This window comes from Humulus lupulus, chromosome X (genome assembly GCF_963169125.1).
Source record: "Humulus lupulus chromosome X, drHumLupu1.1, whole genome shotgun sequence".
Taxonomy (NCBI): domain Eukaryota; kingdom Viridiplantae; phylum Streptophyta; class Magnoliopsida; order Rosales; family Cannabaceae; genus Humulus; species Humulus lupulus.
The window spans coordinates 20531961-20604049 of record NC_084802.1 but is presented as its reverse complement, the minus strand read 5'-3'; the positions used below and the strand labels follow the sequence as shown (position 1 = coordinate 20604049).

The window sequence follows — 72089 nt, the reverse complement described above, 5'->3', positions numbered from 1 at the left end:
CGCCTTTGAGTCTTAGCTGGTCCATGGCATCTAGGCGAGGTCCCGAAGGTCCGTCCAATGTTGAATTTATTGAGTTGTTCTCCTTCGATTCAGAGGTCGACGCACGCAAACCCTCTAACCGCGGGGGTGTGAGGGCGCTATACCTCAGGAGACTGTCTTACCTCAGACATAAAGCGTGTGGCCTGGAGAGGGAGCTAGAATCCCATCCCAGGGACGCGGGTTCTGGTCTCTCCCCCCAGCAAGCGACATACATTTCCCAGCTACAATCAATCCTCCAGGATTGCCTTTCTGAAATTGCTCGCCTAGAAGAAAACTTGCCCCCTGAGCCTTTTTCCTTTTGTCGTGACGAGTCTCCCGATCATAGGGATTCCTCCTTTGAAGGCGGTAGTCGTGAATTGGTTGAACCGGAGTTCCTTTCCATGGTTCCGCCCGTGCTTCCTCTCCTATCCCATGTCTTGCGCCCTAGGGTCAAGCAAAGCGCTGGTAGACATAGGACATGTGGGGGATCTTCCAGGACCCTCAGAAAGTCTGTTGCTCATAAACTGCCTATCTTTGTCCAGGTACCCGAGATGTCGAAGAGAGCCTTGGACACTTCTGATGAAACCGGCAGGTCCACAGTTACCCTGAAGAAACTGGGCAACATGCTGAAAGCTCATAAGTTAGCCTTGAATCTCAAGTTCGTTATACCAGAGCGCAAGGAACGCGCATCCGCACCGCCAAAAGGGTTCGTGGCCACTCAGCGATTCCATAATCCGATCTGGGGGAGCTTTGCCACTTCACTCTTTCTTCATCAAAGTGTTGGACTACTTTGAATTGGCGCCACTACAATTGTCCCCCAACTCTTGGGTGATGCTTAGCTGCCTATATGTGTTGTACCGTCAGGTGTACTCTAGGGGGCCTTCGATAAGCGAGGTTCATTACTTCTTCACCCTGAGGGAGAATACATCGGCCCCCGGGTTCTACTAACTCCAGAAAGTCGCGGCCCTTAAAGGGAGTTCCCTCTTGGAGGGATCTATTTCCAATAGGGGGTCGTGGAAGTCAGACTACTTCTTTACTTATAGCGGGCAGGCCCGACACTCTAGCTTCAACACCCCACGTAAGGCTATTCTCACTTTGATCCCATATATAAGAGGTTTCTCTTATCATTCGACTTCTCTCTCTCTCTTTTTTTATAGCTTTTCTAACTGTGGTTATTTCTTTTCGTTTGATGGCAGGTTTCTTAGGGGTTGTTGGTCCCAACTTGAAACGGTCGGCTCATGACCAAATAATACATATCCTGGCCATGTCGAAGGGATGCAAACAAGCCAGCGCCCTTTTTCACAGAGAACAATCTCCACTTGTACGGGTTGCTGACCCCGGACCAGAAAGTTACCCTATGCTCAATTTCCTCTGAATCTGAGGATCCACGCCCCGCATCACCCGTCCCTGCGGGTCCACCCGCTACATCACCCGACCCTGCGGGTCCACGCCCTACATCACCCGAATCTGTGGATCTACCCCCAGCGGCACCCATACTTAAAAGTCTGTGGGTCTATGGTCACGATGAAAGAAATTATGATGAAGTAGCCGATAGGGATTATGTCTACCCCCCGGGCGACCATATGGACGTTGAGGAGACCGTGGTGTCTGAGAATTACTCCTGCTTGTACTCGGCTGTTGGCAGGGCTAAGGGTGTAGTCGATGATGGTCATACTGGCGGTGCTACCTCTCGGATGTCGCCGTTAACGCCCGACGGCGAGTTTACCTTCGATGCCCCTGTCCCTTGCCCCTCCGTGCCTAGAAGGAATTTTGTCATTCCTCCTTTTGATGGGGTTCCTTTACCCTTGAGGAAGTACCCCAGGCGGGCATTTACATGCGCCTCTTTACCCCAGGAAACGACTTCGCACTCTTCTGCTCCCCGCACCACTGCAAATGGGTCAGGGCCTTCTCGGTCCCTATCCTTGCCAAAGCGGGCCTCGGCTGGCACTCACGCCTCCCCCAGCCCAGCTCATGTTTCTATTCCTGAAGATCATCCTCTGGCGAGCCAGTATGGGGAAGCCATGAGCCATCATTTGGGAAACTTTCCCAAAGGTGAATGGGGGACGCTGCACAATGTCCCCGAGGCTGAGCTAGAGAACGCCTACATGCGAGCCTCCCTGCAGGTATTTGTCGTGATACTTGGTTTATTCATTCATGATGGCCATATTTATACTTTTCATATTAATTCTGGTATATCATCTAACCCTTGAGGCTTTGTTTCATATTCTCGCCCTCACTTAGGCTTCCATCTTGAACCATCGGCTACTCGCCTCCCATTCTTCATCGGCCCAACGGTTGCAACACGAGCTTGAGGAGGCAGTGGGGAACCTATCGGTGGCCGAGACTGCAAAGGATGCCTTGTCAAGTCAACTGGCCGAGGCGGTGTGCCAGAGGGATACCACCTTGGCCCGGGCTGCATCAACCTCTCATACCAACATTCAGCTGGAGGCTACCATCCAAACTCTGAACGGGAGGATCGCTGTGCTCGAGGCTGAGCTCATGAACGTTAAGGATCGCATAATCGAGAAAACGTTGCATTCTGTCTGGAGGACTAACCCCGCCGTTGACCTATCTCCTTTTGGGGACTATGCCATCGAGAAGATTTCTGAGTGGCAGGGTCGAGGTGGAGATTTGTAGGTTCCTTTGTACTCAGTCTATGTATGCTTTTGCTATGTAATCCCTCACACCATTTCTTCTCTTCTTCTCTTTTTTTTTTATCGAACTTAAGGGGCTCTGGTAAGTCCCTCTTATTACTATTGTTCGTGGATTACATATTTTTCTTTGATCTGATGGCGATAATCTTTCTGGTGCACCTTGATTATACTTGTAAGGACACGTTAACCCATTGGGCTATTGGGGTCCTTTTATATTCTTTGCGCGCGCTTGTTACTTTTTGCGAGAAGCGTCCTTCTCGTCATTATACATAGTACTATTTTTTCAAGGGTCCCTTGTAAGACCCTTTTTGGCTAGCCGGCTTAATGGCCGATCTAGACTTATCGGGTGATTCCCTCCTTACGACCTCACCTCTTGGGGTGTCAGCTTTTAGTTAGAGGTCATCCTTTTAAACTGTTCCCTTGATATTCATAAGGGTAGCTAATCCTTTTGAATATAAGAGATTTTTTTTTACTCGTGCCTCCTATCCTACCCCCCAAGTGCTTGGTGAGATTTATTTCAGCAGGCAGTTCGGTTGATGCTCGCATGAAAAGAAAAATCACATGTGAAGTTGTGAACATTTTCATTCATAGTAGTCAGATTACAACGATATACATATAAAAGGCTTACATCTACTTGGGAGGTTATATATTCCACCCCTTTGATTCTCGTCTACTAGTGCTAACATAACATGCAACAAATTAAACACAGATACTACTTGCATCAGACGTGGGAGTCTTACTGCTAGTCTTACCCAGTTGGGCCCTCCACGATTCTGGGGTCTAGTTCCTGTGGGTCTGTGCCCCCATGCACCACCATCGCCATCGGTTCTCGCGGTTTCGCAGACATGTGAAGGGAGGTGTTATAACACTCCCTCGCCTCTCTTTGTTCTCCCTTCATACTTGCTACCCCACCAGGAGTCGGGAACTTGACGATGAGGTGATATATCGAAGTGATTGCTTTCAATTCTCTTAAGGATGGTCTCCCCAATACCGCATTGAAAGCTGAACACAATCTACTACGACGAAGTTTGCCGTGATTGTGGTCTGTCGGGGTTGTTCTCCCATGGTGAGTGCTAATTCGATCACCCCTAAAGGTTGTATCGAGTCCCCCGCGAACCCGTATAAGGAGGATTGACAAGGTTTCAAGTGTCTGACGCCCAAGCCCATCTTCTCCAAGGCGGGGCGATATAAGATATCTACGGAACTTCCATTGTCTACGAGGACCAGATGCACCCGCAGGTTGGCCAACTGAATTGTCAACACCAAAGGATCATTATGAGGAAAGTGCACCCCTCGTGCATCCTCCTCTGTAAAAGTGATTGAGTCTTTTTCTCCCTTAAAGCTTTTCGGGGGGCGCTGTTCCAAACTCATGACACAGGGTGGTGGACTTCGCCTGGCTTCTCTGGCGTACCTATCTCGTCCTTTCCGGGAGTCTCCCCCAAACCCCAGACCTCCGAAAATAGTTCTCACTTCTCCCTAGATCTCTGGAGCTCCTCTTTGCGTCTTAGATATCACTGGTTCGTCCTCCGACTCCGGCCTTTCTCTCCTGACATATCGGCCTAGGTGCCCCCTACGGATGAGCCCCTCAATTTCTTCTTTCAAATGAATACAGTCTGCTGTGGTGTGACCAATATCCTTGTGGTATTGACAGTATCTATTGGGATCCCTTCGGGACCGGTCCTTTCTCATTGGTGGGGGCTTCTTGAAGGGGACCCGTTTCTCGTTGGTGAGGTAGATGTGCTCCCTGGTATCTGTCAGGTTCGTATAGAAAGTATAGGCCGCTTGCCTATGGTCACTTCCCCGCTTGGGCTTTCTATGTTGATCGTCCCTCGACCCTTCGTATGCCCTATTCTTCTTTGCTCCATTTGACCCTTCATTAGTTGGGGGCTCTGCAGCGGACTCACACTTTCCCGCCTTTAAGTTCGCATGGCCATCCTCTACACGAATTTGCTTCCTGGATGCATCCCGGCGACGATGGCCATTTTTAACTCCCTGCGGGTCAAGCTCCCCACTTTGGCGGCTTCCATGTTAAACCTGTGGATGTAACTTTTTAGACTCTCATTTTTGCCCTGTTTTACATTGGCGAGGCTGGTGCCCAGCATTGTATAATCACGCACGGCATGATGTTGTTGGAGAAATTCATCTGAAAACTGCTGCCAAGACCTGACGGATCTCGGTCAAAGTCTTTTAAACCATTTGTACGTAGGTCTTTTCAACGTGACCGCAAAACAGTGGCATCTAGCCCCGCTACTAACCCCTCTCAACTTCATCAAGTCATTGAATGCATCTAAATGATATTTAGGGTTGGTGCTTCCTTCATACGGGGTCATATGAGGCTCCTTGAAGTTGGCTGGGAGTCGGATGGCTTGGATCTCTTTGGTGAAGGGTGATTCGTGGTCGAACTCCTCCTCTAGGCTTTGCCCTCCAGACGCGGTGACAATCTTACTCCGCAGGCTCCTTATCTTTGTATCGAGGTCTTGCCTCCTCTTCTTCAGGGAGTCTCTCAACATGGACGGGTTGACATCTTCCTTTCCTTTGCTGTCCCGGGGGACAGTAGGAGGGGTAATCCTCTTATCCACCCTTTTCTTGTAGATCCAAGGGCGCCCTCTTTGAGGTGACCTCGATGTCGTTGCGAGAGCCAACATTGTTCCCTTGCCTTGGCGCCTGGGGTGGCCTCGATGGTCCGGGATGCTCATGCGGCTTCTCCCTGGGGGTGTTACTGGTGGAGTGTCTGGTCCTCCCGTCGTCTACCAGGACAATGGTTTCCTGACCTTTCTCTTTCCTCTTGGGCAGGGTCACGTTCGACTTACCTTGCAACAGGCCATTCAGCACCTCTTGCATGTTCTCCAGGGTGGTCTCCAGCCTTCGGTTCTTACGGTGTAGCTCATGAATATCCTCTTCATAGAAACTAGATTTAGAACTCGAGCTCATGGAATGGACCCAGGGTTGTTTATCACGTCTACGCGTCGAGGGGCCCGGATCCTGCCGGCCGGAGTTCGGTACCTGCGGTGGTTTGGGAGGCGGGAACTCGTTGGCACTCCCGGGTGGTGCGGTAGTTGTCCTTGGAGGATTCTCACCGGGCGGGATGGCCGGTGATGAGGCCTCCCTGTCATTCTCCCGAACCTCAGGGTCCCTTGGGGGCTCCACGTCTCGGGGTGGAGGTGGATCCTTCATGGAGGCCTTCAGCTGGACTCCGTTAAGGTGGACCTCCACCTCTTGTGGCTCCCTGAGTCGCCTCGAACGTCTTGGCATTTCCTCTTGCCGGAAGTAATGGTAGAACAGAAGCTTGGTGCTTACGTTCCCACAGACAGAGCCAAACTGTTGACGGTAAGAACTCGTCAACGATTAATGGTAAGAAAACTTTAATCTCTATACTACAGAAAGCTTGGAATCAAATGGAAAGAACTCGAATCAACAGAAGAAAACCCAAGCAACAATGAAAACCAGGATCATATATTTCTTAAGTCTCTTTCATGCACTCAGTCTTCCCCCCCTAACCTGAGGGGTTGGGGCCTATTTATAGGGGGGCTCTATTGGCCCCTGATACAAACAAGTCCCAGATGGCAGGGACGTATGCAGGTACTCTAATAGTGTAGTGGCTCGGGCGTAGTGGTGTCTACCCTGATATTGCCAGAGTCGTGGCCTAGGACATAGTACTGTCGGCTCTAGCGTATGGTCGGGGGTGTCCGAGTGGTACCACTACTCTTCGTACAGGTCCGTACCGTCACTACTCCTCAGACGCAGATGACAGGGTCGTGCCTCTGTTCTCTCCACAATCGTACGCCCCGTGTCAGTACACGTGTCTTGTACCCGGTCGTCCTCATTAGTCCCCGTTTGATACCCAATGCTAGCTTGGCAATCCCATTAAGTGTCTCTAAGTGCTCCTTATGCCAATGTCAAGGAGGCTTCAACCTGCATGTGTCATGAGAAGCCAAGGCACTAGGAGTCGAGGCTGGCCTACGCAGGTCACCTGGAGGCGAGGCTGAATACACGGGTAGCGCAACATAGCCGCACCCTCGCATAGCGAGGCTGCCCTTCTTTCCCCCGGGTGCAGGCGTGGCGAGGCTCGGGGCACGGGCGTCACAACAAGGCCTCACCCTCACACAGCAAGGCTGCCCCTCTTCCCCACGGGTGCAGGCGTGGCGAGGCTCAGGGCACGGGCGCCACAACAGGGCCTCACCCTCGCACATCGAGGGTGTCTCGCGTAGCGAGGCTGACCTTCTTCTCCCGAGTGCAGGCGAGGCGAGGCTCGATGCTTGATGGGACGGGGCGCACGCAGATGGCTAGCTGGGGACCCTCGCATAGTGAGGGTGACGTTCGGATTGGCAAGCGGCCGAGGGCCCTCGCATAGCGAGGGTGGCCCTCTTAGCCCAATTCCCTCACCATCATGTGACGTCCTTATCCCCTTGTGCGGACAATAAGTGGCTTTTAGGACGTCTCGTAGTATAGAGCTTCACTTGTGAATAGGATTCACAAGGGAAAAATTTCCACATTTACAGTAGTCAATACACATTCTTAAAGATCCATCCTTTTTCTTGACGAACAACACTGGAGCACCCCATGATGAAAACTCAATCTGATGAATCCGAAATCCAGTAACTCTTGCAATTGAATCTTCACTTCCTTCAACTCTGTCGGAGCCATTCTATAAGGTGTCCTAGATACTGGCTCCGCCCCTGGCGCCAACTCTATGATGAACTCAATCTTTTGGTGCGACGGCAACCCTGGCAAGTCTACGGGGAAAAAAATCAGGAAACTCACATACCAGTCTGGTCTCACCCGGTCCAACCAACACAACTCTAGAGGTATCCACAATGTTTTCTAGGAATCCTATTCAACCCTCCTGCATCAAGTCTCTAGCCTTCAGTGCCAAAATTATAGGTACTCGCGGTCCACTCACTGTCCCCACGAATACAAAGGGTACCTCCCCTTCTGGTTCAAAGGTCACCATTCTGTGCTTACAGTCAATCGCGCCCCATACTTCAATAACCAATCCATCTCTAAGGTCATATCAAATTCATCCATCGCTAACTCAATCAGATCAACAGACAGCTTCCTACTATCTATCTCTACTGCAGTGCTCTAACCCATCTCCTAGAGATTACTAGTTCCCTAGTCAGCAATAGGGTTCAAAATCCCCTAACATACAAATCACTATGTCTGCAAAGCTGATCTATCACTCTAGCAGAAACAAATGAATGAGTAGCCCACGAGTTAATCAATGTAGTAAAAGAAGAAACAACACTAGAAATCTGACCTGACGATTGAGGGGCTAGCCTCCTCAAATGACTGATGCTCCCACAAGTAAAGCATGCCTTAATCCTGCACTCTCCCTGATGTCTTCGTCTACACTAAGGACACACTCGGAAACTCCTTCAGTTGTCTCCCTGCCCGGACGGCCACTGAAAGCACCCCGTGCCATCCTATTCGAGCCAGGATGAACAAAAGAGTATGTGGTATTTCTCTTTTGCTCACTAGGACCACTACCTCGACTAGATCCAGTAAAATGAGGCACTGTCCTCCAAGCACCGTGCCTAGCAGTGCCCTCTCTCCATATCTGATCGTTGGCCCCCTCAACTGTAAGGGCCTTGTCCACTACCTGTGCATAAGTGGTAGTCCTTGGATCCAAAGTTATCTTGACATCACAGGCGATCATGACATTCAATCCCTACACAAACCAATCTTTTTGTGCCATGTCAGTCGGCACCAAATCCGGTGCAAACTTCGCTAATCGATCAAACTTCAAACCATACTCACTAACCGCCATCTGGTTCTGAGACAGGTTGGTAAACTCATCTACATTCGCAGCTCAGACTGCGACACTGTAATACTTCTCATTGAAAATGTTTTTGAACTCTTCCTAGGTCATAACTGCGATGTTCCTTCTCTGAGACACAACAACCCACCAAATGCGGGCATCTTCTCTCAACATGTAGTTGGCGCAAGCTACTCTCTTATTCCCTTCCACCCTCATAAAATCCAAGATGGAAGAAATCATGTTCATCCTCTGCTCTGCCCGCAGCAGGTCTAGACCACCCTCAAAGGTGGGAGGATGCTGCTTCCTGAACCTCTCATACAAGGGTACCCACCTATTCTCCATAGTAGGCTGGGCTGGCACTGGTGCCACAGCATGTGGAACCTGTAACCCAATGCCCTGAGGAGGGGCCTATTGCCTCAATTATCGAAGCTCTTCTTCTGTTAGGTGAAGTCTAGATTCCATCTCGACAAATAATTGTTGCCAATTCAGTGAGGCAGGAGGAGGGTCCTGGCCCTGGTTGTCATCCTCGGCCCTATTGCCGCAGAGTCTGATTAATCGCCGAGGCATTACCACAATATGCTTGCAATCAATGACGTCGCTTATCAGGCATGATAACAACATCCAAAACCACCTCCCAAATTTATCAACCAATCGCAACAAGCAATTCCACATATCAAAGATAGCATACAACAATCAAGGGGGCCATGCCCTAGCATTATGCATATATCAACTTATTCATCATGCTCTAATTAAATATATTCAGGCAAATAAGGCACTCAAGCAAAAAATCAAGCATATAATTCATTAAATACCAACCAACCCTAAGTCGAGCTTGTCACTGGTAGCGAGCGTACATGTTTGGTTGATCTCTAGGAACCATAAACCTTGGCTTGCTCTGATACCAAGTTGTAATGCCCTACTTCCTTAGAGTCTTTACTATGTGAGTTAAAAATGTGCCAATAGCTCGCTAATCAAAATTTTAGGTTAAAAGTGTAACTAAATTGAAATAAAAGCTCTTTAAAAACATTAAGTATGAAAATGTAGTCATTCATTGAAATCGTAAAGAGTTGTACATTTGGGATCCCAAAATACTGTTTAGAAAAAACATTATAGATCAAAATATATGTATGGTCGACTTAGGCGACTGTAGAGTCCAAGAACTTTACTTAGCTAGTTAGATAGTAGTAGTAATAATAATAGCTAGTAGTAGTTGTAGTATGTTTATTACAGTGGATTTTGGTTCAAGCCGGGACTTAGTTGGACACTCGTAGCAACACTTGTAGATTCTATAAGTTTAACCTATAGTTTAAGAATATTAATTATATCCTAAGGTTTGATTAATATGACTAATTATGAAGATGATATTTATTATACTATAAGGTTTATATAGACCCAATAAGTTAATGACATTTTTCATGTGCATGTTTAATGAGAAATTAAGTATTTTTGAGGAATAGTTTATTAAGAGTAATATTTGAAAATCCCAGAGTCTGCCAGCAGCTTTGAAATCGTTATAGGACTCAGTCAAAGCTGTTTACTCAATTCAAATTAGGCTGAAAAAGTGTAATTACGTGTATAATATTTCAGCGTATCCCGATATATCGCAGCTCTAGGGGGCGATATATCGCCACATGGGGATACAAAAAACACGTAACTTCGCACGACCTTTTTGACGAGCCTTGGGAATATCAGCCCATGCGATATATCGCCTACCATGGGCGATATATCGGCTCTAAGGCATGAATTTTGAATAATTTTGAAACCGAGCTCCTTTTTAATCCTTAACCTCTTGATAAGTCCAGAATCTTTTTGGCCGAGTCTTAAGCCTCTGCTGAACGAATATTCAAATGATTTTCAATTAAAAGTCATTATTTTTATTCAAGCTAAATGAAGATCTTTTCATTCTTGAACTCTATAAATAGGACCTAGTACCTAGCCATTTCTTTCATTCTTCAAGCTGAGTTTAGAGCCTTCAAGCTGCTAGGTTTACTTTAGAGTGTTAAACACTTGGGTTGGGGTTATAAGCTTTATCATCTTAAGCTTATTAAACACTTGGGAAGTAAGATTTATAGCATATTTCGGTTTCGAGGCGTAGTTCGGTCATAAAAGCATTCAAAGGTATTCTTATTTCTAGTTCCTTTCTGTATTGTTTCATTAGTTTTTATAGCTTTTCTCTACTCAATTCCTAACTCGCTGTTTTCATTCGTGGTTAGGCATCTAAGTTCTTTGAACTTGAGGTTTCTTGTCGGTAAGTACCTTCTCGGTAGTTTAGTTCATTCCTTTTCATCTCTTTCTTTTAGAATACTCACCCTTCTCATTAATGGTTTTTAGGAGTGTTCCAAAATCCCGTCCTTGTTCTCACATCCCGGTATTTGGTAACGCAAATAGGATAGTTCCTATGTGATATGTGCTATATTATATAATATGTTATGATTATGCTATAGTATGATTTTATGTGTTATGATATATGTATGTTTTGGGGCTTATAGTTTCTATATAGCAAACCCCAACACTTTTATGTTTTTGGGGCTTATAGTTGTTTAACTAGCAAACCTCATTGTAGTTTAAGGCTTATAGCTGCTTAGTTAGCAAACCCCAATAGTCACCATGTATATGGGTTAGAATTATGATATATGTGTTATAGTATATGATATATGTTCATAGTTTATGTGTATGATTATGTTTCATGCTTGTAGTAGATTTTCCTTGCTGGGCATTAGGCTCATTCCTTTATGTTTTATATGTGCAGGAAAATAATATGGCGGCAGGAAGATTCTTGGCAGCTTGGGATTGTGTATTGAGGGAGAATGGAATCGGTGGATTGCGTGAACGATTTGAGGATGAAGTTGTTTAAGTCTTTTAAATTATGATTTCTATGTATTTCCGCACTTGATTTTGTAACCAATTTATTTAAGATTTAAGTTATGTTATGTTTTGTAGAGTCCAAGAACTTTACTTAGCTAGTTAGATAGTAGTATTATAGTAATTATAGAATTATATTTATAACTGTGGATTTTTGGTTCAGACCGGGATTTATTTGGACACTCATAGTAGTACTTGTAGATTTTCTAAGTTTAACCTATAGTTTAAGAATATTAATGTTAACCTAAGGTTTGATTAATATGGCTGATATTGAGGATAATATTTATTATACTATAAGGTTTAGACAAGAACCAATAGGATTTTAAGCACATGTTATGTATGGGTGATTAAGGATTAAATTTAATAAGGGTAAAATTTGAATGCTCTAAGGTCAGTCAGCAGCTTTGAATACGTTTGAGGGCTTAGTCAAGGCTATTTACTCAATTTGAATTAAGCTAAAAATGTGTAATTTCGTGTTTAAATAATCAGCGTATGCCGATATATCGCAGCACGTAGATACGGAAAACACGAAATGATGCACGTTTGCCTCGGGCATAATGGTCCAGGCGATATATCGCCTCCTTTAGCATATTTTGAATGTTTTTGAAATCATTTTCCAATCAACCCTTCAACCTCTTGATAAGTCCAGCACCTTTCTAAATGAGTCTTCAGCCTCTGCTGAACAATAATTCAAATTATTTTCACCTAAAAAGCCATTATTTTTATTCAAGTAAAATTAAGATCCTTTCATTCCTAAACTCTATAAATAGGACCTAGTACCCATCCATTATTCATCTTTTACTCTAAGTTCAGAGGCTGCAAATTGCTAGGTGAGTGTGAGAGTGTAAACACTTGGGTGGGGAAATCATAAGCTTATCAAACACTTGGGGAAGTAAGGTTTTATAGTATTTCGGTTCGAGGTTTAGATTGGTCTTACAAGTCTTCAAGGTAACCCAAACTCTAGTTCGTTTCTGTACTTTTTCTTTAAAAGTTCTCATAGTCTTCTACTTATTCTAACCTTAATCTTTATTTTGGTTAGGAAATCTAAGAACTTGCACATAAGTTTTTGGTAAGTATTTTTCTCAATGGTTTAGTCCTTCCATTCCTTTCATTTCTCTTCTTCACTATACTCACTCTTTTTCAAATGGTTCTTAGGAGTGTTCCAAAGTCCCAACTTTGTCCTCTTATCCCGGTATTTTGGTAAGGAAAATAGGATAGAATTCATATGTTATATGTTTTATATGGTATCTTATGTTTTTATGTTATGAAAAATGTGATATGTTATGTATGTATGTAGGCTTGGGCATATGACCCATATGACTAACAAGCCCCAAATGGATTATGGGCATATGACCTGCTTAGCTAGTAGGACCCCACTAATCCAATGGGCATATGACTTCTTTAGTCTATGGGACCCCAAGTAATAATGGCCATTATAGTATGTGTATGATAAAAGTGTTATGTTATGTTTTTATGTTTCTTATGAAATTTATGTATATGAACTATGTGGTAGATTTTCCTTGCTGGGCATTAGGCTCATTCCTTTTTGTTTATATGTGCAGGAAAATAGCTATAGTGGCGGGTAAGATTCGTGGATGCTTGGGGAATGTGTATCGGTGATGAATGGATTCAAGGAGTCGAGAGTTCGATTTCGAGGATGTAGTCTTTTATTTATGGTTTATGTGTATTTTCCGCACCTATTTATGTAATCTCTTTTCATTTCAATTAAGATATGTTTTCTTTTTAAAACAATGAGATCCCATATCCTGCTTTGAGTTTATGTAAGTTTAAACATTGGTTTTTACAAGTTTTTAATAAAGTATGATATTTTTCACTTGTAAGTTTTATTAAAGATTAGGGTCTATGTATAGTTTTCGTTAATGGTCCAAAGTCTACAGTAGTTGGGTCATTACATGCTTTATTTTCAAAACAATGGGATCCCATATCCTACTCTGAATTTTATGTATTTTAACCTTTGTTTTACAGTTTTAATGAAGTTATGATTATTTCATATGTATGTTTTCTTAAAGATTAGTGTCTATGTATAGTAGTTATTAATGGTCCAAAGTCCAGAATAAGTTGGGTCATTACAGCGACAAAACAACTAGTACATTACATTTTCCCAAAAATAACCCTAGCCGTGGCGGCCAGGCATGTCGAACATGTACCCGTCGCTTCATGCTCTTCGTACTCATGGTTGGTCGACCTTTCCTTTGCCCTTACATGCACCATAGAGCACCCGTGAGCCGAAGCCCAACAAGAAAACTCAACATAAAGCATATAACAAATGCATAGCAAATCCACAGTATATAACAAAACAGTCAGCAGGCTAAACACATAGCGGCCAACGCCGCCCCAGGCGCTTTACTAGGCCCTGGGTTCGTGGTCTTCACCTAGAGGGTGGCTCCAGCACCCTAGGAGGGTCTCACCCTAATGATCTGCACTCAGCATGCTCAACCTCGATCCCGACACCTTGCCGTACTCAACTTCCTACTGTTCTCGGCCTTCACCGTTCCTGGCCTTTGCCATTCCCGGACCACACCATTCACTCACAAATATGCATCACATAGCACAATGTCAACATATATTTAAACACATACTGAATATAAACATTAGGTCCACGCCCTGCTCTATGGGTACTGTAACGCCCTAATTTCTCATAGATTACCAAGAACACAACGTTGGATCATAAAGTCATAAATATTGCTCTTTTATTGAATAAAAACTTGAAAATAATTACATGGATCCATGGTTTTACAAAAATAAAATAATTGTCTTTAACATAAAAAATGAGCAACATTTAAATAAAACTTTTAAAATAAGCATGCTTTAATAAAAATAGGCTTGCTTGATCTTTCTCAACTACATGGTCATCACGAGTACATCACAAAACTCCTAGGTCCCACTCGCCACCGACCTTTCTATCCTTAATTGCCTGAAATAACAACATCATAAGGAGTAAGCTTCTAAGCATAGTAAGGAAAATACAAACAAAAGTTAGTCATATAATCATATAATCAAACAAATCATAAATTTCACAAAAGTCATACAAAAACTTATTAATACTAATCATACAACAATAAACCCTAGGTCATATCATAACCTAAATCATATCATAGTCATAAATCATAATCTAAGTCATAGCCATAAATCATAAGTCATAGATCATAAATCATAGGTCATAAGTCATAACTATAGGTCATAGGTCATAAGTCATAATCATAACTATAGGTCATAGATTATAATAACAAGTTAGATATAATAAAAAGATAAGTGCTTATACAGGGGGTGGCAATTAAGCCCCGAACAAAATTCTGTCATACACGGGACATCACTTAGGTCCGTCATAAAGTTTTGGCAACCGAGCCTACCGGACATAAGTACGTCATACATCATTGGACACCTTAGGGCCAAACACACTTACCCCTTTATTGTACCTGAAATGTTAGGTCATACAAAACATAAACTAGGTCATAATACTAAACTACCTAATTTTCCTTACCAAAAAACTGGAATATTGGAGACAAGAGTGGGGTTGAAACTCTTGAAACCAAACATAAAGAAACCATAAGTTTCCTAAAGAAAATAAGGTTGAAAGAAAATCTAAACCATCACAATAGTAACTTACCGAAGACCTTAAGTTTCAAGAAACTCAAACACCTAACCAAAAGTTATTATAACGAGTAAGGTTTTGAAATAAAAGAAAGAATAATAGAAACTATAATGAACTAAACCTGAAGATAAAGAATACCTTGGATAGCTTAAAACCTCAATCTATACCTCGAACACCTAAATCACACAAAAACTTACTTCCCAAGTGTTTATAAAAGCTTTAGATTTGAAAGCTTTAACCCCAAAACTCTAGTGTGTCTCTTTAGAATAAACTTAGCAGCTTGGAGGCTCTGAACTGTGCTTGAATGATGAATAGAATGGCTGAGTGAAGGGTCCTATTTATAGAGTTCAAGGAGTGAAACTAACTCCTTTTAAAATGAATAAATAAATTATTAAAATTTGAATAAATTTGAATTATATGTTCAACAGATGCCCAGAACTCGGTCAAAGACGTTCAGGAACGAGTCAAAGTTGTTGAGGGTTGTTTCTAGTTTAGAATTCTACGAAAATTCAAAAATGGGTTGTGGAGCTGATATATCGCCTGGGGTAGGCGATATATCGCCCCTACCTATTCCCCGAGGGTCTGTGGTTTTGTTCTTATGAAGTCAACGTGTTTTCCGTATCAATCATAGGTGACATATCAGCCCCTATAGCTGCGATATATTGGCATACGATGATATTTTAAACACATTTTTGCACACTTTCAGCACACTTGAATTTGTTTAAACCATTTTGACTAAGTAAAACATGATCCTAACAGCTGATAGAAGGTTCTAGACCTTCTAGATCTATCCTTTAATAAATTTATTCATCTAAAATCCTTACTTCCTTAAAAAACATACATGTGACAAGTGTCATGTTCTTAATTATTATATCTAAAACTTAGGTTATAATAAATAATATTTCTAGGAACAGCTATATTAATCAAACCTTATGTTAAAATTAATATTTCTAAACTATAGGCTCAAACTTATAAAATCCATAAATATTTCTATGGATTTCCAACTAAATCCCGGCTTTGACCAATATCCACGAAAACTAAAATTCTACAGCTACTACTACTCCTACTGCTACTACTCCTCCTACTGCTACTACTGCTACTACTACTTCTACTATTACTACCATTTTCTTACTTGTGTCCCAAGCTATCTGAGCATCGCGATCACGAGCACAGTCCCCTAACCCGAGCCTCACTGAAAACCTAGTCACAACATATTCATAATAACCATCCATCAAGTTCTAAACCAATAAATAACTTCAGAATATAAATATAGCCTTCTAGACCTTGGATTCTACCAATCCGGGTAGTAAAATCCTTCTCAAGCCTTAACATATGAGTTCCCGAGCTAAAAACCTTCAAACAACCATTATTTTGCATTTGAGTTGTGGCCCATCCCCTTAAGGGCCGCGACGTGCTCAAGTCAGAGGCAAAATGCCTCTCTGTTGAGGGACACAGGCCATGATGTGCTACACCTTGTGCCGCGGCGCGCCCAGGCTAACAGGGACTTTCCAGCCTCTTCGACACACACTGTAATGACCCAACTAATTCTAGACTTTGGACCATTAAAACTACTTATACATAGACACTATTCTTAAGAATACATACATACGAAACATTCATAACTTTATTAAAAACTATAAAGGAAATGTCAAAATACACAAACGCGGGGTATAGGATCCCATTGTCTTAAAAATAAAACATAACTTAAATCTTAAATAAATTTGTTACAAAACCAAGAGCGGAAAATACATATAAACATAATAAAAGACTGAAATCAACGTCGTCCTCGAATCATTCACGCAGTCCACCGAATCCATTCTTCCTCAATACACAATCCCAAGCTGCCAAGAATATTTCCGCCGCCGTAACTATTTTCCTGCACATATAAAAATAAAGGAATGAACCTAATGCCCAGCAAGGAAAATCTACTAAAAGCATAAAACATACACATAAACATAAACTATAAACATATGACTATAAAAACGTATACCATATAGGACTACAATATTAATGGCCATTATGACATGTGATAAACCATCTACGTCCCCTGTCTAATATCTGAGGTAGGTTAGATCACATGATAGTATATGATAACCCATCTAGGTCCTTTGTCTAATATCTGAGGTAGGGTATATCATAACTCTAAACATGAAAATGATAAACACTAGGGCTTGAAAACTAAGCAATTATGAGCCCTAGATAAAAACATAACATAATGTATTGTAGCATATACATATCATAACATAATATACATAACATAACACATAAGCATATAGAAACTATCCTATTTTCCTTACCAATACCGGGATGTGAGAACAATATCGGGATTTTGGAACACTCCTAAAAACCAACAATGAGAAGGTGAGTATTTCTAAAAGAAGGAAATGAAAAAGAAATGAGTCTAAACCACCGAGAAGAAGAGCTTACCGACAAAAAATCTTAAGTTCAAAGAACTTAAATACCTAACCAAGATAATGAGAAACAACAAGTTAGGATTTGAGTAAAGAAAACTATAAGAAACTAATGAAACATACAGAAATAAACTAGGAATAGGAATACCTTTGAATGCACTAAAACTGAACGACACCTTGATATCGAAAAACACATTATTAACCTTACTTCCCAAGTATTTAATAAGCTTAAGATGATAAAGCTTATAACCCCAACCCAAGTGTTTAACACTCTAAAGTAAACCTAGCAGCTTGAAGACTCTGAACTTAGCTTGAAGAATGAAAGAAATGGCTGGGTACTAGGTCCTATTTATAGAGTTCAAGAATGAAAAGATCTTCTTTTAGCTTGAATAAAATAATGAATATTTAATTGAAAAACATTTGAATATTCATTCAGCAGAGGCTTAAGGCTCGGTCAAAAGATTCAGAGGCTTGATAAGAGGTTAAGGATTAAAATGAGCTCGGTTTCAAAAATGTTTAAAAATCTTGCCCAAGAGTCGATATATCGCCCATGGTAGGCGATATATCACCTGGGCTTATATTCCCGAGGCTCTCGAAGTGTTCGTGCAAAGTTACGTGTTTTCGTATTCCCCGTGTGGCGATATATCACCCCTAGAGTTGTGATATATCGGCATACGCTAAAATATTATACACGTAATTGCACTTTTTTTAGCCTAATTTGAATTGAGTAAACAGCTTTGATTGAGTCATATAACGATTTTAAAGCTGCTGGCAGATTTTGGGGTTTTCAAATATTTCTCTTGTAAAACTATTCCTCAAAAATACTTAATTTCTCAATAAACAAGCACATGACAAGTGTCATGATCTTATTGGTTCTATCTAAACCTTATAGTATAATAAATATCATCTTCATGATCAGCTATATTAATCAAACCTTGTGTTATAATTAATATTCTTAAACTATAGGTTAAACTTATAAAATCTATAAGTGTTGCTATGAGTGTTCAACTAAGTCCCGGCTTGAACCAAAATCCACAGTAATAAACATACTACTACTACTGCTGCTGCTGCTCCTTCTGCTACTACTACTTCTGCTACTGCTACTTCTACTGCTACTGCTACTGCTACTTCTGCTACTGCTGCTGTTGTTGCTGCTGCTGCTAAGTAAAGTTCTTGGACTCTACACACACGGGCCACGGCGCTGAAGAACATGACCGCGACTCGATCCTCCAAACCCAGAATTCCCATGCATTTTACGAGCTAACTTCCCTAAAAATCAATCTAAACACACCCCCAAGTCAGAGTTGAGTCCCATAATCACTCTACCATACCTTAAGCATTGCTGATACCCCAAAAAGCTAACTAACCCACCCCCAATTTAAACTAAATTCAATCTTAAGTCCAAAACTTAAATAAATTTCATTCTCAACAGAATTGATCATCAAAACATGCAAGTAACCTTACCTCAATGAAGATTTCAAGCTTAGACTTGCTCTCCAACACCCTAAGCTTATCTTCCCCAAGTTCCAAGCTTCAGTTTCTGAGTTTTTCCTCCGAAATTCCAAAGATCAGCTAAGTCCCCAAGAGGACGAGAGAGAGAGCCGAGAGAGAGTGCAAGAGCTGAAATACTTTGGTGTTTTTCTTTCCTTTTCTGTTTCCTTCCAAGTATCTCTAGAGTCTCTGTAGTCAAAGGGGTCCAAATCTATCCCTTGCTAAAAGTCTAAAATGCCCCTTAAGTCTATCCTAATCCTCAAGTGCTACCGAGGGCAATTTCGTCATTGTCAAGTCCCGCTAATTCCTCGAGTGTTCCTATAAATCCCTGTTTAATCCTGACATGTCCAAATCATTGCTAAATTACCACCCGTTACCCTGTAATTCCCGAACGCATATAACATTCCCAAAATACCCCTAGGCTCTTCCCGAGCCAAGTATTTGACCCTGTTGTGACTATTTAACTAAACTGCTCCCTAGGACCATCTCGGATCGTGCATCACGAATATATCACCACTCACTCATGGTATCAATCACAACTTACACAAATTTACATTTAGGTCCACAACGGGCTAAAATTAAAAATATGCCCCTAGTAGCCAAATGGGGCCCACATGCATATTTAATTCACCTAAACATGCATTTCTAATCACATAATCATCAAATTCATATATTAACATAATTAAATCAATTATTGCCCTCGTGACACGCTAATCAAGGCCCTAAGCCTTATTAGCAAATTTGGGATGCTACATATATCCTTTCAACACACTCATACCATTTTGGTCAACAACATTACAATCATTATGAGAAAAATTTACTATGTATCCTTAATCACAAATTTGACTTATGCTAATTAGATTAGTTTTAATTCCTTCAACAAGTAAAACATTTTTCAATTTTGGCAACCCATCAAGATTTAGGGTTCATTTTCCAACAATATTCCTGCCATACCATCATCAAAATTTACAGTACCATATTTCAAGAATTTGAAATTTGTGAGTATACTTACATCACCTGTCATATGTCTAGAACACCCATTATCAAAATACCATGAATTGGATGCATGCGTTTTATGACAAGTAAATGCAACAAGACACTTTAAATCATTTTTCTTTACCCAAATCTTTCTGGGTGTTCTTTCAACAACCTTTTTTGTTTTACTATAATGGTTGAAACCCTATTTTTGAACAAATTCATCATAGTAAAACATCTGGGTCGAATGTGCCCTTTTACGCCACAAAAATAACATGTTGGAATGAAGTGACCAGTTTGCATTTTTTGAACAAACTTGGTCTGTTTTACAGATGTTGCAACAGACTAAAGCTTTGTGGCGTCAAACACCCGAGATGTACCAGTAGAAAGGTCAGTTTTCGAAATAGTGGCAAAAACTTCAGGTTTAAAAAAAAAAAGCTTTTCCTTTGGATTTCAATCCATCAGATCCTATTCCTGTAAGATTACCAGTTTTTTATCCTGCACATATTACATCATCCAAAATCATAGAGTTTGGATTGAGAATCTCCACACATTTAGTCATATGATCAAGTTCTTTAGGTAATAGTTTAATTTCACAATCTTTTGCAAGAATATCTTTCTCAAAGTTTTTCACAATGCATTCAAGTTCTTCATTCCTTTTTTTAAACTCTTTGATATTTCTTGCCATTAAGCTATAATATGAACACACCTTTAACCATTGATCATACATATCTTAGTAAGACTTCTTCAAAGAAACCTCATCCAAATCAGATTCGTTGGATTCACAATCTAAACTATCTCCTTCTTGAATTGAATTTTTTCAGCAGACAAGATTTTGAATAACTTGCAAATTAGGGGTTAATCCAGAAAAAATAGAGGTCAAGGCAATATTTGAATTTTCCTCTTCATCACCAATTTCTGAGTCCTGGTTGTTGGATTTTATGCCCTTAATAAAATCACATTTCTCATGTAGCACATTTTTATTATCAATAAAAGAAGTAAAAATCATTTTGTTTATTCAATCACATTGTTCACCTATTTTATTACATGTTTATTCAATTAATACAAACATTCATAAAATCCCGAACATATGGAAAGTTACAATTATAGTTACTAGGTCACAGTGGATTATAGTTGTAATTATATGTTTGAAAAAACGAGTCCTAATATTAGATTAATGCATTGGATTTTCATGGATTAGGTAATCTACGATATGATCTACTTACACATTCAGGGTGTGATGTCTTTTACAAGGCATTGACCAAGTAGATAAGATCAGATGTATTTGGTTACATTGGACTAGGACCAATATTGATTTTTGATAGATAAATAAGTATCATTGTTATCGAATCTAATCAATGTCACAACATTGACCATAGGTCAAGTCGATCTTAATTCTAAGTGATAATATTCTGCTAATTATATTATTTAAATTTTTTGACTTGTTCGTTACCAACTTACCCTACGGTCTAGCCCATACTGACATCTTGGAGATTTAGTAGCGTAATTGGGTGGGAGTATTATTCATAGATATGAAATCTATAACTTCTGTATGAGAAGTGAAAATATGATTTCCTTAATTGTTTTGTTCAAAAGGTTAAGTGATTGAGATCTCATTTATGTGATTAAGTTTGCGGGAATATCATTTATAAGGAACTTAGTGGGAGTTAAGGAGAAAATACCGATGAAGGGTAAAATAGTAATTTGCACCCGACTCTTTAGTAAGTCATCGATAGAGGATCGACTAACTGCAATGGTTATAACAATGGATAACATATTTCTGGTTGGGAAAATACGTTGTGTAAATTCAAGAGTTCAATTTCGAGTCTATAGTGGAGTCACAATGAATTAATAAGTTGTGAGATAATTTATTACCATAAATAAACTCACGGGAACTTATTGTAGCTTTGGTTCATGGATCTACGGTCCTTATGTAAGAACCCCATAATCTATTCCTTTATAAAAACATCGCTCAACTTATATTTATTAGAAAATACCATTTTAGAGAAAAGGTTCAGTGGGGCCTTGATAAAACATGAAATTTGGGCCTAATAGTTTGAAATAAAAATGTTGTTTCTTTATGTAGTCTTTGAAAATAAAATAAAAATAATAAGTCCCACTGACGTAATTAAAAACATAAACTGTAACATAAGTTCTTAATATTCTTGGCGCTCATCTTAATTGTTAATCGATCATAACACGCCCAACATCATACATTCCTAGACATCGGAACTTCCCACATCACTGTGCGAGCAAGGAGAAACCCTATTGCATACTTGAAAGGGGGAAAGTAAAGGAGTGAGCTAAAAACCCAGTAAGGAAGTACAGACAAATACAACAATATTCAAGAAAACACAAGGAAAACTACATACATATCATAAACTCATGGTAATCCATATCATATAACCATATCAAATTCATACTCATACTCATGATCATAATCATACATCATGTGATCATGACACCCCTATTATCCATGTCACATCATGAGGTAACCAGCATAAAGCATAAATCGGTAAGACCTCCTCTATGAGGTAAACACGAACTCAGGTCATCGAATAACCTCATCCCGTCCACCCTATGAGTTACATCATATCCTTAGTAACTCATTTGTTGTGTCGCATTCAACACACTAATAACCTACTTGTAATGACCCAACTGCTCTAGACTTTTGGACCATTAACGAAAACTATACATATACCCTAATCTTTAATAGAACTTACAAGTGAAAAAGATCATACTTTATTAAAAACTTGTAAAAACCAATGTTTAAACTTACATAAACTCAAAGCAGGATATGGGATCCCATTGTTTTAAAAAAAAACATATCTTAATTGAAATGAAAATAGATTACATAAGTAGGTGCGGAAAAATACACATAAACCATAAATAAAGACTACATTATCGAAATCGAACTCTCGACTCCTTGAATCCATTCATCATCGATACACATTCCCCAAGCATCCACGAACCTTACCCGCCACTATAGCTATTTTTCTGCACATATAAACAAAAAGGAATGAGCCTAATGCCCAGCAAGGAAAATCTACCACATAGTTCATATACATAAATTTCATAAGAAACATAAAAAACATAACACTTATATCATACACATACTATAATGGCCATTATTACTTGGGGTCCCATAGACTAAACAAGTCATATGCCCATTAGATTAGTGGGGTCCTACTAGATAAGTAGGTCATATGCCCATAATCCGTTTGGGGCTTGTTAGTCATATGGGTCATATGCCCAAGCCTACATACATACATAACATAACACATTTCATAACATAAAAACATAAGATAACAAATAAAACATATAACATATGAATTCTATCCTATATTCCTTACCAAAATTACCGGGATAAGAGGACCGAGTTGGGACTTTGGAACACTCCTAAGAACCATTTGAAAAAGAGTGAGTATAGTGAAGAAGAGAAATGAAAGGAATGGAAGGACTAAACCATTGAGAAAATACTTACCAAAAACTTATGTGCAAGTTCTTAGATTTCCTAACCAAAATAAAGATTAAGGTTAGAAGGCTGAGTAGAAGACTATGAGAACTTTTAAAGAAAAAGTACAGAAACGAGCTAGAGTTTGGGTTACCTTGAAGACTTATAAGACCGATTTAAACCTTGAGCCAAAATACTATAAAACCTTACTTCCCCAAGTGTTTGATAAGGTTATGATAATCAAGCTGATGATTCCCAACCCAAGTGTTTACACTCTCACACTCACCTAGCAACTTGCAGCCTCTGAACTTAGAGCAAAAAATGAATAATGGCTGGGTACTAGGTCCTATTTATAGAGTTTAGGAATGAAAGGATCTTAATTTAACTTGAATAAAAATAATGGCTTTTTAAGTGAAAATAATTTGAATTGTCGTTCAGCAGAGGCTGAAGACTCGTTCAAAAGGATGCTGGACTTATCAAGAGGTTGAAGGGTTGAATGGAAAATGATTTCAAAAACATTCAAAATATGCTGAAGGAGGCGATATATCACCCCCTATAGGCGATATATCGCCTAGACCATTATGCCCGAGGCAAACGTGCATCGTTTCGTGTTTTCCGTATCTACGTGCTGCGATATATCTCCCCCTATAGCTGCGATATATCGGCATACGCTGATTATTTAAACACGAAATTACACATTTTTAGCTTAATTCAAATTGAGTAAACAGCCTTGACTAAGCCCTCAAACGTATTCAAAGCTGCTGACTGACCTTAGAGCATTCAAATTTTACCCTTATTAAATTTAATCCTCTAAATACTTAATCCTTAATCACCCATACATAACATGTGCTTAAAATCCTATTGGTTCTTGTCTAAACCTTATAGTATAATAAATATTATCCTCAATATCAGCCATATTAATCAAACCTTAGGTTAACATCAATATTCTTAAACTATAGGTTAAACTTAGAAAATCTACAAGTACTACTATGAGTGTCCAAATAAATCCCGGTCTGAACCAAAAATCCACAGTTATAAAGATAATACTATTAATACTATAATACTACTATCTAACTTAGCTAAGTAAAGTTCTTGGACTCTACACTACTGCTTTTCATACAACATACAATAATTCATATCATGACATAGCAATTCATACTTTTCATAACATTTTAGCTTACCATATCTCATACTTTCCATAACACCATAACTCTTCCAATCATATTAGTTCACACTTTTCATAACATAATACAACATATTGCCTCATACTTTTCATAACATAATGCATAGAAATTTTAGCTAACTTCCTTACCTCAAGCCTAAGCAAGAATAGAGTGTGGGGTACTTCACAACGAGCCTAGAATCATAATCAAATATTCATCTTAAAATCATGTAAGATTACACATGTCCAACATACATACCCCACGTGTGCATGGGCCATGCACACGTGGCACAAGTTGCACCACAACTCTATTCATACAACAACATCACGTAAAATCATAAAAGAATCATTCAATTCTACTAAGTTATTCTCAATGATTTTAAATCAGGAACCATAGATTTATTTAAATAACATATATTTGAGCATAAAAGTAAACATAATAATTCATATCATGACATAGTAATTCATACTTTTCATAAAATTTTAGCTTACCATATCTCATACTTTCCATAACACCATAACTCTTCCAATCATATTAGTTCATACTTTTCATAACATAATACAACATATTACCTCATGCTTTTCATAACATAATGCATAGAAATTTTGGCTAACATCCTTACCTCAAGCCCAAGCAAGAATAGAGTGCGGGGTACTTCACAACGAGCCTAGAATCATAATCAAATATTCGTCTAAAAATCATGTAAGATTACACATGTCCAACATACATACCCCACGTGTGCATGGGCCATGCACACGTGGCACAAGTTGCACCACAACTCTATTCATACAACAACGTCACGTAAAATCATAAAAGAATCATTCAATTCTACTAAGTTATTCTCAATGATTTCAAATCAGGAACCATAGATTTATTTAAATAACATATATTTGAGCGTAAAAGTAAACATAATAATTCATATCATGACATAGTAATTCATACTTTTCATAACATTTTAGCTTACCATATCTCATACTTTCCATAACACCATAACTCTTCCAATCATATTAGTTCATACTTTTCATAACATAATACAACATATTACCTCATGCTTTTCATAACATAATGCATAGAAATTTTGGCTAACATCCTTACCTCAAGCCCAAGCAAGAATAGAGTGCGGGGTACTTCACAACAAGCCTAGAATCATAATAAAATATTCATCTTAAAATCATGTAAGATTACACATGTCCAACATACATACCCCACGTGTGCATGGGCCATGCACACGTGGCACAAGTTGCACCACAACTCTATTCATACAACAACGTCATGTAAAATCATAAAAGAATCATGTTAATTCTATCAAGTTATTCTCAATGATTTCAAATCAGGAACCATAGATTTATTTAAATAACATATATTTGAGCGTCAAAGTAAACCTGCTTATAACATGCATACGTGGGACGGTTCTTGAAACTAGCGTTGAAGTTGGAATTATTCGTTCCTTCATTTTCATGTCAATTTCACCAAAATTCAGCAATCATAAATAGTTTGTCACTTTAATTATTACTACATTATTCCTTTAAATCACATATTTGTCATTCATAAATTTTATTACAGAAATTTAATTTACAAAAATAATTACTTAGCTTTAATTTGCATAAATAATAATCCCATATATGATTTAAGAACAATTAAAAGAATGTGACAAAATTTTGTAGTTATTATAATTATTAAATGAATTCTTTGGTCACCTTTAGAAAATAATTTTACTTAATTATTTTGTAAATAAATAAATAAAAACTGCATAAATATAAATGAGCAAAATACATATTTAAAGTGTGAAAAAATTATATTTATCATATATAAAATCTAAGACTAAAATCATTTGAGCATATACGTTATATCTCTTATTTAAAAGAAGCTTTCCTTTCAAGAAACCAAAAAATCCAGCAAGCATTTTATTATATAAATTTTTAAATAATCAAATTTGTAAGCATATAATATTGTATAGTTTTCTTACACAACTTTATAAAAAATCACTGCCATTTGATTGAAGAAAATACATTATTAAGGTGTGACAAATAATCTTTTACTTCATTAGTTCTAAAATATAAGTTTGAGACATAACTTGTGCATTACTTTTAAGGTCATTGTTGATCATCACCGTCAAATAAAAAAAAAAGCAAGCTTATATTTATCTAAGTTTCACCTTTAATCCTGTTAAAAATATCACTTAGCATGTTTATACAATTCATGCATTCCAAGAAACAATTCTAATCATGCATCAAGAATCTAAACCATTTTATATACACAAAACTTAATTAACATTTTAAAGGACTTTATACCAATATCAAATCTTCAAACCACCTAGCATATTTCTAAAATCACAAGTGACAACAAGATAAAAAAAAAATTAAAACATATAAGGATAAACAAGGCCATATGCCAAGACCATTGTAACAACCTAAATTTTGACTATAATTGTAGAAATAAAGATGTTGAAAAATAAAAGTAATAAATCGTAAAAAGTGTTGCCTTCTTTATTGATAATTTAAAAAATATATAACCTGAGTATTAAGAAAAAAATAAATAATAATCTTTACAATAAAATAAAAATAAAACTAGACAACATTTAATCATAAAGTTCATAATTTCCCAAGAAAAATAACACGCGGCTATACGGCCCCCACATATTCACACCAGTCTTGCTATCGAGAAGACGCTCGCCACTAATCATCTAAGGTTACCTTAATCTGCAAAAATAAAAGAAAGGAATGAGCTTCTAAGCCCAGTAAGGAAAATACACAATAAATCATACATAAATCAATTATAATCTCATAACAAATAAATTCACACGCAATTCTAGAATCATAATAGAATTTAAAATCACAGTCTATCCTATATCACAGTCACACCAAAAATCACACACAGATGTACATCATAAATTATATCCTCTAATCATAACATTAGTCATAAACACATCATAAACATATAAATAAAAAATCAGGACATTCAAATAAACAAATAAGAGCTATAATGGTTGGACATCTCCATAGTCCATTATACCACAATGCCTCCATGGCCTAAAATAGAGCGCTAGTGCTCCACCCTTACCGTTTCCATGTACTTGAAATGTTAGCCATATAAAATAGTAGATCTAACATCTACACTACCTAATTTCCCTTACCTTGAGTGTGGTGCATAGAAACTATACTTGAGTCTTTTATATGCTAATCCCTCTTAAAACCATATTTCATAAACATAATATCATTATTAAAACATAAACTAATAAATCTAAAACTCAAACACAATCCAAACTTAACTTATACCTCAACCTTGATCTTGAAGAAAACTCTAGATCCTTAAATGCTTGCTTGTAGGGTTTTGACAATAAGAAAGATAACCTTAGTCAGGGAGAGAGAGCGTGAGGGTCTCAAGAGGAGCAATAGTGAATGAAAAAAAAAGAGAAGGAATAAGCTCTATTTATAGGCTCTCAAAAGAAAAATCCTAATTCAATTCTAAATATAATTCAAATTTAAATTTATATAAAATTGAATCCTAACCTCTATCGAAAATATCTCTATATTATCTTATTAATATTTTTATTAAATAATTGAGGAATAATCTAACATAAAAAACTACCTAGGAAAAAAAAATCCGAACTTCTAACTTCCTAAATCTCGTAACTCTAAACTCACTTATAGTAAAATCAATATAACTGGAGCTGTAGAAGTCTGATTTAAATAATCTTTATACCGTTAGGAAGCTAATTCAATTATCTACAACTTTCTAGAAATACTATTTTTCCAAAATCATAATATAACTTGGTCAAAAATAGGTCAGAAGTTACAGTATCCTAAAGTTACGAAAACTCTATTTAATTATCTAAATAACAACCTAATCCACAAATATCTTGACTAATAACAAGCTCTAATTCACTAGGCTGATTTCGAATTTACTAAGCCCAAAATATTATTGGGCTTTTGGGCTTTATGTAGACTCGATCCATAACACTTTTTAATAATACTATAATTAATTTATTCTTATGCAATCACCCCATTTTCCACAAACAAGGCTACTAATATCATAAACCTAAACTATACTATAATAATCATAACTACTAAAAAAAAAAAACCTTATTCTATCACCACAACGCAAGCTAAATCTATTCTATAAAAGTAAGACAACCTACAATCACAAAAATAAAGAGGTCTAAGAGAAAAGTAACCTTGGATACTACAACCATCATGCTCAACAACAACAAGTACAAAACTATATTCCTAGCATGTGTCTATCATCAACTTTGCATACTCATAAATAATTCCTTAGAATCAAAATACCCATAGCATTATAAACATAAGATCCCCACACAGACCTCATCAAACTCATACATCATACATACCCAAAATTTCCTCATGCTTGCCTACACACCCATACATGCCCAAACACACACACACACCCAACCATAGAGTCACACACGCCTAGGCCTCATACAAGAATACACATTTTCATAGCAAATCATTTATAAGAAACTACTCATACATAACCCACATGCATATCTCTTTTCATATTTCTATGGATTACAAGATAGAAAACAATTTACAAACATATAAAAGAACATAAACCAATCAACCAATAAAATAATACACCAAGATTATGTCCAAAGAGATCAAATGAGGTTCCATTACATCATTTGATAGAAATTAAAGAACTCAAAAATAACCATGGTCACCCTCTTTGATGCACCCAGGGTTTCAAAAATCACAACAAAGAAAGAAATAAAATAACAACTAAAACTTAGTAATCAAGAACGTGAGGAGATGAATTAGAGAATCAATCACTGAGGAAAAACAAGAATACAAACCTATATTAGAACCACCCTTCCCTTCTTCTTCTTCTTCTTCTTCTTTTCCGACGCATTCACTCTCTCACTTTCTCTCTCTTCTCACACACTCTCTTTCTCCCTCTAGATGCAGTCGGCCAGCCCGTCCTTTTGGAGCTTTCAAACTTCAAACTTTCCTATATATTTGACCTAGAGGCTATCCACAATGCAATGGGAAAAAGGGTAAGTTTCTCGTTTAATTCCCCTTGGTTTTTTCCTAGATATCACATTAGAATTAAGTTGAGAAATCAAAGGGATAAGTCAAAAATCCAAAAATGGAAACTAGACCCCTCTCCTCTTCCCTCTTGGTCGTCCCCTATCTCTCTCCTACTCGGCCATGCATGGCCTTTCACACCACCATTTCCCAATTTAATTTTCTAATTTTACTTAATTCAAAATATAACCAAAGACAACCCATAATAATCAAATCCCATAATTCTCTTTCAATTATTTTATTTTCTTCAAATTCAAAACAATAAAAGATGACCAAGATCAAATAAGGAAAGGATCCTCTTTTCCTTGCTCCTCATCTCACATGCTACCTTCTCTCTTTTGGAAAAACGATCAGAGTGCACAACAAAATGGCGTGGTGGGCCCAGTTTTGGTAAAAAAAAAAAAATCCATCTATCATATAAACAGATTATATGTTTAAGAAAATATCCAGGCAGGAAACATCAATATGCAATATCATTAATCATGCAACATATATATAGTTATACACATACTTATATATATATATCATATGCACATGTATACAAATATTCAAGAGCACAAATATTTACCTCTTGAAGCCTATCAAGCGTCCTTGAGTCTTTTCATATATATAACGATCTTCCTATCCAAGGCTTTGAGTACTCAAACCACGATATTCGAGAGTGTTCTTTACACCTCAAGATGTGTGTGGGCACATAGAGAAAACAAGATTAATTTAAAAATCACAAGTTTAATCTTAACAATAAAACTTGTATTATGGCTTGAGAAATGTTAGAATAAAAGAAGAAGATGACAATTTCTTGTCTAACAAATTCTAAAACTTTTTTTGAATACTTACTCTTTTTTTTTCTTTTCTTGTCACATAATATATATATATATATATATATTAGAGATTATATATTACTTTATTATTCCTAATAATAATAATGATAGAAATTGATTTAGGTAATTTCTAACTTACCAAATGATTAGTACTTAAAAATAACATTTTACTAAGCTTAAAGTTTAAATAAAATTAAGTTTTAATTAATATTTTCTTAAAATTATTTTGATATATTTCTTTAATGGAAAATATTAATTTTAATTTAATTTATATAAAGTATGTTGTATTTTGACATTAATAAAAGCAAAAGAAAAGAAAAAGGGAAAAGAGAAAAGAATTAAATTTAAAAAAAATGGTATTTTTAAAAGTAATATGTTGTTTTGTTTCAGCACTCCCAATGACCCAACTGAAGGAGAAGCTCGTTGGCCCAAGCTCAGCCACCAAGCCGAAGCCAGCCACCGGCCGAGCCGAGCCGCGAGCCGCCTGATGCTGATGCCTCCTTGCGCCACCTGTCCGCCCCACCGGCCATTCAGCTCCAGCGGCCCAAATGAAGCTCCTAGCCTCCAACAGCCCAGCTTTCCCAAGGCCCAAAGCCAGCCTCTCCCAAGCAACCCAGCAGGCCCAACACCTCTTTCAGCCTCCCTCATCAACTCTGAAGGCCCAATGTAACCCTCCAAGCCCAACGCACATCCAAGCCTACCACATTTGGTACCTCCTCCTAGCCAGCTGCCATGTGGCACCTCCCCATTGGCTGGGAATGGGTCAAAACCCTCTTGTACCACCAGCCACCTTCAACCCATGTTTTTTGGGTATTGGGTTTTGCACATTACCATTTTGAGCTTTAAAGCTCATGTTTTTGTGGTATTTTAGAAAAAAGGAAAAATGACCATATACCAAAATAGCTAGGTTAATATTAATAATAAGATTTGATTTTTCAAAATCATATTTTATTATTAATGTTTCAGATTTATTTTGTAAACCCCATTTTGTTGTTTAATTTCTTTTTAGTCATTTTCTCCCTCTATAAATAGGGATTATTTCTTCACAATTAGTATGTAATTTTGAGAGTAAAGAAACTATAGCAAAATTTATACTCACTTTCTTCTCATATTTTCTTCTTATAATTTTGTGAGAATCATGAGCATAATAGCCTAATCTTCATAGGAAAGTTAGGGATGATTCCATATGCTAGTGATGTTATTTTGCTACTTTTAGTTACTATGTTCTTAATGTAATCTATTTGAGTAATTTTTGTTCTTTCATCCCTATCTCTATTTTGTTATCTTTATTTACTTATGCTAATAGTATATAGGATTAGTCATGCTCTTTCTATGTGCTTCTAATTAGTAAAAATAATATTGATACATAATTTTATGTCTAATCTTCTATTGCATTATTGCCCTTGGTTATTTTGTCATTTTTAGATTTTTCATAAGATTAACATTGTGCTTTTAAAGTAAAGAACTTGATAACTCAAATGGACTTTTGTTAGAAAAAATATGGACTTTAATGTTAGATTTTCCAAGTAAATGTTGGGATGTAAACTATTTACTTGTGTATTTTTGTAAATCAAGTAACTAAGTAACTAAACAAGCATATGGATGATTCTTTAATCATTTCTATTTCTTACACTCTTGATTATCCTTACTTTTACTTCACTTATCTCATTTTATCACCTCATCAAAAAGACAATACCAAAATCTCAAACCTCTTTTCATTTACAATTTTTTTTTATTTCTTGTTACTAACTTTTTGTGTTATTTTCTACTAATCTTTTGATTTTAGGTTACCTCCTTGTGAATCGACCGCCTGATTATACTAACACCATTGTTTAGTGGTTGTCACGATTTGGGCGTTAAACACCAAATTTGAAAAAAATCTATTTTCAAATTATTAATTAATTGAATAAATAAAATAAAACAATATTGATACTTTATCTATACTGTCTTGCACACATGGCACAATCCCTGGACTGTGTCATGCGTGTAGTAGTATTCCCTTTTCAGGGATATTGTATTTTTCTTTTATTTATTTATTTAATTAAAATCAATCATTCCCACAAAATATGGTATTATCTTTTCAAGGAAAATATCACAACTATATTTTAAAATTTAACTTTTAAATTCAAAATCTAAAATTCAAATTGATGATCATCATTATCATCACATTTTAAAAATCAATAAATCAAAAACTATTTTGACTTACCAATTTTATTTTCTCCCACTCAAATAAAATAATTAATTTCAAAATTTTATTTATTTATATATATATTTCGAAATTTTATATTTAAAATAATAAACATATTTTCAAAAATTTAATAATTAATTCCAAATCAATTATTCAACCTCAATTATCATATAATGGTATATTTGACCCGAAGAATAAAATTCTTTTCAAATTTCCAAATTACAGTCTTACCCTTGTATCAACTCTTACCTTGATCTAGTGTTGATAGAGCCACCCTGGGGACTTATGGACCTATAATATCAAGCTCCAATAAATATTAGATTATTAATCAAAGTTCTTTGATTTAATAATCATATTTATTAATCTCATGATTACTCCACTATAAATATGATATTGAACTCTTGATAATTATAGACATATATTTACAGAGTAATTTATTAAAGAATAAAGTGTCAATTAATATAATCATTACATACAACGTTAATCCTCTATTAATGGTTCATAATTAAAAGGGAATATAATTACCGTTTTACCCATTTAACTATATCTTGTTCCTAGTGTACCATTGGCTTTACTAGTATAGGTTGTGTCACAACAAGTTTGTGACATGAACGCTCATAACCTTTTCAATTCCAAAAGTCAACCCAATAGGGTACCATTATTCAATCTATAAGAAGGTATAGATTCCATATCTGTTAAACTATGTCCCCAGCCATATATATATCATTGAGTCCCCAAAATAGTTTTTCTTAGCCTGATCATTCTAAGAAACCTTAATGCATGAATCAAAGGATCAGATGACATATATAGGAGTTCAAAGTAACCTCAGGATTAAGATCATCGTGTATATGATCATCGTTTGATGTGTTTGATTTATACTATGAAACAGTGTTTAAACAAGTATTAAAAAATCACACCTGATTCAGTTCTATATATCACTATATATTAAGTACCGTCACTAAAGTGTCATACTATACTAGTGACCCGGATCTAGGTCACTTGTATTCATAATACTGGCGAACCGTACTAGTAGTAATTAATCTAAAGATTCCATAATTTTATTTTGCTGCGAACTGTTTCAAGTTTATCATCTTAATCTCGATCCTCTTATACCAATATGAGATTAAGACCACATAGATAAACTTTGGAATTTTCTGATATTTACTTAATATTATCAACATAATATCGGACATAGTATATATATAATAATTTAATTCAATTATTTATTTCATTTAAAACATTTGTCAATTATAATTGCTTTAAGCGCACTATTCGCAACAATCTCCCACTTGTCCTAAAACAAATTGAGGCATCTCTCTCAACGTGTCACTCACATTACCCTGAACGAATTTGTCTAAAAAAATCTTCGTAAACAATTTTGAAGCTATCTTTAAGATCATTACACCAATTATGTAAAATTGCCTTGAATTAAATGATACTTCATTTCATGTGCTTTACCTTCTCATGATTTCTAGTTCTTCTATAATAGTTATATCTCCATTGCATTCGCAACGAGATACTAGTCATTTATTCAAGTCTGAAACCCTTTCCAAAATGGCAAAGACTCAACTAAATCAAATAGGCTATTTAACTACTCGTAGTTGTTACATTTTGGATTCTATGGTGAAACATACAATTCTGAATTGTCCAATACATTTCCATATTAGTGTGTTTCCTCCACAGTTATGGAAAATGATTCTGATATCAATCTTTGAAGATTTTTATCTAGTTTAAAATCAGTTCATCCTTTGGAATTTTAGGTCACTGCCTAAATACATAAACATATAATCTCCATTATATTCAAGATACTCAAAAAATTAAGTCTTTATAATTATTTAATGACTCAATCCATCATTGGATTGAAAATTGCTGACTATTCCTGTCGTTTAACAAATGTTAATTCGTAGACATAACATTCGATACATTAAACAGCCCATTACTGAGTTGTAGGAATATTGTCTCATGTCCTTCTTTTCTAATAAAAGAATAAATGAACATTATTATTTAGATAATACATCCTCCTGACTTGGAAGGCAAAAATCCTTTCTTGGTTTTTTGTAAACTAAAATATTTAAGCTTTTTATCCATATAAGTCGTGCGCCAAAAGATTGTTCTTTCAATCTCTATAGACTTGAATGTATAGAACATGTTTGGCTTTTCTAAATCTAATATTTAGAAATGTTCAGCTAACCATTTCTTTTCTATTGATAATTTCTCTATATCATTCCAAATAATTAGAACGTTATCAATATTAAGATAAGAATGACAACATAATCTTTCTGGTCGAGATCTTCAAACGGTTTCGTCATGTCAGCCATTCAGTAAAGACTACTTAGACATCAATTTAAATTAATCACATAATCCATGCATAAAGCAATGGATAAGAGTATGTAAACAGATTTAAGCTTGGTTACAGTAGAAGGTATTTATTCGAGTAATAAATTATTCTTTCTGTTTATAGCCTTAGGTTATTAACCTTACTTTAAAAAGTATGTACTTTTCTCTGTTCTCCTCTTCATCTTGAATATCCTGTTTCAAACTAAAGTTTAATGAACTTTAGTTGGATGTTCAAGAATCCAGATGTCATAGGAATTCTAAATATCATTTCTAGATTCATGGTATTTCAACCATTGTTTTCTGTTAAAACATTTCATTACATACTAGTACGTGAATGAAATATAGTTGGATTGTGTTACACACAACCAACTAAACTTTACTTTTGTAACGGAGTTGTTACTAACTAACGCTCCCACTACAATAATGCTTTTAAATAATTTGTGATATTCTTTGGTTTCATCATTGTTAATTATCAGTAACTTGCTTACTTGACTTATAGTCATTATTTCTAGTACAATTTAACTAGAAAAATACAGTGATTATAATAATCATGCTTCATTAAAGTAACATTTAAGAGATACAAACACTTTTGTAATGTTTTATGATTATTAAATTGTTTCACTAATTGACTTCATGGAAAATTTTCAATTTATTGTGATTTTTGAGCCTTTATTAGAGAAAGGTCTTTTGGTTAACTTTAATTAATAGACTATATAAACATGAAGAGAACCAAGGAATGGCTCTAATAAAGGACTGTCTTTTATTTGTTTTATGTGTTTAATTAATTACAAACAAATCTAAAAAATAATTCACATATATGTTTCAATTAATTGTGGTTGGAATAATATGTCTTATTTATTAAATCTATGATTTGCACAATAATGAATAATTCATAATTATCATTTATACTCATTGATGAAATAGGTGGAAAAATATATTTAAAAAATAACAACTGAATTTATTATTCAAAAGAAATATCAAATTTGTTCACTCATCAAATAAAGGAATCTAAAATATAGTATTATAGAATTGTATCGAATAAAAGAAAAGCGAAGCGACTTCTAGAAAGAATTCTAGAACTAATTTAAAGAAAGAACTTATTAGTTTCTTACATAATGAAAATCAACTATTTCAAAATGACAAAAATTTAAATTATTTTTAAAATAAACAAAATAAATTTCTAAACTAGTATTTTCTTTATTCAATCGTCTTCATCATTTCTTCTTCACTTTGGTTTCAATGCAATTACTATTTTTCTCAGAAGATTTTTGCATCCCTGAAGACAAGAACAAATGAAAAATAATTTTAGCGAAATAATTTTGAATCAACCTTTCAAAATATTAAATAAGAGTTTTTGAGAAAATCGAATTTACCCCATATTTCAAAAATTGAGCATGTGCCAGAGCATCACTCTTTATCAAGGCCCACATCTCGTATGTAGTTTCAATAACCATATATTTTCCTTTAATGTCGCCATGCATGGTCGATAACAAGCATTGACGTGTCAGGTGATTCAATCTCATCCATTCACCATATTTTTCATGATCGTAAAAGCTGGATGAAAAGCCTTGAACCTCTTCACGTAGATCATAGATCGCTCCGTACAAGGTTTGTGTTCCAAAGACAATGTGAATCCCTTCACACCATCTTCTTATGCAGTTAAGACTAAATGGAATCATTTCCAAGAGTTTATCAATGAGTTGTATTTGAATTCTCAAGTTTTCAAGTACTTGATCAGGATTAAGAGAATTAACCATTGTTGCTGGAAATTAATAAATAAAATATAATGAATTAAAACATATAATTAATACCATATTTTTATTTGGAAAAGTAAACATGATGCATGAATGCAACATATAAAAAACACATAAAAATTATATACTAATCCACGATAAATTAATTTAAAAATTAATGGACTAGCCTTGGGGTAGGTCAGACTAACTCCAAATCAATTTTGAGTCAAATCTCAATTTCATAAGTAAAAACTTAAAAATGTTTTTTTCTCTTTTGACTTATGAACTACCGCTAGTTTAGTCAAGATGTCCTAGATACACCTTTGGAGTGTAACCCATTATTTTCAATTAATGACTTAACTCAAGAGTGTTCCTTAGGGTCAGTCAAACTTGAAATACATCACTAATTATATTCTCATAAGAGAAGTCAACCTTGAGATAAAATAAACATATTCGGAACTCTTTTCTTAGGGAGGCCGCAAACGAAGGCGACACGAGGCCCTTCCTATGCCTCTCGGTGTTCAACCAATAATAAAGATCATGAGACTTATTGTCATAACTCCCTCTTCCACTCACTATTTTGGAAAAATATGTTTTTCACAAAATCAATATTTTTAAATTTAGTTGTAAAAATAAATTTAATTATTTTTACCAAATGATATTCTAATAATTACTAATTCAATTAAGCAACAAAAAAAAAATTGTGCCCTTAACTCTTTTATTAATTTTGCTTTAATTAAGAGAATATCGTTTTTATTTTAATAAAATACTTTTTATTAAAATAATAAATTAAATAACTTTAATTTTGATTTACCATCTTAACTAATTAAGACTAAGTTTATTATTATATGAACTATCATATATAAACATATAATAAAATATAGGATGTTTATGTTTCTACACGAATGCAATGCATGTTAAGTGCATACTATGTGGGTATATGAATGACATGTTATAATGCATGAAAAAATATTAAACACTTTAATCATATTCAAAAATTTATAATAAGTAAATAAAAGCGGGTTGGTAACTTTTGGGTATTTCTAGAAAAATTACAACACTTGCAAAAAATACATAAAAATGTACCTAGACTATCTAAGGCCTGATGAAGAGCACATTGATCTCGAACCTTGAGATGCAGTCTTGTTGAGCTAATGCCAACATTTTCCATATCCATTTTGAATTGTACAACTTTTTAATTATTTTAACAACCTATTAAAATAATTAAACTTTGGGTTTTAACACTCCAATAGTTTCTAAGGCCCAATTTGAATTTGGGTAATTTAATTCAAAAATAAAATTAAACAATGTAATTTTAATAAATTAAAATTCAGAATAATTTTGGATATTTTAATTAAAAAAATTTAATTATAGAAGAGAATAATTAAAACATTTTTAATTAAGGAAAATAATCAATATTATTTCAATTATTGAAATTTCCAAATTAAAACCATTTTAATTCAATTTCAGATTTTTAATTAAATGAATAATTAAAATAATTTTGGTAACAACACATTAGGGTTTGTATAACACAAACCCTAGGTGTGTCATCATTATGGGCGGTGGCAAGAGGGTTCGGCGGTGGAGGCCGCACAGCTCGGGGGTGGAGCTGGTCGGGGTGCACGACAGGGTGCAGGGGAGCTACTGGCCTAGGCGTGCGGCACAGCGTGGGCGCAGGGGTGCAAGGGCGCAGTTGGTGCAGGCGGATACGGTTGTGGTTGCAGGCACAGGGCTCGGGTGCAAGCAGCGCGTGACATGGGGTGCAGGGCACGACTGGGCGTAGGTGGGCACGGTCGTGGGTCCAGGCCGCGCATAACATGGAGTGCAGGCACGACTGGGCGCAGGCGTGCATGGGTGCAGGGGCACGGCTCGGGCCTTGGGGTTCATGCTCGGGGCTCGGGCCATCTCAGAATGTTATCCACAAATTTAGTAGAAAAATTACAAAATTCCTATGCCCCAAAAAATGGCTTACATTTTTTCATCTCATAATTTTAAAAGAAAAATTACAAAATTTCTATGCCCCAAAAAATGGCTTACATTTTTTCATCTAGAAATTTTAAGAACAATTCCTAAACCTAAAAGCACAAGTATAAACAACCCTTAAGAATCTATCATCATCAATATAAACTTCCACCCATTCAAATATATATCACATATAATATAAAAATACACATAGTCCCACACAACAATTAATGTATGCAGAGATTAATGACTTGCTCTGGTACAAATTGTTGGAAAAATAATCAGAGTGCACAATGGAATTGGCATGGTGGGCCCAGTTTAATAAACACACACAAAAAAAAATTCATCTCTCATATAAATAGTTTATATGTTCAAGAAAACATCCAGGCAGGATACATCAATATGCAATATCATTAATCATGCAACATATATACAATTATACACATACTTATATATATCATATGCACATGTATACAGATATTCAAGAACATAAATACTTACCTCTTGAAGCCTATCAAGTGTCCTTGAGTCTTTTCGTATATATAACGATCTTCCTATCCAACGCTTTGAGTACTCAAACTAAGATCTTCCGGAGTGTTCTCTACACCTCAAGATGTGTGTGGGCACATTGAGAACAAGGGTTTGTAATTTAGAAATCACAAGTTTAATCTCAACACATGAGAACTTGGATTATGACTTGAGAAATGCTAGAATAACATAAGAAGATGACAATTTATTATCTGACAAATTTTGAAACTTTTTCTGAATACTTACTCTTTTTTTTCTTTTCTTATCACATAATGTGCTAGTTTGGGAGAGCTCTTAAAAAAGCTAAAAACACTTTTTGGAGAAGTTATGAATTAAAAAGTCTTTGGTAAAATTTAAAAAATAGCTTTTTAAAGAATTTAAGTAAAAATTTCAGCTTTTAGCCAAAGTTGGCCCACCCCAACTTTGGGATTTTAGCTTTTACAAGAAGCTAATTTATTGGTTTAATGAATATTTTATTTGACTAAATTACCCTCAATCTAATCACAAAATTCTCATTTTACCCACTTTAATTTTAGGGTTCTTTTCTATCTCAACATATTTCATCTCTCATAAAATAAAATCACTACTAGCTGACACTCCTTGCCAACCTCCACCTCTTCATAATTATCACTAATATGTATTTTCTATATATGTCGTTCATTAATCTATTTAACTATTTTTTTTTTTGCCATAGTTTTTTAAATTGCTTTGTCTCTATTAGGCTATATGTATTTAGTTAATATACCTTTTTCTTTTTTTAATTTCTTTTTTTTTTTCTTGCCATGGGATTTCAAGCCTTACATATTCTATTGTTTCATAAACTAGATAACATGTATTAGTTTGTATAACATATATTTATATAAGTATATATATATATTTGGGATAGGAATGCATTTGTTTCATTTGTTATATATATATATATATTCATAATAATGTGGTGCTTAAACAATTTTGATCAAAGCTTTAACATTTAACAATTTTGTCAGTAGTAGCAATGAGATAAGTTATATAATGAGACTTCAAAATCATAGTATATAGACAATATAAACTCTAACACATGAACAACAAGAATTATAAAGATAATAAATTAGTCTTTGGCCTAGGATTTGACAAAAAGATTTGTAAAGATGATTTCTATTTTTCTTAGGATTAAAATGATTAATTAAGATATTTAAGTACATGTATAATGCCTCATTCTTTTTAGTTCAATATTGTTTTGAATAATATAATCTTTTATAAATGAAATTCGAATAAAACATAGCGAAGTACATGTACCATTACTTATTATTTTACTTTAATTAGATGGAGAATGAAAAAAATACGTGTATTCAAAATGAGAGTGATATACAAAGATGTAAAGCAGTATGGGATCCTGAGGCAGTGAATCTATTCTTGGATTTTTGCATCAAAGAGGTTGACGATGGTCATCGTACTACTACTTATTTAGATAAAATTGGTTATGCAAAATTGATAACAAATATGAATAATGCCACTGGAAGAGTTTATACAAGAGTCCAACTAAAAAATAAGTGGGATGGGTTAAAAAATGATTGGAAGCAACTCATTGACAAAGAAACTGGTTTATGATGGAATATAAAAAAGAAAACAATTGATGCATTTGAAGATTGGTGGAATAGTAAATTACAGGTACATATAAATCTTTTTAAATACTTTTATTAAATTAAAATATTGCTTTTATGAATTTTACATTTAATTAACAAATTCTTTTTGTAGAGTCATCCCAATGCTACAAAGTTTCGCATTCGGGGAATTGAACCAGAGTTAGAGCAAAAGCTAGATAGGATTTTCATGAACATTGTTGCTGCAAGAGAGTATGCTTGGACACCTTCGTCTGGAATAATTCCATCTGAGTCTGAAAAAACTTTTAATGATAACAGAACCTTATATGAACAACCTGAGAGTAGTGATGATGAGCCAGAGATGGCTAATATTGATAGAATGCCTGAAGAGGGAAATAACAAGAGATCAACTGAGCTGCTTGAGAAACAAAATAAAAAAGTGAAAAAAGAAAAAGGAAAAATGAAGAAGGGAAGGTCTACAATGATATTTGAACAAATGGTTTCTTGTTGATACTGTGGAGATTAGAAGTAGAACTATTGAAATAGCTAGTGTGAGTGGTATATCAGAAGTTATGAAAGTGTTAGATTCTTTGCTTGGAATTGAGGTTGGGAGTGACTTGTATTTCTTTGCAACTCGCTTGTTTATAGTGAAAGAGAAGAGAGAGATATTTGTTTCATTGAAAGAACCTGAACTCAAGCTTAAATGGCTCAAGTATGAGCATGATGTTGCCACTCTAGTATAACTATGATGCTTAAATGGCTTACACTTTAAGTATTTACTTTCAAACTTTGTGTTATGACTATTTAATATATGTTTGTTGAATTATTTCTTTTACTTGTATTATTCTCAAAACTTTGTTATGACTATTTAATTTATGTTTGTTATATTATTTCTTTTACTTGCATCTGCTTTCTAGACTTTGTGTTATGGCTTTTTCATATGTATTAATAATTAAATTAATATTGGCAGGTTTGTTTTACATTACAAATAATGGTAGATACTGATGAGGAGATTGAGTTACAATAAGTATGTGTAACCACATGTCTTATTCAACATTATTATACAACATACATTGAAAAGAATCCTTGTATGAATTCTTCTCAAACTGGTCATATATGGTTGATGGAAATGTTACAAGGAAATGAAAGTAGATGTTATAGGATGTTTAGGATGGAGAAAGGTGTTTTCATTAAATTATGCAATGAATTGGAAACTAATTATGGATTTAAGGGCTCATAGAGAATGCGTGCTCTTGAAATATTAGGCATGTTTTTATTCACGGTAGGTCATGGTGCTGGAAATCAGTTAACACAAGAGCGATTGCAGCACTCAGGCGAGACAGTTAGTCGATATTTCAACAAGGTTTTAGATGTTTTATGTCATATGAGTGTAGATGTATTAAAACCACCTGACCCAGAATTTAAAGATGTTCCTGAAGAAATATTGAATGATTCAAGATATATGCCTCATTTTAAGGTAAGTGATACTTCAAAATTATGTTTTTTTTTTCTTTTTTATTCAAAGTATAATGTTTATAATTTGATTTTTCTCCTAGAATTGTTTTGGTGCAATAGACGGTGTGCATGTAAATGCCATAATTCCTCCTGAAGATCAAGTATCGTTTATTGGTAGAAAAGGGATACTGACTCAGAATATTATGGCAATATGTAATTTCGATATGCAGTTTATATATGCATATGCTGGGAGGGAAGGTTCTGCCCATGATACACGAATATTTTTATCAGCTTTACGTGATCCAACTTCAAATTTTCCAAAACCACCTTAAGGTTACAATTTACACACATATTTAAAAAAAAATTAAAATCTCTACAATTTCTTTAATTATATTTTTTATCTTGTATTTGACAGGAAAATATTATTTAGTGGATGCGGGATACCCACAAATAAAAGGATTTTTAGGACCGTATAAAGGCCAAAGACACCATCTTCCATAATTTCAACGAGCTAGCAAACCTATTGGTCATAAAGAGGTATTCAACCAGGCACATTCTTCTCTTCGAAGTGTTATTGAACGAACTTTTGAAGTATGGAAGAAAAGATGGAAAATATTAAGAGATATGCCTAGTTATCCATACACGAAGCAAGTGGAAATAGTATTTGCATCAATGACCTTACATAATTACATTCGAAGGCATGCTAAACATGATCGTCATTTTGAAAAAATTAGAGATAATCCAGAATACTGTGCAAATGATCAAACAACTAATGTTGAAGATGAAGATGAAACAACTAGAACTTCAAATTCAAATGAAATGGACAACATCAGAGATATGATTGCTACAAGTTTAATGAGAGATACCTAGAAATAATATTTTCACATATTTTCCCTTTTATAGTATCAAAGTTAGCATATTGTGTTATACATATTTGATTAAACTTTAGATTATATGTTCAAAACTTATTTTATTTCTTTCTTTTTATAAAAAAAAATATATATCTTACTAATTCTTTCTTTGTATAATTTTTTTAAAAATAATTTTTGTCAAAAGAAAACTAATAAATTTGATTTAATTTTCTAATAAAGTAAATAAATATGAATATATCAAGTATGTGTGAATTTATTTTAATAAAATAAAATTATGTCTATTTTTGTCTTTTTATATTTAAAAAGTCATCCAATCATTTAGTTTACCAAACACTCTCATACAACTTTTCCAACTCTCACATGCTTAAAAGATATAATTTACCAAACACTTAACAACTTTTTCCCACAGTACAGCTACAGTTATTTTTCCCTACAGCACAGGTGCAGCTGCTTTTCTCCACAGCACAGCTGTACCAAACTGGCTCAATATATATTAGAGATTACATATTACCTTATTATTCCTAATAATAATAGTAATATAATAATATCATAATAATGATAAAAATTGATTTAGGTAATATCTAACTTACCAAATTTGAAAAAATCGATTTTCAAATAATTAATTAATTAAATAAATATAATAAAAACATTACTGATATTTTATCTGTACTGTTTTACATGCATGGCACAGTCCTTGGACTGTGTCATGCATATAGCAGTATTCCCTTTTCATGTATATTATATTTTTCTTTTATTTATTTATTTAATTAAAATCAATCATTCCTACAAAAATACGGTATTATATTTTTAAGGAAAACATCACAACCATATTTCAAATTTTAAATTTTAAATTCAAAATCCAAAATTCAAATTGATGATCATCATTATCATCATATTTTAAAAATCAATAAATCAAAAACTATTTTGACTTACCAATTTTATTTTCTCCCACTCAAGTAAAATAAATAATTAATTAATTTATATATATATTTCGAAATTTTATATATAAATTAATAAAAATATTTTTGAAATTTAATAATTAATTCCAAATCAATTATTCAACCTCAATTATCATATAATTGTATATTTGACCTGAAGAATAAAATTCTTCTCAAATTTCTAAATTACAATTTTACCCTTGAGTCAACTCTTACCTTGATATATTGTTGATAGAGCTACCCTGGGGATCTATGGATTTATAATATCATGCTCCAATAAATATTATATTATTAATCAAAGCTCTTTAATTTAATAATCATATTTATTAATCCCATGATTACTCGACTATAAATATGAGATTGAACTCTTGATAATTATAGACATATTTACAGAGTACTTTATTAAAGAATAAAGTGTCCATTGTTATAATCATTACACACAACGTTAATCCTCTATTAATGGTTCATAATTAAAAGAAAATAATTACCATTTTACCCTTTTTAACTATATCTTGTTCTTAGTGTACTATTGATTTTACTAGTGTAGGTTGTGTCATAACAAGTTTGTGACGTTAGCACTCATAACATTTTCAGTTCCAAAAGTCAACCCAATGGAGAACCATTATTCAATCTATAAGAAAGTATAGATTTCATATCTGTTAAATTATGTCCCCAACCATATATATCATTGAATCCCCAAAACAATTTTTCTTACCCTGATCATTCTGGCAAACCTTAACGCATGAATCTAAGGATCAGATGACATATATAGGAGTTCATAGCAACCTTAGGATTAAGATCATTGTGTATATGATCATCGTTTGATGTGTTTGAATTATACTACGAAACCGTGTTTAAACAAGTATTAACAAATCATATCTGGTCCAGTTCTATATATCAATATATATAAAGTACCTTCACTAAAGTGTCCTACTACACTAGTGACCCGGATCTAGGTCACTTGTATATATAATACTAGCAAATCGTACTAGCAGTAATTAATCTAAAAATTCCATAACTTTATTTTACCGCGACGTGTTTCAAGTTTATTATCTTAATCTCGATCATCTCATACCAATATGAGATTAAGATCACATAGATAAACTTTAGAATTTTTTCGATATTTATTTAATATTATCAACATAATATCAAACAGAGTCTATATATTTAATAATTCAATTCAATTATTTATTTTATTTAAAACATTTGTCAACTGCAATTACTTTGAGGGCACTATTCCCAATACTCTTTCTCCATTCACATCATTTGTTTCCCATTAAACCATTTTCTTAAATTAATTAAAAATTTTAAATAATAGGAAAATATACAATATGCATGGAAACTAATGCATGCTCACCATGCATACCATGCACATGCACACACACAAGTGTTAGGTGCATTTCTACTAACCACACACCTTGGTGCACACAACCAAATATCTAGAATTCACAAATTAAAATAATTAAATAAAACAATTAACAATTTTAATTCACATAATTTCTACCAAACAATTCAAACAATTAAAAATAAATTTCTAACACTTACCATTTTATAATAAAATAAAGCACACAAATTAATAAAATAAAAATAAAAAATTTGGTGTGCTACACATTATGTCGTCTCTAGTAAAATTAGATATAATAGTTTCAAATAATTAATTTAATTATCAATTAGTAATATCGAGTTAACTAGGTCAACATAAATAAATAATGGTGAATAATTTATTGATACTTGGTGAGAATTAAAAATAAGAGAAAGTTTGAGGATTTAATTGGAAATACTCAAAAGAGAGATTTATAGACATTTTGACAATTTTATTGATATTAATAAGTTAGTATTAATATTATTAAATAAATTAAATAAATGTCCAAAATATAAATAGTTATTTTGAACAAGTATTTAATTATTTAATATTAAAAATAAATAAGTAAGGATTTTATTTTGGGTAATTTTGGAAACAAATTGAAAAATCAAAATTACAAATATGGCCCTATGTGGTCGGCCATATGTGTAACGCCCCAACCCCTGGGACCGTTACGGTGTGCCTTGTAAACAGTGCTAAACTCGCTAATCGAGTCATTTGGCCAAAATCGTGAACTAAGTATGATTAGCGGTTTAGGGATTAAAAACTTCGGTAGGGATATAACGTTTCACTAGAACGTTTAACATATACATTGGGATCCCGAAAATATAAATTTCAGAGTTTATTACAGAAAATATTTACAACAGGCCGTTCTAAGCGGCAAAATAGGGTTCAACCCTAGTTCCACTTTAAACCTCGGCCGTGGCGGTCGAGCAGTTGCATATGTACACGTCATCACCTAAGCCCTCCAACTCAAGGGTGGTCCAGCTTCCTCTTGCCTTTACCTGCACCACATAGCACCCGTGAGCCGAAGCCCAGCAAGAAAACATAACACTACACATAAGCATTATCAAATGTTTATCATTATAATCACACGGAGCATAAAGCTTCCAAACCAATGAGTGAACATCACATGATTCAAGATGGAGAGTGGCTGTTAAGTAAGCCACTAGCCTCCAAGCTCTCTTTTCTAGCGGGAGAGTGGCTGTTAAGTAAGCCACTAGCCTCCAAGCTCTGTTTTCTAGCGAGAGAGTGGCTGATAGGTAAGCCACTAGCCTTCAAGCTCTGTTTTCTAGCAAGAGAGTGGCTGATAGGTAAGCCACTAGCCTTCAAGCTCTGTTTGTTCATCGACCCTCAGGGTCAGTCAGGCATTAATGCTCCATGAGTCATTCAATGCTAGTAGTCGATTAGATCTAATCTCTGTTGGCTTGCGTGATTCACGCTAAGGCCGTTCTGACAAATAAATCAGCGCTACCTGACCTGTGCCCAGTATCATTGCCGAACCTGACAAGTAAGTCACAGCTTCACAGCTGATACTAACACTTTTGTCGATTCTGACTGAAGAGTCAGTGCATACACAAGTAAGCAATGCTTTCAACATATATCATATGCCAGTTATCCATGAATAGGGCATTCAGCATGCTTACTAAACAGTTGCTAGCATAATCGTGATCATGCACAAACTCAGAGACTCAAGCTCTGGCCAATCTCATGCTCATCATTCACGGCATGCCCTAATCACATGTTTCTCATGCATTACATGCATCACACTTAATCACTCAGCATGCCTCAACAACAGTCATATGCAAATGGGCAAAATCATCAAGCATTCATTATGCTATTAATGTTTAAACACCCAACATGCATCAATCATAGCCATGCATGTCATACTCAATAACCAACCAACATGCATCATAATAACCATGCATGTCATGCTCAATAACCAACCAACATGCATCCATAATAGCCACGCATGTCACATATACACAGGGTGCAGTTTTCTTACCTTGGGTTCGAGCGAGAATTAATAAAAGAAACGACCTTTGAGAACGATCAGCTTTTAGTCCTTTAGCGGTCACCTAGTCATAACCAAACATATGGGGTACCATTAATAAAATGTTCCCAAACCAAAACCTAACCTCCGGGACCTCAAATACTACTCAACCGGGTAGTAGGTTCAACCCCGAGGCCTAAAGCATGAATCCCCAAGCTAAAAACCCCATTCTGGCAAAAATGACCTTAAGGGCCGCGGCCCTCCTTGGCCATGCCGCGGCCCGCCCCTCAGAAAGAGGCGCCCAAACCCAGTTTACACCAAGGGCCGCGGCTCTCCCTGGCCATGCCGCGGCGCAACCCCCAGTTCAGCCAAAACCCCTGTTTTTCTTCCCTTACGATTTCTCTTGGAACCAACCCATCAATCCCAGTTTAAACACCACTCAAACCTCCAATATAATCCATAAACTTGTTCTATATCACACCCTTAGCAAAACCCAAGACAAACCCCAATTAAAACTTCCTCAAATCCAAACAAGCCACCATAAAACACAAGCTGAAATCTAACACTAAAACAGGGTATAACCAGCAAGTTAGTGGATAAAGCTCACCTTAAACCCAAGCTTGAACCTCCTTTAATGGCTGACACAAGTTCCCTAGCTGCCACCTTGATTATCTAGCTTGTTCCCTCAAGTTGGCTCTCCAAATTTGGAAGAGAATTGGAGGAGAGGCCTTGTACGGGAGAGGAAGGGAGGAAGATAAAGATAGGCTCTGTTTTGGTTCTGTTTTTCCACAGCCTTCCTATGTTATATATATCCAAAACCCAAAATGACCAAAATACCCTTAAGCCAACAAAAGCCTCTAAACCATTTCAAGGGTAAAATTGGTACTTTCCGCCTATCCCGTTAATCATAATTAACGCTTCCCGTTTCCCACTAATCTCCATATTCTCAAATACCAATAAATCACATCCCATTACCCTTTAATTCCCGGTAACGCTCTAATCATTAATATCACCCCGAGACTCACCCCGAGCCCCGAACTTAAGCCCGTTATGACTAGACCGAACACTTACATCTCATGATCGTCTCATGTCGAAAAGATCGAACCAATCCACATACAATGTGGTAAAATTATAATTAATCTCAACCATGCACCCAAAATATACAATTACGCCCACAGTGGCCAAATTACCAAAATGCCCTTGCATTTAAAATATGAGCTCATATGCATGCATTCACCATCATATAATAAGAAACTCACATAAACATGCATATAATCATTAAATATCATAATAAATCAATTATGGCCCTCCCGGCCTCCTAATCAAGGTCCTAAACCTTATTAGGAAATTTGGGGCATTACAATATGCGTAGCTTGGTGAGCAAGTAATTGTTCCAATTATACATTTATTTAATTAAATAATTAAATAAAAAATGGTAACTATTCTATTTTGGTTGCCCTAACATTTGCCTATAAATATAACCTTAAGTGAAGTGATTTTCGAAGAGTAATTCAAGTAAAGAAAACTATGTCAAATTACTCACTAGGTCGCCCTTCTCTTTCTCTGTATTTTGTGTCTTCTCATGTATTGAGACTTAGCTCACCCTTTATTAGATCAAAATTAGAGAAAGATTTGGAAGACAGTTGTTCTTGTTCTAGCGGTTTGAATTCCTTGCAATACCTAGCATTCTACAAGGATAAAAGGTTAGGGAATTCAAAGGAATGAGTCAATTAATCAGCTTTGTATTCATAAGTTTTATATATCTTTGTGTTTATGTTAATTTACGAATTTGGTGTTTAAATGCATACTATGTGATTCTATGTTTCTATTATGTTCTTGGAAAAATAATAGGGATCGTGCATCTAGATTTAATTCCAAGATCCTGCATTGATCACTCCAAATAGCTGCCATTACATTTTTATTATTCTTCATAGTATTGACACATTCAGATTGAAAAATTGGAAAACCTATTTTAATATCCGTTTTTTCTGGAATGGTAGTTTCGTAATTTTTCCATTGAGGGTATTTTATCATTTTACATATTTATGAGTTTAGATATGTTTGGATTCCAATGATAATAATGATTCTCGATTTCTTATGTTTGAGAATTTGGAATGATATATAAATCTCGATATGTGCATAATGCCTAATAAATAATTAATTACGTGGGTTAATTTAATTATCTATTTATGTTGTGAATGTTATTATTATTATGATCATAATAATATTAATAATATGATATAAATTTATTTTATTATACGGCTTATTGCATTATTATTTAAATGAATTAAATTATGGTAATTTGATGTAATTATGAAATGACCATAATGTCCATATATTTGAATTTGGTTAAGGGGCATTTAGAGGGCATTAGAATATGATTTCAAATCCAATTAACTTATTAAATTCGAAATTTAAATCAGCTATAATAAAATCACCATTTCTTTTATTTAATTTTAAAAGAAATTCCTTAACTATAGGCTTAGAATCGGTCAACAACAACCAAGTGGTTTAGCCTTCATTTCTTTTTGTTTAAGCACGATTTAGAGGGCCTCTCAACAGTTCAAAATCATGGGAAGAGAGGGAGAGTCGTACTAGTGGTAGCAAGAGACGTTCTTGAATATTCAAGAGAGAGAAAAAGAAAGATTTAGAGTATAAAAGATCTAGGGAATTTCAGGGTGGTTTTGAATATTTTGAATGTCTTTCCTATGATCTAAGAAGGGTATTGGACGTAAGAAAATGGGCTATAATATTAATTTTCGAACATCACTATTTTTCACCATTAAAGTGGGTGTTCTTGAATGATTTTGGATCTAAGGGAACATGAGAGATTCTGGATTTGTTTTAGGTATTTAGAAAGCTTAGAGGGACCCTAAGAAGTGTTTTGGACATGAAGAAACGAATCAAAAAGCTCCAAAACAAAATTTTGCATTTTGACCACCATTTTTTACGGTACACCAACAATGAAAAAGACAACCATGATCCGGCCATCATGGGTCAATTTTCTTGAGCTTCAAGAGTTCTTTGAGGTGCTGGGATCTTTGGGAACAAATTCCAACTGGTTTGGAGTGTCAAAAACAGCGGAAAGAGGAGTTAGCATCTCCCCGGTGACGGAGAAGAAGAAGATTATGACGACGCTCCGGTGAACCCGATTTGGGTATTTTTGAAGGTCTTTTCTCAAATTTTTTTGTTGTTTTAGATTCTACATGAGTTTTAGGAATGATTGGTGAAGTTTGAGAATTTTTTGAAATTTTCTTGAATTATTGTGAATTATTTGGTATTTTTCAATGAATAATTAAGAAAACTACTTAGACTATTGTAAAATTCTTGAAATAATTTTTGATGGGTTATTTTGTGTTAGGAAACGATTTTGGGCAGTTTGTTTGAGTTTTTGTTTGTTTGTGTATTTATTTGTAATTATTTGATTTAATGCCTAGATTAATTATGAAAATTACTTGGGACATATTTTAGTCAGTGTTTAGATTTTTGTGATGTTAATTATTGATTTTAAAGTAATTTGGAACTGAGTTTGAAGCTTAGATGTTACAATAAGAAATTTTTAGAATTTAATAGTTGATAATTGTGAAATAAATGGGTTTAAATTGAAATAAATGGTATAAATTGTTGCTCTTTGTTTGGGTACTGTTTAAATGGCTTAGAAATAATTTTAAACAATTTAGAATAGATTTAGAAGCATGATTAAGAATGTTTATAATTTATGGATAATTATTTGGTAATTTATGTATTTTAAAAGTGTGATTTTATGAGTATGTTAATTATTTGGTAATTATTTGGTGCATGTTTCTGAAATAAATAATTATATCTAATAATCTGTATAAGTGATTTAGAAGCATGTTAGATACTGATTATGGTAATTTCATGGAATATTTAATTATTTTGTGAATTATGAGTAATTAAAGTGTTAATTATTGGAAATAAATAATTAAAATAAATGTCGAGCACTATTATGAGTTTATAAAGATAAAATAAACTCAGGGGTTGTTTGGATTAATTATGGGCACATGCATAATTATTTGATTTAAATTATTAGACATAAATGACTACTTTTAGGCTATAGGGGTATTTTCGTCAATTTATGCATAAAGAGTGTTTGTATGTGTTTATCCATAAATCAGTTGCTGATGACGTGGCAAAGATTTTCGACACGTGGCGGACACGTAGCAGAGATACGGCTCGCCTATCGACCAGCATTATTTCTGCACAAAGAGATCAATTCTATATACGACCAGCCTGGTCGTATATTCGCTCATATTATGTAAAGAACTGTACAGTTGTGATGATGTCCGAGAATATCTCTTCATTATGACCTGCAGATTCGATCATTAAGGATAGATATTATTCCTAATTCATGTAACTCTTCCTGAGCCTATAAATACACAAGAGATAGCTCAAGGAAGGGGATCGATCTTTTTTGCTTAGAGAATTATATTACTATTATCCATTATTGTATTGTTTTCTTATTCGAAGGTCTGTGAAACTTAGGAATCCTAGTTCTTTGATCACACCTTGGGAGCTCAATATTAATAATAGTATCAATTGGATGTAGGTCATTACCAATCGCTGGGACCAAACCACTATAAATCCCTATGTTCTTTATCTTTCCATTAGATTATTTTCAATCTCTATAGCATTTTCTTGTCGTTTCCTAGACTTCGCGTCGTTGACCAAAATCAGGGTCAACACTATGCTACACGCCTATGACTATGTTGTCTTCAACTTGGCTCTTCAATGTAACACCCTAATTTCTCATAAATTATCGAGAACACAGTGTAGGATCATAATCATAAACATTGCTCTTTTATTGAATGAAAACTTTTAAAAAAAATATATGGATCCACGGTTTTTCAAAAATAAAATAAATGTCTTTAACATATTAAAATGAGCAACATTTAAATAAAACTTTAAAAGAAAATATTTCTTTAATAAAAACAAATAGGCCTGCTTGATCTTCCTCGACTATATGGTCCCCACGAGTACATCACGAAGCTCCTAGGTCCCACTCGCCACCGACCTTTCCATCTTTAATTGCCTGTAATAATAACATCATAAGGGGTGAGCTTCTAAGCCCAGTAAAGAAAATACAAACAAGAGTTAGTCATATAATCATTAAATCAACATATCACAAATTTCACAAGAGTCATAAACAAAACTTATTCATACTAATCATACAACATCATAAGATCCTAGGTCATATCATAGCCTAAGTCATAATCTAAGTCATAGTTCATAATCATAAGTCATAGGTCATAAGTCATAATCGTAACTATAGGTCATAGATCATAATAACAAGTCATATGTAATAAAAAGATAAGTGTTTATACATGGGTGACAATTAAGCCCCGAAAATCAACTTAGGTCTGTCATAAAATTTTGGCAACCAAGCCTACTGGACATAAATCTGTCATACATAATTGGATACCTTAGGTCCAGACGCACTTACCCTTTTATTGTACCTAAAATGTTAGGTCATACAAAACATAAACTAGTTCATAAACTAAACTACCTAATTTTCCTTACAAAAAATCAAAATATTGGAGACAAGATAGGGATTGGAAACTCCTAAAACCAAACATAAAGAAACCATAAGTCCTCTAGAGAAAAGAAGATGAGTAGAAGATCTAAAGCATTGGAATAAAGACTTATTCTTCTTCTCGGCTTTTTGATTTTGACCACCGTCATGTTTTCGTTTGTGGTCGTTATGTTCATCGTTATTCTTTTTGGCGTCCTTTCTGGCTGCACCTTCCTCCTTTCTTCCGCCTACTCAGCTTCCAAGGCTACCTCTAATGTTTCTGCATAAGTGGTTATTCCCCGAATCAACTTTACGTCATGGGCTATCATAGGTTTCAGTCCCTTCACGAATCTTTGAATTCTTAGCATCTCGGTGGGTACCATGTCCATCGTGAACTTAGCCAGCCTATCAAACTTCCTGGCATACTCTGTCACAGTCGAATTCCCTTGAGTAAGCGCGATGAATTCGTCCACCCTTGTGGCTAGAATCACATGACTGCAGTACTTCTTGTTGAACACTTGGATAAACTCGTCCCATGTCATAATGTTCACATCTCTAGTTTGCTTTACTATATCCCACCAGATGCGGGCATCTTTCTTTAGCAAGCTTGAAGCGCAAGAGACTCGATATTCGTTTCACAGCCGCATATGTTCTAGAATGGACTCCACTGATCGAAGCCATTCTCTTGCTTCTATTGGGTCAGATCTGCCGTCAAAGTTTGGTTCTTGCTGCTTTCTAAAACGTTCACACACTACCTCGTAGCGAGGTTCTGCCAACTGTAGTAATTGCGCTAGAGGAATGACTTGCTGCACAACTTGTTGTTGTTGCCCTGCGTTTATTTGGAACTCTTCTTCCCTTCTCCTTAGCTTTGCCCTAAGACGGGCATTTTCTCTTTCCAAATTTTCTCGAGTAACAAAAATTGTCGATTCTTCCACTACATTGGGTGCTTCTAGCACTCTCAAGGCTGCTGGAAATTCTTCATGTATGGGGGTGGCGGCTACTCCTCTTCCTCGCCCCCTTCCCTTTCCTTGGCCTCTGCCTCGGCTTCTTCCCTGGCCATTTAGTCTTTCAGATCTTCTTGGTTCCTACTCCATGTGTCTATTTTGTTTCCTCAAAAGAGAAAAATTTGAAAAAGCTAAGACAAACAAAACAAGTAGAGGTTATAACTTAGCCTATTGTACTATTGTCTATTATCTCCATCTATCTATTAAAACTACCCTATTACAATTAAGTCCAACTCGGGTAAATGGGCCTTAACAATTGAATCTTCCATGGAGGAGGGCTGGGTTTAGTATATCGTACCCACTACTAAGGCTCCCTAACTTCCACTTGGACCCAAAAGATAGGAATTTAAACCCTTGCTTTATTAATTGTTATTCATTTTAATTAGATCCAATCTAATAATGCAAAGCAAATGGGCCTTCACAAATGGGCTAACCCATAAGAGAGGAATTTAAATTTTACACTTTCAATTGAATCCAAATCTCTTAACACTTACTAAACAATGAAATAATAACAAAAGAAAATAACATGTTTTATTAAAATAAGCAATTAATTACAATCTAGTGAAAATTTCTAAAACAACATAAATAAAATTTTAAAGATGTGTTCTTATATACATCTAATCCTCCACATCAGACCCTCCTTCTAGCATATCTTGAGTGAAGTCATCATAATCCTCTCGAGTGTAGATAAACCTTGAAGTAAAGGGAACTTGTTTAAGAAATCATTCCCTAAGGTTATCTGATAACTGATGAACCCTTTCTCCTATTTCTCCATTTGATAATATAATATCCTCAAATATTTTAAAATTTCGTGCAAACCTATCCATAAATATGTCATATTTATCTTCAATAGGTGCACCATTATCAGATAAAACCTCATTCCATGATATCTTTATGCTTGGTTCTGCTAATGGTAGTTTGACTAAGGGCATGAGAACTATGAACTTCTCATGTGATTTTAAAAGGGTTGTATGACTATCAATAATCTTTTCTATTTCATTGTGAATTAGGTAGATTCTAAGAAACACTCTCTTGAAATCATTATCATACTCAGGGTCTGGTATTCTTCTTATAACTTCAACCTTTCTAACCACACTAGAGTCCATTGAGCTAATTTCTGAAAAATAACACAAGAAAGACATTACAAACATATTTCGAAAACAATGTGTATACTTACTTGGTAACGAGTTGGTCCTTTGTAGCTGTTGTGTGTATTTCGTGGGAACGTTGAGGACCAATATAGTCGTGGCTTTGATACCACTTGTAATGCCCTAATTTCTCGTAAATTATCGAGAACACAGCGTTGGATCATAATCATAAACATTGCTCTTTTATTGAATGAAAACTTAAAACAAATAAATATATGGATCCATGGTTATACAAAAATAAAATAATTGTCTTTAACATATTATAATGAGCATCATTTAAATTAAACTTTAAAAGAAACATTCTTTAATAAAAATAAATAGGTTCGCTTGATCTTCCTTGACTATATAGTCCCCACGAGTACATCACGAAGCTCCTAGGTCTCACTCGCCATCGACCTTTCTATCTTTAATTGCCTGTAATAATAACATCATAAGGGGTGAGCTTCTAAGCCTAGTAAAGAAAATACAAACAAGAGTTAGTCATATAATCATTAAATCAACATATCACAAATTTCACAAGAGTCATAACAAAACTTATTTATACTAACCATACAACATCATAAAACCCTAGGTCATATAATAGCCTAAGTCATAATCATAAATCATAATCTAAGTCATAGTTCATAATCATAAGTCATAGGTCATAAGTCATAATCGTAACTATAGGTCATAGATCATAATAGTAAGTTAGATATAATAAGAAAAAAAAAGTGTTTATACATGAGTGGCAATTAAGCCCCGGACATCAACTTAGATCCGTCATAAAATTTTGGCAACAGAGCCTATCGGACATAAATCTGTCATAAATCATTAGAGACCTTAGGTCTAGACTCACTTACCCATTTATTGTATCTGAAATGTTAGGCCATACAAAACATAAACTAGATCATAAACTAAACTACCTAATTTTCCTTACAAAAAACTGGAATATTCGAGACAAGAGCGTGATTGGAAACTCCTAAAACCAAACATAAAGAAACCATAAGTCCTCTAGAGAAAAGAAGATGAATAGAAGATCTAAACCATTGGAATAAAGACTTATTAAAAACCTTAAGTTTCAAAGAAATTGAACACCTAACCAAAAGTCATTATAACGAGTTAGGATTTGAAAAAAAATGAAAAGAATAAGAAGAACTATAATGAACTAAACCTGAGGATAAAGAATACCTTGGATAGATTAGAACTTCGATCTACAACTCAATACCAAAAACTAACTCTATCTTACTTCCCAAGTGTTTATAAAAGCTTAGATTGGAAAGCTTTTAACCACAAAACCCTAGTCTTTCTCTCTAAAGTGAACTTACCAACTTGGAGGCTCTGAACTGTGCTTGAAAGATGATGAAAAATGGCTGAGTGAAGGGTCCTATTTATAGAGTTCAAAGAGTGAAACTAACTCCTTTTAAAATGAATAAATAAATGATTAAAAATACATTTTTCGCTCAACAGATGCCCAGAACTCGGTCAAAAACGTTCAGGAACAAGTCAAAGTTGTTGAGGGTTGTTTCTAGTTTTGGATTCCATGAAAATTCAAAAATAGTCACTGGAGCCGATATATCGCCTCCTATAGGCGATATATCGTCTGCACGATAATCCTGAGAGTCCATGGTTTCGTTCGTGCGAAGTCGATGTCTTTTCCGTATCAATCATAGGCGATATATCGACCCCTATAGCTGTGATATATCGGCATACGTCGATATTTCAAACACGTTTTTGCACACTTTCAACACACTTGAATTTGTTTAAACCACTTTGACTGAGTAAAACATGATCCTAACAACTGAGGGAAGGTTCTAGAATTCCTAGACTTATCCATGATTATTTTTATTTATCAAAAACCTTAAATCTTTAATAAACATACACATGACAAATGTCACATTCATAATTATTCTATCTAAACCTTAGGTTATAATAAATAATATTCTTAGGACAATCTTCATTAATCGAACCTTATGATAAAATTAATATTTCCAAACTATAGGCTAAATTTATAAAATCCATAACTAGCTCTACGATTTTCCAACTAAATCCCAGCTTGAACCAATAACCACGAAAACTAAAATACTAAGCTGTTGCTGCTACTACTACTACTACTATCTAGCTAAGTAAAATTCCGAGACGCTACATTCAATTTAACTTTGTTACCTATTTAATTAATTCATGAAAAATTCCACCTAATAAAACTATAGAGAATTTCGGCTATGACTAATAAAATTCAAATTTTGTGACTTATTTTAATGCGACATGTATACTTCTTAAACCTCCAAATAACATGTGCACATGATTTTTATAAAAACTTAAAACTATACACTAATTTGATCATATGATAAAATCTTATAAATACTAACCATAATAATTATAATTATTTTCCAAGTCATAAGATCATACCTTAAAATAAATAATTTAAACTTAAAGCAAATCTTTTTTTTTAAATTCCACCACTCAAGTTATAACTATAAACTAACAAAACTAACCTAAGGTCATAATTAAGGAGCTTATCAGAAAATAATAACCTTGGTTATTACAGTAGCCTTCACCAACTCCATTGAAAATAGCATACAAATAACTAGACAATTTGTCTTCAGCATTAATCCAGTTAAGTTCTGATTTTACCTTTGTTAAGTCTTCAGTTTCAACATGCGATGTCCGACCAGTTAAGATTGATCTCCAAGCCTTTTCATCTTGTGATTTGATAAAGGTTTTCATTCTAACTTTCCAGTAGGGATAGTTAGAATCATTCAACGATGGAGTACGTGTTATGGAGCCACCTTCTGCAAAAGAAAAAGACATTTCACAAATAACAAACAAATAGAATACCGCAATATCACACTAATAGTTTAGTGACCCTCTCTGTACCAATTGAAATTCCATATTTCATACTTACCAAGTGATTAGGATTAAAAAATTTGTTTATATGCGGAATATGAATTAATAAGTTATTTAAACAGATTTATGTATTGTTACCACAATTGTGAAAAATGTCGAAGCAGAAACTAAAAGCAAGTAAAAATTGACACAAACAAATTTTTACGTGGTTCAGAAATCATTTTGAATAACCTACATCCACGCGGTCATGCCCAGAGAATAAACCAATTAGTAAAGAACAATTTTTCACAAAAATATTGACTTAAATAACATAAGACTTCCTCTGTTGCCACAATCTTGTTATACTCTTCTTCACGAATCTGGTTTTCATGAAACACTGTATCTCTTGAACTCCCTTCAAAGATCAGTGATGCTCTCTTTCCCCCGAAGTGAGACTTGAGGAAACCTTCTCCCGAAGATCACAAAGAACGTTCACTAGGAACAAGATGGATACAAGAAAAATGGTGCACTCGGCACAACACCAAAGACTAAGGTGAACAACTTAGTCTTCACAAAAACAACACAAGTACTCTCTAAAGAAACCAAAATATTATCAATATTACAAGATGAGAGAGATAATCATTTCAATAGCTCTTGCTATCTATTTATAGCTATTTGTACGTTCAAAAGAGACTCTCTTGCAATCTGGAGCAATAAAAAAATTATTTATGAATTTCTTTATAAGGAAAAAATCAGTCAGTTTGTCTGATTATGTCTTAACATATTGAGCATTCGTCTGAAAAATTTCTATACCTGAACATATTTAAGTCTAGATTCAATTGTAAAAAATAATCACAACCAAATCATTTTTATCTTGAAAATATTTGATTTAATAAATCAATGGGAGAAGAACAAATTTTCAAGAATTTAATTACCATATAAAAAATATATTTTAGATAAAGATAAAGACTAAAACTTGACAACTCAAAATCAGTCATCACCATTTTTTACAGCACACAAAATCAAACTTTAATTCAAAGAAATTATGAGCAAATAAAATATATTGCTAGAAAAAAAGTTTGTCAAAACAAGGTTTTAACAATAACTTTTCTCGTGAAGATGATCCCTTCTTTCTCCCAAATAAGGTGATGAATTTGCTTACAAGAAGGTGTTACACAATAGATAGAATTATTAAAAATAATTGTAATTTTTTTTAAGTTGGCAATTTTTACCATTATTGATGTTGGTTAATGTATATATTTTCTTATTCCGTGCCTTCGATGGACAAAAATCAGAAGTGTTACATTAAAATAAGGTGGAGGTCAATACATTATTACATTAAACTAAGTTTGAAACACTATATATAAAAATGGCTTAGCTTATAATTGAATTTTTCCAAACTAATTTAGTTTCTATACATTTAAATATATATTTTATATCACACAGATTTGAACTTCTCCCATCTCCCACACACTCACTCACACATGTAACTCCTTGAGCTAGGCCCAAGTAATTCTTATATATATTTATAGATTGATCTTTCAAGTCGTGATTCTAATCAAAGAAAAGGAAAAACATTAAATAAAAGTGAAATGTAAGAGAAATAAAATAAGTCAAAAAGAAAAAGGAAGATACAAAAAAATATAATTAGGGTGTTTTAGTCAATCTTTTAGTATGTAGTATACTCATATATAGTAAAAGTGCATTTATGTCTCTCTCTCACTTTTTTTGCACCCTATTTTCCAATCCATAACATTATGTACAAAACTACTCATAAGTGGGAAAAAAAATTATTTTGGCATCCTTCAAACTTTACCATATTTATTTATAGATCACTATTCACAAAAATTAAAGAGATTTTTTCAAAAATACTTTTTTTTATGATTTTTGTAACTTTTTATGGTTCTTGATTTTTTTAAAAAAATATAGTCTCCAAAAATACACCTCATATATACCAAACATATATTAAAAATCAATTTGATCAAAATTGTGTTAAGGTATGTTTTTATATTATTTTATCAAATAAAAAAATAGTGCTTTGATATTACCTAAACAATAAAGGTTTTATTGTAAGCTAGCTATAGTAATTTAAATGATAATAAAGTATTCTTTCACTCAATAGTGATATATTTTTAGTTTTTGCTGCCATCTTGTCATATAAAATAAAGATTTAGTTTTAATAAATTCTGTCAAATTTGTTAGTATTTAGCTTATATAAAAAAATAATAATGTTAATCCAATTCAATACATTATGCACACCAAACATAGGTTTTGATTAAATACAATCCAGGTCCTATCCTATCAAATCCAATCCCTTTAAATAATCATATCCCATCCTGTGTACGAAGCCTAAAAGTTCTTAATACCAAACATATATTTGTAGAGCAAAAATAAAAGAAAATAAGAGAGAAAGAGAATTAATGAATCGTATGCAATTAAAAAAAACATGTGGGTAGTTAAAGCAAAAATAAAACTACGTTAATTAGCATTTTATAAAAAAAAATAGAAATATAAAAATAAAATGGCTTAAATTTTAATTGAAATTGTGATTTAATAAAATGCAAAGAAAGTATACAAATGAGAGGTAATAGAGTCTATGAGAAAGAGTATTGTTGAGCACAAATATGACCAATGATAACTTTTAGAATGAATGACAAATACATTCGAGTGTTTAACAAAAAAATATAATAATTTTATAGTACTTCAACCTTAATAATTAATAATAACTTACGTCTATTTGACACTTTTATTAAATGAATTTTCAAACACAAAACCGAATAAATAAGATTCATCTGAATTTCTCAAAGTTACAATTTACTATAATTTTGGTATATAAAAGTGTGCAGGAAGCTAAATGATGCAGTAAGTCCTTCATTTATAAGCTGACTCACGTTACAGATTGGTCCATGGGCGTTAGAAAATTTTTAAGGCCTCTTTATTACGAAAAATACGTAATGATAAGTAAAAATACACTTAAAACCAATAAATTCGGAATAAGCTGGACCTTGTAGTCGACCAAGTATACATCAACCAGTGACATATTGATATCATGAAGATTTTTGCTAGGTGATAGTATCTGATCGAGCCATGTTTGACTTCCTTGATCGACCTACTTGACCACTGTTAATATCGTTTCTAATTTCTTGTTGTCACATGTCTTTTGTTAGTGCTATGCCATTAGCAGGAATAACAAGTGTCCATATATCTCTTCAAAAGTGAAGATATTTACACTTCAAAAATATACAAAATTAAATTAAATTAAAAGTGTGATTTTTATCAAATGGAAGGACAGTAAATAAATGGGAGGCGATATAGTCATTGAGAAATAGGAGTTTCAATATATTCCTTAAAAAAAATAACCATATCTATAATTCAAAATATATACATATATAAGTACCCTATATATAAATATTATTAAATAATTCCTAACATATTTTTTACTTGTTTTCAAATTTTTGTTCTTTTGTATTAATTCTAGTTTTTTTCTCAAATATAATATGTATATATAATTTTTTTTTTTTTTACATTTTTTTCTTTTATTTTTGTATTGCTAAGGATTTACAATATATATTTTTATATATAATATTATTTTTAGAATATAAAATAACCGAGACAAATATGTATAGTTCCTTTAAATATTAATTTAATTATCTGAAAAAAATAACTAATTTAATTATTTTTTTTTAATAATAGGTGGGGTGTCTGTAAAATTTTGTAGTCTTAATATAATGGCTCCTTAAATAAAATTTGCATTTGTAATATTCCATTCATACTCCTTTTAATAGTGGGGAGTATATAATTATGTGCTATCAATTAAGTGAGAAAAAAAAAAGAGGAGAGTCACCTTATGAAATTATTTAGACCATTCTTTGTTGATTTGGTTTTGGTGTGTTATATACATGGAAAACTATTATAATTGTCAAAATAAAAGGGGAAAATGACATTGATTAAGCATTACATGATTTGCCCATAGCATTAGCATGTGGACAGTAGAGCTTTATTCTTTTATTATTATTGGTTTTGTACATAATATGTACAAAAGCATCAAGACTTTAGGTAAATATGTACAAAAAGATGGTTGAATATGAATTTATAAATACCTTTGATGGTTTTGTTTTTTGTGTACCATTTTATTAATTTAGGTATGCTTTCAAATATTAATTATTAATTATGTTATAGTAATACTGTTTTTGTGATATTGTGAAATATATTGTCCGGCATACATAAAATCATCTAGATATGTTTTATCCCCTTGAAGTCCCTCATTTTTTTAATTCAATTTCATATTACTTATATATATAATATTGAATACATATTTGTAAGAAATGGAAGGCATCCTAGATTTTATTTTATGTATTTATATTAAAATATACTTTGAAATTCATTTGATGAATTTATGCTTTTGATCAATTAAACAATTGAATTAATGGTTTGTGGGAATTCATCCGTTATCAAGGCAAAATTCTATACCATATTATAATAACTCTTAAATAGTTATTGTTGACTCGTTCTTTCATTCACTCGTCTAACACTCAAAGAATGATTTTGAGAATATTTGTGAGAGCTAAATAAAATATATGAGATGTATCTAGTGCCCTGAAATAGTGGATAGAGAGAGTTTTACAATGTTTCAGCCCCAAAGAGATGACATATATTCACTTAGTCATTGTCATTGATTTTGCAAGTCATGTATTACATTTATATTTAGCTTTTAGTTATTTGACTCTTTTGAAGATTGAGAGCTCTCGCTGTACAAAGTTGTCGCCCCTTTTCTCTTTCTCATCCTCCTTTGTTTGGTCCTTACTCTTATTTATATTAAATAATTAGGTTTACATTTGAGAAATTTACATTTCTTAATGTTTTTTATAATTCAATTACAAAAATCACCAACAAAATTTTATTTACAAAAATACATTGTCACTTCATCAAAAAATACCAGATTCTAAAAGTAATATACCTAAATTTGAAACTTTCCCGAAATCTCATTTCTGGGTTTAAAAAAATAACATTTTGGTTACTTAAAATGTTAATAAATTACCAATTAGTTACTTTTTTCATGAAATTTTTTTATTTTTATAGCATATTATTTTATATACATTTTGGTTACATCCAGTACTTCTTTTTTTTTTTTTTAACTTTTTTATCTTAAGATGATGATTAGTCATTTTGAAGTTATATTATGGTGTCTTATTACTTAAGATACTTTTACGTTGCCAATTAGTCATTTTTTAGAAGCTAATGAGTTACAATAAAATATAATAAATTACTATATAGTTTATTATTAAAAGTTACTTTTAGTATACTATACAGTAATTTTTTTATATTCTATTTAAAAGTTACCAAACAATATCCTAAAGAATCTATTTTAAAAAAGTTACTTGGAATATTTTTAAATAAATTTTAAGTTGTTTAGAATACAATATAGTATCTATTGACGCGGTTTTTTGCCAACAATAGATTGAGAAATCTAATAAGGATATTAGTGCTTATTTGTAAACCGTAATGAGATAATAAGAATTACTTCGTACACACACAATTTTTACGTGGTTCAGTGGTTAAAATCCACCTAGTCCACAAGACAGTATTATTGTTTTTCTCTCACAATTTCTGCAGAGTTTCAGTAATACAAAAAGGTCGTCCCCTTCCCTATCCATTATCCATGATATTTATAGGGGAATTTCCTGGACAGGTTTGGGTAACCGCGTGAATAAATATGGTATACACGTAATACAAATTATTCCTATTTACATTAGGATATGATTTGATAACATAATAGAATATACTCCTGCTATCTCGGATGATAAATGATAAATATTAATACAGCATGGGCATTAATGAGTGTATAAAGAGCCTCCGAGTCTCTTGGGATCCTTCAGTATGCGTTCTGACAAGATTTCTGCGAGCTAATATTGTCAACGCGGTGATGACCAAAGATTACTTAGTTCGGATTAACTTCAGAGCGCCCAAAGGAGGATCTGACCACTGTAGGTCTCGAGCTGGATCGTTATCCTCGGAGGTGGCCTAACAATAACATGAATGTCGTATTGTCGAGTCTCAACTCGAGTTGCTCACACCATTATTAACCAGAAGTTCTACCTGGCTGCTTTTTCACATATCCATCTGCCAGCTGTACCCCTAGCTGAGTGATTTAACTCGTGCTAATTTTTAGGATACAACATTTTCCCCTCAAGCTCCTACCCGTGCTTGATGTCGTCACTTTCTGAAATGCACAGTAAGGGCTTTTAGGCTTCTGCCGTGTAAAATCGTGCATGCCTACTACTTGAGTACTAGACACGTGGCTATCTGTAATTTCCGTCCGTTCAGGTTTCGAGGACTGTGAAAATTGTCCTGACAACTTTTTGCTGTTGTATGGTTCATTTAATCTTAGCCTTTGGATCTCGAGCTCACCCAATCGAATGGCCCAAATTAATTCTCATAGTTTACGTATAAATAAGGTGATTAGACCTGAACCCTTACCACATTTGCATTCAAAAAGTTTCATTTCAAGTGGTCACAGGTCAGGTTTCTATCCTCAATAATATATGTTCTGTATTATTTGATTTGGGAGCAACTCATTCGTATATCTCATTAGGAATGATAGAAAAACTATACAAACCTTGTGAAAGATTTAGAACTAGTTTTGTAACATAATTTCCTTTGGGAATAGTAGTTCTATCATCACAGATAGTACGAGGTGTACCGATCAAGATTGAGGACGTAGAATTAGAAGGAAACCTGATAGAACTGGAGATCAAAGACTTCGACGTGATACTAGGCATGGACTGGTTAGCAAGGCATGGCGAAACTATCGACTGCAAATGCAAGAAAGTGACGTTCGAGACTCCTGACGGCCAGAGACTATGCTTCATGGGACAAGTTTCAGGACTACGCACACCACTAATATCATCTCTCAAAGCTCAAAGGATGATAGAAAAAGGATGTCAAGCATTCTTAGCCAGGATCACAGATGTGGTAAAGGAAACACCACATAAAGTTGGAGACGTCCGCATTGTAAAAGAATTCCCATAAGTATTTCCCAAGGACTTGCCAAGGTTGCTGCCGACTCAGGAAATTGACTTCACAATCGAATTAGTACCAGGCACCAATCCTATCTCCAAGGCACCATACCGAATGGCACCTACCGAACTCAAGGAGTTAAAGACGCAGCTACAAGAACTCCTAGACTTGGGGTTCATTAGACTAAGCCATTCGCCATAGGGAGCATCGGTGCTATTTGTGAAGAAAAAGGACGGAAGCATGCAGATGTGCATAGATTACCGCGAGCTGAATAAGGTAATGATTAAGAATAAGTACCCGTTACCCCGGATTGACGACTTGTTTGATCAACTCCGAGGTGCGACCGTGTTTTCAAAGATTGATTTACGGTCCGGGTACCATCAGCTCAAGGTACGGGGAGAGGATATTCCTAAGGCAGCTTTTAGAACTCGTTATGGGCATTACAAGTTCTTAGTTATGTCTTTTGGTCTTACCAACGCTCCAGCTGCGTTTATGGACTTAATGAATAGGGTCTTTAAAGACTACTTGGATAAATTCGTCGTAGTGTTCATCGACGACATCTTAGTATACTCAAAGGATGAAGTCGAGCACGAGGAACATTTGAGGTTGATATTATTCTGACTAAAGGAGCATCAACTTTACGCCAAGTTCAAGAAATGCGAGTTTTGGCTTTCGCAAGTAGCATTCCTCGGGCACATAGTATCCAAGGACGGAATTGATGTAGACCCATCTAAAGTAGAGGCTGTGAAGGATTGGCCAAGACCAAAGAACACATCAGAAGTAAGAAGCCTTCTGGGATTAGCAGGTTATTATCAGAGGTTTGTAGAAGGCTTTTCTAAGACAGCTACTCTGCTTACCAACCTGACCCGGAAACAGCAAAGGTTCAACTGGACTGATAAGTGTGAAGAGAGCTTCCAGTTTCTTAAAGATAAGTTGTGCTCAACACCAGTACTCTGTGTACCGACACCCAATGACAAGTATATAGTCTACTGTGATGCGTCGAAGCAAGGGTTGGGTTGTGTGCTGATGCAAAATGATAAGGTGATAGCCTACACCTCAAGGCAGTTGAAGGAGTATGAGCAACACTATCCAACACACGATATGGAGTTGCCATTATCTTTACGGAGAACGGTGTGAGATTTATACGGACCACAAAAGTTTAAAGTACTTCTTCACTAAAAAGGAGCTCAACATGAAGCAGCGCAGATGGTTAGAGCTAGTGAAGGATTATGACTGCGAAATCATATACACCCGGGAAAGGCAAACGTAGTTACTGATGTGCTAAGTAGGAAAAGTTATGGAAGTCTAGCAGCACTAGTCGGAATAGAAAAATCGCTACAACAGGAGCTGATCAATGTCGGAATAGAAGTAGTCATCGGTAAGCTGGCTAATTTTTCTATCCAGTCAAATCTGTTAGAATATATACGGATTGGGCAAGGGCATGATGAAACATTAGTGGAACATATGGATGCAGTTAGTGAAGGCAAGGTCACAGAGTTCACAATATCAGGTCAAGGGTTATTGAGATATAAGGATCGGGTATGCATGCCAAATGATCAAAGGATTAAGATGACGATTTTAGAAGAAGCGCACAGTACCCCATACTTAATTCACCCAGGGTCGACCAAGATGACTCACGATATCAAGGCAATATATTGGTGGCCAAGAATGAAGAAGGATATAGCAGAATTTGTGTCTAAACGTTTAGTATGCCAGCAAGTGAAAGCAGAACATCAGCAACCTGCAGGCTTATTGCAACCACTTAGCATACCAAAATGGAAATGGGATGATATAGCCATGGATTTCATGACGGGTTTTCCATGAACAAGTAAGCAGCATGATTCAACTTGGGTAGTAATAGATAGACTAACCAAGTCGGCTCATTCCCTGCCTGTTAAGACTTCATACACAGTGGATCAATACGCAGACATCTATGTCCAAGAAATAGTACGGTTGCATGGAATCCCTAAGACAATAGTGTCAGATAGAGGGTCATGTTTACATTGAGATTTTGGGGAAGCTTACAGCAAGCCATGGGTACTAAGTTAAGTCTTAGTACGACATTTCATCCTCAGACCGATGGTCAGTATGAGTGTACCATATAGATTTTAGAAGATATGTTGCGCGCTTGTGTACTTGATTTCGGAGGATCATGTAGTAAGTACTTGCTGCTGATAGAATTCTCCTACAACAATAGCTACCAATCAACGATCAGGATGGCACCTTATGAGTTACTTTATGGAAGAAGATTATGATCGCCATTACATTGGGACGAGGTAGGAGAAAGGAAGCTTCTTGGCCCCGAAGCTATTAGAAATGCTCAAGAAGCAGTAGCACTGATTAGAATACGTATGCTCGCTGCTCAAAGCCGTCAGAAAAGTTATGCGGATGCCAAGCGGCATGATGTGGAATTCAAAGTCCGAGATCAAGTCTTCCTAAAGATATCTCCTATGAAAGGCGTGAAGCATTTTGGGAAGAAAGGCAAGCTTAGTCCCCGTTTTATAGGTCCTTTTGAGATATTGGACAAAGTGGGAGCAATTGCATATAGATTAGCCCTACCGCCAGCCCTAGCAGATAGTCACAATGTGTTCCACACCTCGATGCTGCGAAAGTATGTGTCAGATCCTTCTCACGTCCTCAAGTACACTCCAGAAAGACTTGCGTTACGAGGAAGGACCGGTTAGCATCCTAGATAGAGGGATGATGCAGTTACGGTCCAAGAGTATTCTGATAGTCAAAGTCCTATAGAGTAATAGTTCTGAACGGGCAGCAGCAGCATCAGTAGTAGTATGTTTATTACTGTGGATTTTGGTTCAAGCAACACTTATAGATTTTATAAGTTTAACCTATAGTTTAAGAATATTAATTATAACATAAGGTTTGATTAATACAGCTAATTATAAAGATGATATTTATTATACTATAAGGTTTAGATAGAACTAATAAGACCATGACACTTGTCGTGTGCATGTTTGTTGAGGAATTAAGTATTTTTTATGAATAATTTTATAAAAGAAATATTTAAAAACCCTAGGACTTGCCAGCAGCTTTAAAATCGTATTATGACTCAGTCAAAGTTGTTTTCCCAATTCAAATTAAGCTGAAAAAGTGCAATTACGTGTATAATATTTTAGCGTATGCCGAGATATCGCAGCTCTAAGGGCGATATATCGCCACACGGGGAATACGAAAAACATGTAACTTCGCACAAACGCATCGACGAGCCTCGGGATATAAGCCCAGGCGATATATCGCCTACCATGGGCGATATATCGCCTCTAGGGTTATAATTTCAAATGTCTTTGAAATTGAGCTCAGTTCAACACTTAACCTCTTAGCAAGCCTCTGAACGTTTTGACCAAGTCTTAAGCCTCTGCTGAACGAATATTCAAGTGTTTTTCAATTAAATATTCATTATTTTATTCAAGCTAAAAGAAGATATTTTCACTCCTTGAGCTCTATAAATAGGACCTAGTACCCAGCCATTTCTCTCATTCTTCAAGCTGTGTTCAGAACCTTCAAGCTGCAAGGTTTACTATTGAGTGATAAACACTTTGGTTGGGTTATAAACTTTATCATTTTAAGCTTTATATGCACTTGGGAAGTAAGATAAATAATGTGTTTTCTATATCAAGGTGTAGTTCGATTCTAGTACATTCAAAGGTATTCCTAATCTTAAGTTCATTTCAGTCTTATTCTTTAGTTTCTTTAGTTTTCTTTAGTTTTCATTCAGATCCTAACTTATTGTTTTCAACTCTTGGTTAGGTATTTAAGTTCTTTGAACTTAAGGTTTCCTTTTGGTAAGCTCTTCTTCTCGGTGGTTTAGTTCATTTCTTTTTCATCTCTTTCTTTAGAAATACTCACATTTTGTTGTTGGTTTTAGGAGTGTTCCAAATCCCGTCCTTGTTCTCACATCCCGGTTTTGGTAAGGAAAATATGTTAGATTATATATGTTTTTGTGATATGTTATGATATAGTGCTATGACTGAATATATGTATATGTTTTATGTTTTAGTCACTTGGGAATTATAGTTGCTTAGATAGCAAATCAATCCCTAGATTTTTATCATTATCGTAGATTAGAGTTATGATTAAACCTACCTTGATTAGTAGATAGAGGACCTAGATGGTTTATCACATACTATTTTATGATCTAACCTACCTCGATTAGTAGACAGAGGACCTAGATGGTGGTTTATCACATACTACGGTAATGAGTTAATGTCCATTAATATTGTAGTTCTATGTTTTTATGATTTACGTTTTTAAGTCATACATTTTAATGATTTATGTTATTTTGTCTTATGTTTTAATATATGATTTAGTAGATTTTCCTTACTGGGCATTAGGCTCATTCCTTTATTTTTATGTATGCAGGAAAATAGTTATGGCGGCAGAAAGATTCTTGGCAACTTGGGATTGTGTATTGAGGAATAATGGAGTCGATGGACTGCATGAACGATTCGAGGATGACATTGTTTTCAATCTTTTTAATTATGTTTTCTATGTATTTTCCGCACTTGGTTTTGTAACAAATTTATTCAAGTTAATTTTATTTTTTTTAACAATGGGATCCCATACCCCGCGTTTATGTATTTCAACATTTACTTTATAGTTTTTAATAAAGCTATGAATGTTTCGTATGTATGTTTTCTTAAGAATAGTGTCTATGTATAAGTAGTTTTAATGGTCCAAAGTCTAGAATTAGTTGGGTCATTACACAAATGACTATAAATATTTGTTCTTTATGTCAAATGGGTTTAAGAACTACGAGCACTGATACTTCAACTACCCTTGTAAGTCTTCTATCTTTATGAATTCAGTACGTAAACTTTCTTATCACTTTCACACCATTTTTTTTGTTTCTTTAAGTATTCTAACTGAGCTCATTCCTTGTGCAGTTATATTTGCGAGGAACAGGGCAATCTGAGACCCTTGGGGGTCAATATGAGACTTTTTCTAGTCTTCCTTCAAAGGAGAAAGACTTCCATCATATTGTGAACGATGCCACCATTGTGTCCTACAACCTGATCAGCAAGGGCCAAACGCTGGCTCTCAGGACTCGAGCTCCTCTTCATGTTATTCCCGAGCTCCCCTTCCTCAAGAAGCCCTGCCAGCCATTGAAGACATTGAGGAGGAACAAGACATGGCACTGCTGGTGCAGAAAAGGCAAGCTCTTGACGATAATCAGGGGCCTGATCTAGAGCGAGCTGCGTCCAGGGCAGCATCTAGCCCCTCCAGCCAAGGTAACCCATATAGAGAGTTAGATCGTGTTGCTGTCAAATTTAAGCTACTTTCCTTCAACCCCAACTAGCTCGTTAGTCGCCACCCTACTGACCCGGGCCTAAACACAACACTCCTTCAGTGTGTGGATCATTTGGTGGTACGCTATGACCATAGCTACCCCAAATGTAACATTGTGGTTGACAATACTCTCCATTTTAGGTCTTCCATTTTTTAGGAGCATGGGACAAATTGTAGGACCTGGCTTTTCTTGAGTCAAGGTGTATACGTTCCTGGTTTCAGGCAGTATGTAGACGAGTCCAACCTCGAAGAAGGACCTGAACCCCCTAGGACCCAAGAGGCAATAATTTTAGATTCTCCCCACCTCCGTTAATCCAAGAGTTAGAGGTTGTGCCTAGCCCCGTCCATAACCCCGAGCTGATTGTAGTAGATTCCTCACCTAGCTCGGAGGATAGGGTTCTTGCTCTTTTTCTTGTCTTTACATTACTTTGACTAATTATTTCTTATATCTGAACCTTCTGCTCACTCTTTTTCAAGCGAAGAGATGGAGCTGCCAGATGCCCCGGGTTTGAGGGGTACTTTTAAGGCCGGCGAGGTCGGAGCTGGTCCTATGGTGAAGAGTGCTAGACTAACAAGGAAACAAACTCCCAAGGTTGGGGCTTCTATCGAGTCTCCAATTAAAGACAAAGGTGCCAGCTCCACCCGGGAGCAGACACAAAAGACTCTCCCCCAAGCTCCGGTGACAATAGTCACGATTCTCCAAGCTCTGCCTCCTCTTCCTTGGGATGCTCCTCCCTCAATTCCTCAAGTGATCCAAGCCGAGGTTCCCACCATCCAGATCCTAGTTAAGCCGCTCGACCTGGCCAGTATCCTTGAGGCGTTTCAGGGTATTGTGTACGAGATGGCGAACCATATGGTTGGACATGCCTACAGAGCCAACGCCAAAGACCTAAAGGCTATGGAGGAGCATACTCCTGAGGACCTCCCCAAATCTGTTATGGGGATGAACCTCACAGTGAGTCCTCATTCTTCTAACTTTCTCTCTCTTTTCTCCTTAGTTTTTTAAAAAAAAAAAAAAACTAATCTTGACTTGCCTTATCCTTTTGCAGTTTGTCCTGTCTCAACTCTGAGGAATTTCTTAGGTTAAAGCTAGGGATGAGGAGCTCCGAGCCGCCCTAAGTGCTACCCAAGAAGGCGAACAATCTACCAAGCTGCCCTTGTTTCCTCCCAGGAGAATGAGTGGTCTACAAAGGCTGCCCTGACTGCTTCTTAGGAAGGCGAGCAGATTTCCAAGAATTAGGTCATAGAAATGAGTTGTCGACTGGACCAGTTGCAGGCCGAGAATGAGGGGCTCAGAAAGAAACTTCATGAAGTCGAGGCTAAAGCCAAAGAGGAGGCTACAAAGTCATCGACTCAAATGGAGGTTATGCTTTACCGTTGTTGGGCTTTCAACCAGGACGAGAACTTCTCCTTTATGCAACCAAAGTTATAGGAACCATATCTTGCCAAGTTCAAGATTCGGTTCTCACAAGAACCCTCAGAGACCGCCGAAGCTTCTGACGCCGTTGAGGGAGATGGCGAGGAGGTGACCTCTTCTGAGGGAGTCGACGGACCTTAGTGATGATTATTATTTTTGTTTTTATCTTTATGCTCCTATAATTAAGTCCCTTTGGACCAAAACAATAGTCGTCAGGCTTAGGTCGATATTTTTTCTCCTTGAGATAACAATATATTTTTTAATATATATTTAACTTGTGATCTATTTGTGTTCCCCTTAGTCTATTGTTTTCTCATGTTTGTGAATCCTTAGATTCTTGTACATTCGAAATCTTAGGGGTTGTCTTTAGATCGGGATAGATTTTGTCGATATCTTAGTTGTATCCAAGATTTTGTTTGCCTAATCGTGTCATACCTGTTAGAAATCAGGCCATGGACCTAGTCGTATCTAGGGGTTTTAGTAAGCTTAATAGCATTCGACCTGTTAGGAATCATGCCTCGGAGTTGGTCGTATCCAGGGGTTTTAATAGGCTTAATAGCTTTGTATCTGTTAGGAATCAAGCCTCGGAACTGGTTATATCCAGAGGTTTTATTTTTAGAGATTTCTCAAACTTAGTTCATGTCCGGAATTTTGAA

General features: G+C 35.0%; 1 protein-coding gene across 1 annotated transcript; it reads left to right on the top strand.

Moving 5' to 3' along the window:
• Nucleotides 1-40312: 40312 nt before the first annotated feature.
• LOC133805604 (L10-interacting MYB domain-containing protein-like) lies at nucleotides 40313-41617 on the top strand. The gene is made up of 5 exons (XM_062243783.1): nucleotides 40313-40589; nucleotides 40635-40657; nucleotides 40745-41029; nucleotides 41112-41327; nucleotides 41561-41617. Exons 1-5 carry the CDS (start codon nucleotides 40313-40315, stop codon nucleotides 41615-41617), a joined length of 858 nt encoding a protein of 285 aa, XP_062099767.1.
• Nucleotides 41618-72089: the final 30472 nt, after the last annotated feature.

What these genes read in the sequence shown, in the direction of transcription:
- LOC133805604 (XM_062243783.1), top strand. Translation starts at nt 40,313, where the DNA reads ATGGAGAATGAAAAAAATACGTGTATTCAAAATGAGAGTGATATACAA. An exon ending in TTGAGAAACAAAATAAAAAA is followed by an intron (nt 41,030 to 41,111) that starts GTGAAAAAAGAA and finishes GATACTGTGGAG; the next exon opens with ATTAGAAGTAGAACTATTGA. An exon ending in AGCATGATGTTGCCACTCTA is followed by an intron (nt 41,328 to 41,560) that starts GTATAACTATGA and finishes TAATATTGGCAG; the next exon opens with GTTTGTTTTACATTACAAAT.